Raw genomic sequence first — 60,948 nt, 5'->3', positions numbered from 1 at the left:
TTAAATAGTTAAAACTTTTTGTTTTGTTTTTAAACTTATTTTTCAGACCATGCTGTACCACAATGTTAAATCCCTTCCCCAGAAAAAACTGACCCTAAAAAAAATAATTTTTCGCATAACTTTTATTACTACTTATTCACTTTTAGTAAGTGTTGTAATTCTCTTGTGAAAAAACAAACAAAAATAAAACAACACAATTCAATTCACTGGCAACGTTCCATAGTATACTAAACTGCAAGTTTACATGCAGCTGTAGAGAAATGTCATTATAAATTTGCATTGGTAATATTAACACAATAAATGTGTACCATTTTTTTTTTTTTATTTTCAAAAACAAAAACATTTGGCAACACATTGTAAAGCAAATTTGAACTCAAAAGCTCAAATTGGACTATCTCTGTACAATTAAGCCTTTGTTAAAGTCCACACATTCATAGAACGAGAAACGTTTTCATATATACAAGAACGATGATCTTGTAATTTATCAGATGCACAAAACTCAGTCAGAATCACTGTTGTCTTCTTCCCCCTGAGCCTCTCCTGCCTCCCCTTCATCGCTTTCCTTATCCCAGTCTTTCATGGTAGCTCCCATCATGAAATCCTCACGTAGAATATTCCAGGAAGGCTTGTCTTCTGATTTTACTTCAACCTAAAAACAAACACATAGCAGTGGGTTAGGGAATAAAACAAACCCTTGTGCACAGGACATTTAGAAGACTCAAAAACAGAAATGGGGGGATCACTATATACCCTGAAGTCAGCTGAACTGTCTATAAAATTTGCAATGGAACAGTAATTTCCTACATCTATATAGTAAATGAGGCAAAGGTGGTGGCAAGAAATCAAGGCATCTAAAATTAAACAATTATTTTCAATAATGTAGGCCATGATGCCATCATTAATAACCTTCAATGAGTGCTGTTCATTAAAACAACCTTTGGTTCTGTACAAAATATGGATTTAATAAAATATTTCTGGAAGTCAGTTTAGTACTTCTAAACCTTTGATTTGGCTGATAGCTTTGCTACCAAAGCTTACTGAGGAACGCAGTGCACACATCTTGAGCACAAGGAGTCAAACTTGGCTGTGCTGGCACCAATTCATTTTTTAGTGGTCGACCAGTTGTGGAGGAAGCAATCTTGTATAACATTTCCTATATTTTGTGTTTATAACTACAGGCATCCGGCAACAGAGAATGAAATAAGCCACATTCTCCCTGCTCATTAAATGGACTCCCAAAGACATTCTGTTTAAACAAGGCCAAGCGCCACTGTTTATGGGGATTCAACAAACCTGTAATTCTAGAAAACTAACACACACAGGACAACAGCACCCCCTAGTGGTTTAGCATGTAAACTGCAATTGAGATCATTTTCAATTCTATAGGAAATTAGTAAAATGTGAAAGGTGGGCATGACATTATTTAGAAAGAAAGTGGTGGATGTGAGGGCTATTCTGAAAATCATATATCCCTTGTAGCTTGCGATGGTGACAGGTATTCACTTTTGCTTTTGCAGTACAAACACTATTTTATTAAGTTTAATAATACTGTATCAATTATTAATTTTTTATGCACTGCAATGTATGCAGTCACATGAAGTAATCAATTAGACCTACACAAAAGTAAGCTGGGTGAGTTTTTACACCTATTCAGCAATGCACCTATTCAGAGCTGCACATTGTGGGATTCGGCAGCAGGTCACAATAATCAGTGTGTAAAAAACAAATCCCATTTTATTTAATCAATATGTACTGTACTAACTAGCAGTCAGGTCTAATTCCCCTTGTTACATATTACTATTAAAAATGACTTGAAGCAATCTATAAAACACCAGGTCTTTTTGTTACATTCATTATTTGTACTCAACCAGGCTGTAGTTCTACGACCTTCCACTCACAAGAATTTATAGTTCAGAACAAGCCCAATTTTGTGCACTGTAACACATTTCTTACATTAAAATCTGTATGGACATACAATTCATTTAAGAAAAAGTGTTTATTATTTATTTTGGTATGCTGATGTGATATGACATGTCTTTGTATAAAGATGTCTTTGACCTGAAAAATTGCTTTATATTCACAAAACAAGAACTCCACATAATATTCGTACACTTAAAATACCTTCATTTTGCTTTGAGAACATTCCTCTCTGTTGAACGAGTATATTCACAACATCTTGACACACTTTCAGAATCCAATATTATCTGCTTGGTAGATACACATTTTGTCTGCAGCTAGAACACACATATGCTGGTAGTCATACTACTACTTGCACATTTTTAGTTTGGGGTTGCACTGATGATACAGATATGTCAAGTCCATTCATACAGCCTAAACTTGCTGGTACTTGGAAGGCCAAGGTTATGCGGCAGTAGCAAGGTAACAGATATAACCACCTCAATGCATAGCTATTTACTGTTTGGTTTACCTGTACTTGTGTTTTATATTTATTAATATAATCTGAATTATTGGTAGACTTATGTTCACCTACTCAGGGGTGTGGAATTTTCTTCTTGTCCAAGGGACAAAATGCTAGAGAAATCTACTTAGCCTCTCCCCGTTGCACAAAACAGACACACACAAAAGGAGACAATAAACTTGTAGGATTTTGCTTTTGTTCAACAGTGAACACAATCAATCAATTATTGATTAATAACCATTTTTGCTTCATGAAATTTAAGATAAAAAGTGGCAGTGGCAGCATTATCACTGGAAAAGGTTTACACAGCTCGTTTTCAGTTTGTTTTTCATCTTGGCTTTTTTTCTTGAACCCAAAGACGAAAAGAGTTAGACATTGTTAAGACTAATTACTTTCTTATGATTTATTTCAACGTGATCTGTTATTATACGGCACACCCCCGCAGAAAAAAAAAAAAAAACACACGCAGCTGCCTTAGTTTCATAATGTATCACTTTAAATAATAAACCACGCAACCTTATACAGACAGATGGGAATACAACCCACTGTCATTACTGGCAGTCTGAAGATTTTCTAGGACACGGTATAAAATGCTTTGCTGGAGAGGAGGACACAACTTGTGTCAATTGGAGCCCCGCTGAGTTTCACATCCATGGGAGCATCAGTTTGGCGTAGAAATATACTGTCAGATAAAATGCCAGAATACTGTGCCCTATAAAACCGAATGCAAAATATTTTTCTTCGCTAGGCTTCCAAATGACAGCAATCAATTCCATTTTTTTCTGATGTCAGTAAATGGTACCTGTTTTTCTACAACAGGCAAGCTGTTTCCACACTAGTGCCAAAAAAAAAAAAAAAAAAAAAATTGCTTAGTAAGCGAGACAGTAGCCCTGACATACGTGACTGCTTTCTACCCTTATCTAGAATGTTCATCATCTACGGTAAATGTGTTATTTCGCAGACACGGCACAAAGTTACTGTAATTACTCAGATGCAGTGTTTAAAAGTTAGTAAAATGATAATACATAAATATGTAACTACGTGGACATCTTCTATTATTTTTTACACATTGTGCACCTTTATAAGTGAAGTTGTGTCGTACAATTGGAAATATATCCGAAAATCACATAAAACTGCCCAATATCATACACCCCCGTTTATTAGTACAAATATTTGTGTTTTAAAAAAAATTTCATATATATATATATTATATATATATATATATATATATATATATATATATATATATATATATATATATATATATATATATACACACATACATACACACACAGTACTCTGCAAATGTTTTAGGCAGGTGTGAAAAAATGCTGTAAAGTAAGAATGCTTTCAAAAATAGACATGTAAATAGTTTATATTTATCAATTAACAAAATGCAAAGTGAATAAACAGAAGAAAAATCTACATCAAATCAATATTTGGTGTGACCACCCTTTGCCTTCAAAACAGCATCAATTCTTCTAGGTACACTTGCACACAGTTTTTGAAGGAACTCGGCAGGTAGGTTGGCCCAAACATCTTGGAGAACTAACCACAGTTCTTCTGTGGATTTAGGCAGCCTCAGTTGCTTCTCTCTCTTCATGTAATCCCAGACAGACTCGACGATGTTGAGATCAGGGCTCTGTGGGGGCCGTACCATCACTTCCAGGACTCCTTGTTCTTCTTTACGCTGAAGATAGTTCTTAATGACTTTCATTGTACGTTTGGGGTCGTTGTCATGATGCAGAATAAATTTGGGGCCAATCAGATGCCTCCCTGATGGTATTGCATGATAGATAAGTATCTGCCTGTACTTCTCAGCATTGAGGAGACCATTAATTCTGACCAAATCCCCAACTCCATTTGCAGAAATGCAGCCCCAAACTTGCAAGGAACTTCCACCATGCTTCACTGTTGCCTGCAGACACTCATTCATGTACCGCTCTCCAGCCCTTCGGCAAACAAACTGCCTTCTGCTACAGCCAAATATTTCAAATTTTGACTCGTCAGTCCAGAGCACCTGCTGCCATTTTTCTGCACCCCAGTTCCTGTGTTTTCATGCATAGTTGAGTTGCTTGGCCTTGTTTCCACGTCGGAGGTATAGCTTTTTGGCCGCAAGTCTTCCATGAAGGCCACTTCTGACCAGACTTCTCTGGACAGTAGATGGGTGTACCAGGGTCTCACTGTTTTCTGCCAATTCTGAGCTGATGGCATTGCTGGACATCTTCCGACTGCGAAGGGAAGTAAGCATGATGTGTCTTTCATCTGCTGCAGTAAGTTTCCTTGGCTGACCACTGCGTCTACGGTCCTCAACGTTGCCCGTTTCTTTGTGCTTCTTCAAAAGAGCTTGGACAGCACATCTGGAGACCCGTGTCTGCATTGAAATTTCTGCCTGGGAGAGACCTTGCTGATGCAGTATAACTACCTTGTGTCTTGTTGCTGTGCTCAGTCTTGCCATGGTGTATGACTTTTGACAGTAAACTGTCTTCAGCAACCTCACCTTGTTAGCTGAGTTTGGCTGTTCCTCACCCAGTTTTATTCCTCCTACACAGCTGTTTCTGTTTCAGTTAATGACTGTGTTTCAACCTACATATTGAATTGATGATCATTAGCACCTGTTTGGTATAATTGTTTAATCATACACCTGACTATATGCCTACAAAATCCCAGACTTTGTGCAAGTGTACCTAGAATAATTGATGCTGTTTTGAAGGCAAAGGTTGGTCAAACCAAATATGGATATGATTTAGATTTTTCTTCTGTTCACTCACTTTGCATTTAGTTAATTGCTAAATATAATCTTTTAGCATGTCTACTTTTGAAAGCAATCTTACTTTACAGCATTTTTTCACACCTGCCTAAAACTTTTGCACAGTACTCTGTGTGTCTGTGATATATATATATATATATATATATATATATATATATATATATATATATATATATATATATATATATATATATTAAATTGATACAATTACTACATCCATCTAATTTAAATTTGTTTTATTACTGATGCTATTATTATTATCCTTAACTGTAAATAAATAATAATTTAAAATATGCAAATACAACCAACACAATAACCCATGCGGTTCAAGCTTGATCAGCAGCACACTGAGATCAGAAAACAGAATAAATAAGATATCTATTTTTAAATGTGATTGTGGACTGAAATAAATTAGTTTTTTTTAAATAAATTATAAATATGTAGACACAATAAGCACTTCTAGAAAATGAACTGTTCATTGTGAAGAGAACATAAAAAAAAAGTCATTATATCCAAAAACTGCAAACTAAAAAGAAAATTTGGTAGACTTTACATACTACGGCCTGCCAGAGAGTCGCGCTTACAATTGTATTGTTATATTTTCTACATTTTCTTTAAATTCTCAAATAAATCGAAACCCGAGTATTAGAGAGACCCAGATAGCATTGGGTAACTGAGTAAACCCAACAGGTACCCGGGTTTTCGGGTACCTGTGCCGACCTCTAATATATACATTTCACTCATAGTCAGGATTCGGTAAATGACTGAAAAAAATAACCATTTCGCGATTTGAGCATTTACAAAAGTATCAAAGAATGAAATCAAAGGTTATTTAGCAAATTATTTTTATCAAACTGCGGGGGGAAAAAAGCAAAGAGTGAAATGCAAAAGAAGAGAGCTTTTTTAGTCTTTGAGTAAAGCGATATACTCAAATTGCGAAATGTGCTTTGTGCAAATGCACAGCTCCCGAACAGATTTTAAAGATGCTGCTCAATCTGCAATTAGCAATTAATTGCAGGGTGTTAAAATCGGGCATCAAGTGAAATAAACTTTTTAATACAATATTTTTTTTTTATTGAATGAACATAAAAGCAGTCAATTACATTTATGAGATACACGTCATTGATTCGTTATTTCCGTGTTTATTATTTATGCAGGAAGTTAACCAATTGAGACTGTGGCCTCATTTCCAAGGGGGTCGTGGTAAGGAATTTAGGATGATAGCTATCTCAAACATTAAACTCCAAGCAAGTTTGAAATAATATTCGTAATGTTCTCGCCTTGTTTTAGAGAAAAAAAACTAACAATTAAAATGTATTGTTTTATTCATATTCTAAGACCACTGTATACATAGTATTGAAACTGCAAAATCAACTGTCAATGAACAGTTGTCTAATCACTGTTTTTAACCCTGTGCAGATTGTGAAAATTCTAACATTTTGAGGGCAGACTGTGATGACAACTTTAAGCATGCATCAGACAAAATATCTACTTAAAGTGTACAGTATTATACATTTCTAATAAGCTGTTGCTCTGAATAAATAAAGATTTCATTCTATAAAGTATACCCACACTGACTGAATGTGACTGATCTCCTACTTAAAATATGTAAAGTTACCAGTAGTAGCCACACATCGCAGGAATTAGAATCTGAAATCATTTTTTAAATATTGTGCATGGTCTTGACTTCATATAAAACTGTTTGACAGGTGTGTATTTTTACCTTTTTGAGAAATGACTGGCAGTGTTTTAGCTTATTACGTGAGTTAGTGCAATACCTTTTTGAAAAGGGTTACACTCTGACATTAAGTAAAATCTTAATTTATCCAACCAGAAAGCAAAACAAAAGGAGAAAAAACACACAAATCTTTGTCTTTTTTTTTTTTAATTGCTTTAATTTATAATAAATATAATCTGTATCTGTATGTACATACATACAGTGCCTACAGAAAATCTACACCCTCTTTCAAAATGTTCACCTTTTTTTTGCCTTATAACCTGGAATTAAAATGCATTAGAAGTTTTTTTTTTTTTTTCATTTATATATACATCATACTCCACAACTTCCAAGTGAAAAAAAAATTCTAGAAATTTGCAGAAAATTAATTAAAAATAAAAACTGAGATAGCTTGGTTGGATAAGTGTCCACCCCCCTTATAATAGCAATCCTAAATTAGCTCAAGTGTAAACAATCGCCTTTAAAATCACACACCAAGTTAAGAGGCTTCCACCTGTGTTAAACTGCAGTGATTCACATGATTTCAGGATAAATTCAGCAGTTCCTGTAGGTTCCCTCTGCTGGGTAGTGCATTTCAAAGCACAGACTCAACCATGAGCACCATGGCGCTTTCAAAAGAACTCCGGGACAAAGTTGTTGAAAGGCACAGATCAGGGGATGGGTATAAAAAAATAAAATCAAAGGCCTTGAATATCCCTTGGAGCATGGTCAAGACGATTATTAAGAAGCAGAAGGTGTATGGTACAACCAAGACCCTGCCTAGATCATGCTGTCCCTCCAAACTGGATGACCAAGCAAGAAGTAGACTGATCAGAGAGGCTACCAAGAGGCCAATGACAACTTTGCAAGAGCCACAGGCATAGCCATGTGGCAAAAAGTTGTGTGGTCTGACAAAACTAAAATGGAACCTTTTGGCCTATATGCAAAGCATTATATTGGTGCAAACCCAGCACAGCACATCACCCAAATAACACCATCCCCACTGTGAAGCATAGTGGTGGCAGCACATTTTATGGGGATGTTTCTCATCGGCAGGGACTGGGGCACTTGGCAGGACAGAAAGGAAAATTCATAGAGCAAAGTACAGAGAAGTCCTTGAGGAAAACATGCTGCCCTCTGCAAGAAAGCTGAAACTGGGACGGAAGTTTACCTTTCAGCATGACAACGACCCAAAGCACACAGCCAAAGCTACAGTGGAGTAGCTAGGGAACAAAAATGTCAATGTCCTTGAGTGGCCTAGTCAGAGCCCTGACCTAAATCCAATCGAAAATTTATGGCATGACTTGAAGATTGCTGTCCATCACCGCTCCCCAAGAAACTTGACAGAGCTTGAACAGTTTTGTAAAAAATGGTCAAATATTGCCAAATCTAGGTGTGCAAAGTTGGTAGAGACCTATCCCAACAGACTCACAGCTGTATTTGTTGCCAAAGGTGCTTCCACCAAGTATTAACAGGTGAGTGGAGACTTACCCAATTCTGATATTTCAGTTTTGTATTTTTAATGTATACTTTTTTTTTCTCAATAAAACTTTTTTCCTCTTAACAGTGTGGAGTATGGTGTGTAGATAAGTGGAAAAAATCCTCATTTAAATGCATGAAACTGGCATTGACACAACAAAATGTGAAAAAAAATCAGGGGGGTGTAGACTTTCTATAGGCACTGTATGTTAGAATATGAATAATGTCTGAACAGCAAACAAAAAAAATTAGATTTCAACAACTTTTGTTTCAGAAAAATACTTAAAGTACACTTTGTCCATAAAATATTTAAAAAACATGTTTTGTTATATATAAATAAATACCACTACATTATAATAACTAATTCATAGCTATACAAGATTAATGATTTCCATTACTTAGAGCAGATGTTAAAACTTAATCTGATTTGAACTTGGCTCTCGCCAATATTAATGCCAACTAAGAAGTAGCTTTATAGTAAACTAATGTGATCCATCTGCATCTCCATCCTTTACGTTTCTTTCCACCTGATGATGTAGATATCCTTCTGTTTGGTGTTGATGGCTTAAGTGTAATGCTGGCTGCAGGGATCATTTGGGGGATTATTTTGCCTCCAAGTGCATCAGCACACACAACGGCTGTGATGCTGGCTCCGGGGATCAATCAGTGCGGTCTCCCCAGCGCATCAGCATGACAACCGTCTGGACTGAGCTAAGTAGGGTATATTTCGGGGGTCTTTAAGTGGACTCCTTTCTCTGGGAGGTCCCACAGTTGGTTAGTACATTTCCTAACAAAAACTACATCATGAAGACTAATGAACATTCAGGCAAATCCGGAATAAGGTTCTTCAAAAGCACCAATCAGTGGTAGGATATAAGAACATTTCCAAGGCATTGAATATCCCCTGGAGTACAGTAAAGTCCATTATTAAGAAATGGAGAGAATATGACACAACTGTGACTCTGTCTACAACAGGCCGTTCTCAAAAACTGAGTATCCGGGCAAGAAGGGCACTAGTCAGGGAGGCCACCAAGAGGCCTGTGGCAACTCTAAAGAAGTTACAGTCTGCTTCTCTGCGTCAGTGATCCAACGGGGGGTGAATACTATTGAGAGCCACTATAGACAACAATTGGTGCCATGATAAAGATTGCAAAATCCCTTTAAGGTTTAGTGAAATCCCAACGTAAATGCAAGATGCAATGTTATTGCATCTTGTTGCAATAACATTCAGAATGCATGAAACAGTAGTGTACTTTTGTATTCATTTATTTTTTAACATTTCAAAAGTACAATCTGTAATAAACACACATGGCTGTTAAAATGCCAAACCAAAATTTGCCTAAAATCAACTCAATTTGTTTTGACGCCTAGAAGTATGCACTGCCTTTCATGTAACAGATTTATTGTGCCTTTTGGACATTTATTTTTAAACTAATTAAGCACCCTGAGACAGGAACTTTTAGTCAACATTAAACTGCCTGCTGATAATTTACCTTAAGTGGAGACTTCAATGTAATTGATTCTAACTTTAACTGCCACACATGCTTAATGAAAACAAACTGCCAATTGGCAATGGGTTGTCTTTCATCTTTTGTAATGGAAACTGACAACCAAGAAACATTGAAATAGCTAAATACCAATGCACCACCACTCTCTTATTCCAGTAACACTGCAGAACTTTCAAAATGTACCTTAAAGCTATGTGTTCTAAAATCTATTTCTCTGACCTAACTCTTTCAACCTCACCTCTATTTTCAATTAACTTATAAACACTGTTAAAACTGTATGGACCCATTGTAAGCGGCTGTAAAAATCTAGAAACATGATATTAACATTAATAGATTATGATTAGTAGTAACAATGTCAGTACAGATTTATTTGTTTGTTGCTACAACAGCTATATATATTATTATATATATATATATATATATATATATATATATATCATATATATATATATAGATATATACCACTTTTTTGTTGTCTATCTTTCTAGTATCACGTTTTCAGTCCTCTTGATGATCAGTTACCTTCAGAGGAAATGCTGACTGTCAACTGTGTCATTTACCTGAGAGTTTCAGTAAAGAAGGATGACAAGGCATGTCTCAGGTGAACTTATAACTATGGCAGATCAACATGGAGATATGGATTGCTGTCTTTACCATCAAAGTGTTAAAATAGGTTACTGAAGCTATAAATTTGGATTATACATTTGGAACAAAGATTTGATTTTTTGAGAATTTTTTTTCTTTAGGTTTTGCAAATGCAATTTTTAATATTTTTGTGTACATGTATTTTATAACATGTGCATGTATATCATAACAAAAAAATATATATAGTGGGGGAAAAAAAGTCTGTGGGACAAAAGAACTTCTCAAATTTAAAATGCAATCATTCAGGAATACTTCAGTTAAATTATTTATATAACATAATGTATCACAATACACTGCATATGTACACACTTCATACATATTCCTTCACCATAATCCCCGTGTTATATCCATTTCCTCAGGAGAACACTGAATAAAATGGCAGCTTTTGTGCATATAGTTCTGCCTTTACTTTCATGAATGGTAGTTTGCTTACTGAAAACCCCAAGCTTCCTTTGAGTCTCCATGTTTACACTGGAATCCATTCAGATACATTCAACTGTAAACAAGCTTCCTGACAAGTCTCACTCAGGTTGTATTTAATTAATTCCAATTCAAACACTAGCTTAGCTTATTTAAAGCCAAAAAAACACCAGTTTGAAGAAAAATATATACAGAGAAATTGAAAAAAGATGGTAATTGTTTTCACTTTGATATAAAAAATATATTTTATTTGTAGTTACTAAAATACAGAAGCTGTATTTTAGTAACTACAAATAAATTTCAAAAAATATGTAGCGTTTTCTAACCCATTTTCACTATGAAACCAAGCACTATTGTGTGACAGGACTTTTCAATCTAGCTGTACTTATTTATTGTAGTTTAAAAGAAGCTTTTTGTATGGTAAGGTGTACTGTATGAGAAACAGATTTCAGACGTATTATTGTTGTACATATTGTATTTGAATGAATTGTACAGGTATTTGTAAACTGAGGGAACACAGTAACAAATAATAACATTTTTCCCACCACTTAACAATTCATTTCTACAGCAATGATGACTATCTATATAGGCAGGACAAATGGCACTTAAATAAAAAGGGAACCAATCTACTCGGAGAAAGAATCCTCGAGGTGGTTCAGAAGCATTTAAACTACAAAGGAAGGGGAGAGAAATCAACAAAAAAACAGAAGGGAGACCACATCAAAACAAGGGCAACAAGTCAGGTAAGATAGCTATTAAATGTACTTACCTACAGCTGCTACACCAACAAGTAACTACAATGCGATAGGTGTTACAGAAACTTGTCTATCCGAGAGGGATGGAGACAAATATAACATTGTTGGGTATACAATATATAGGAAAGACAGGCAGGACAGAAGAGGAGGAGGGGTAGTACTATATATCAAAAATAGCAAAAGAAAAGAAAAAAAGAATGCAGAATCATTATGGGTCAGAATAATGAACACAAATTTAAAGGGCAACATAATAGGGGCATGCTATAGACTGCCTAATTCAGACACCAAGCAACATAATCTGTTATACAAGGACATTAGAAATGTGTGCAACAAAGGAGAAGCCATATTAATGGGGGATTTCAACTTCCCCTGTATAAAATGGGAAAACCTAGTGGGAGGCACGACAGACAAAATTGAAATGGTAGAAATGAAAAATGACTGCTTCCTAACGCAATCTGTCAAGGCACCTACTACACGGGAGGCATGCCTTGATTTAGTCTTTTCAAATAAAGAAGACAGAAGAACTACAACAGAGGACAGAGAACCATTGGCAAAATCAGATCACAACATGGTCTCATTTGAAGTGCTTTTTAAAACCCCGAAAGTAACAACTAAAGCTAAGGTTTACAATTTTAAAAAGGCAAACTATGAAGGAATGAAACAGAGACTAACATAAGTAGATTGGAGTAAAAAAGGGAAAACATCCACAGAAAAAGAATGGCTGTTTTTAAAAAAATGTAGTACTAGAGGCACAAAACAATTACACCCCAAAAGTACAGATAAATAAATAAATATTCAGAGAAAACAGGCACTTTACAGAGCGTTTAAAGGGGACCAAGAACAAAGTACACAGAAAGACTACTTGGAACTATAAACTCAAATCAAAAAGGAAGTTAGACAGGCCAAGAGAGAGACAGAGATGAACATTGCTAGGGGACTAAACCCAATTCCAAAAAGTTTTATCCAATATTATAACAGCAAGCGAACAATCAAAGAGGAGGTAAAATGTCTAAGAGGTACAAACGGCAAAATCATAGACAAGGAGAAAAAAATAGCAAATATACAAAATGATTACTTTTCACAAATTTTTACAAAAGGATACGGACAACATGCCCCACATGTCGACCTGTTCCTATCCAGTTTTAAACAACTTTAGCATAAAACAGAGGCAGAAGTGTTAAAGGGGCTATGAGCTCTTAACACAAACAAATCCTCTGGGCCCGATGAGATCCTCCCAATAGTACTCAAAGAAATGAAAGAAGTTATTTGCAATCCACTAACCAAGATCATGCAACAGTCTCTTGACATAGGGGTTGTACCGACAGACCAGAGAATTGCAAATGTAATACCGATCCACAAAAAGAGAGACAAAACCGAACCAGGTAACTGCAAACCAATAAGCCTGACTTTTATTACATGTAAACTTATGGAAACTAGAATAAGATCTAAAATGGAAAGTTACCTATATGGTAACAGTATCCTGGTAGACAGTCAGCATGGTTTTAGGAAAGGGAGACCATGTCTAACTAACCTGCTTGATTTTTTTGAGGATGTAAAATCGAAAATGGATGACTGCAAAGTATATGACGTAGTTTATTTAGATTTCCAGAAAGCTTTTGACAAAGTCCCGCATAAAAAATTAATTCTCAAACTGAACTCAGTAGGGATTAAAGGAAATCCATGCATATGGATTAGGGAGTGGTTAATATGTAGAAAACAGGAAGTACTGTTTAGAGGATAAACCTCAAAATGAAGCGAGATAACCAGTAGAGTGCCACAGGAATCAAACAGTATTAGGTCCTCTGCTATTCCTAATCCACATTAATGACGTTTCCCCATACACTCAACAGAACCGCAGTTTATCACCAGTAGTTACAGTATTTGAAAGGGTTAACAAGTTTACCATTTGATTACAAATTCAAAGAATCGGGTATCAAGGTATTATTGTAAAGCAACTAGACTTACAGCTATTTATATTAAAGATAAATAAATGCTGTACATATTTTCACAGTTTCATACATGAATACACACATGTTTATTATTATTATTCCTAACCATAACACTCCCACTTCTCGTATATTGAATGGTTTGGTCCAGAATAAGCATTTTTCATAATCAACCGCTTAAGAGCGAGTGAGACTAAGATTTTGAAACAGAAAAACAATGGCTTGTGGTACGCAAGACCAAATAGAAAGGGATTTCGTCATCAAGTGGTAGCCAAGAAACAGAGGTGTGGCTAAACCAGCGCTGTGAAGAACTGCTGGCAATGAAATACACAGAAAAAAAAAAAAAATGTACCTCCTCACTACCATCCACGATGAGACAACAATAGCAGTTCCTGTGCGAGGCATGGGCATGCACACAAACAAGCCCAAGTGTGTCGCGGACTACAATAAAAACATGGGAGGCGTGGATAAGTCGGGCCAGATGCTGGAGCCGCATAAGGCCGCTAGGAAGACCATGGTACAAAAAACTTGACATGTACACGGTCCAGATTTCTTTGTACAACAGCCATGTAGTTAAGAGCGAGTGAGACTGAAATTTTAAAACAGAAGTGCATCCATTTGCAAAAAAAGATGTGTGTGTAGGCCACATGGACCCTTTATTTGTTTGTTGCGATTGAGTTTTCTCTTGTAAATAAATGTTTAGCTATTTTATCTGCTTGATTTCTAACATATTGGTCTAAAAATAAGAACTGTTCCTATTATTACATCCAGTTGTAAAATGCAACACCTCAGCACAGCATTGATACAAGTTCCCTTCTGGTTTTGTTGATGCTGACGGTAGAGGAAGATGCTTCCTGCTCCTGACTCTGATCACATGACACCACTGTAATGTATCGAGTGTGTGGGAGGTACTGTAGTTGCAACTTACTTTTTTTTTTTTTTTTTTTGTCCAGTAGCAAACTCAGCAATGAGAAGGGAAAAATAAACATTAGGAACCCTGTGTTTTTTGTTTATCGTTATTGTGTGTGAAACCTTGTATCTCAGACTTGTGTCTAGTTTAGTTGGTTGGAGAGAAACTTAGGCTAGTGAGCTTTGAGCACAAGATTGATCTATTTTACATATTTTTTGAATACTGTATCTTATTTTTGTAATCCCTGTATTCACCTTTCTTACTTTATAATTTTATATTACATCTAATTTAATCTTTCTACCATCCCCCCCCCAAAAAAAATGTACTCATCACTGTATATTACATCAGCTTTTTTTCCTGTTCATTTGATTTTAAATTTGTTACAATTTTTAGGATATATATTTTTTCGTCTTTCCCCATTTCTCTCTATGATTTGACGATGATTTATTTTTTGGGAGGTGGTTTTTCAATTTATACTATAAATGCTTTTTTCCTCTCTCCTTTCCCCAAATCCATAAAATGATTTGATTGAAGTTGTTGGTTTGAATTTATTTTTGTTGGTTTGAATTTATTTTTTCGTTTGCTCCACTTAAAAAAAAAAAAAAAAAATATATATATATATATATATATATATATATATATATATATATATATATATATATATATATATATATATATATACCATGACGAGACTTTTACTGAACCGAAACTGTAAACAAACACCAAAAAAATAATAACTTAATAGAGGAATGGGATACCCCTATATTGGGTATGGATATTTTTTTTTTTTTTTTTATATATATATAATCTACAGTGACTTGCCAAAAAAACTATTAGAATTGACTCATTTTATTTTCTCAATGTCTATTTCAGATCAGATTTTTTTTCCTGTTCTACATTTTGATTTCTTTCTTTTTTCTTCTTTTTTTTTTTTTTTTTTTGAAAAAAATACTATTTTGATTAGTATTTATTAAGTTATTGTTTGTTTTTCTTTGTTTTGTTTTTTACCTCTCCCTATTTCTCTCTAGGATTTCACAGTAGTTATTAGAGTTTTTTGGGGGGTGGTTTTTCATTTTATATTGTATAGCGCTAAAAAAAAACAAAAAAAACATTGTATTTGTATAAGGTATACTTTTATTATTGCGTTTTTTGGTATTTATAATTCTATTTGTACTGAGCAGTGAAGGTTTTATTTTGGTCAGTGCAGAGGTTTTTGCTGACCTCCTAATGGAGTCTGACACAGAGAGTGATTTTGTGCCTGATGACTCTGGTACTGAGTATGTGCCAAGTGACTCTTCCTCCAGTGAGGAATCCTGCAGTGATAAGGAAGAGGAGCTGATGGACATTGAACCTGAGCCCCTACCAGAACAGGGCACAGTAGCTGGGCCTGGTGATAGATTTCAGCCACTCTACTACTGGACTTCCCCTAACAACATCGAGCCTCAAAATCCCCCTTTTTCTAGCACACCAGGTACCAAGGGTGAACACAACTGGATTTACCCCAATTAACTTTTTTTCCCAGTTGTTCACCACTGGTGACCTTTTTGATTATTTGGTTACCCAAACCTATTTGTATGCCCATCAATACATGGCACAACCTGCAGACAACCTGGGGCCACATTCTAGGGTGCGCAAGTGGGTCTCCACTAATGTAATAGAAATTAAGAAGTTGGGACTGGGGGGATAAACTTCAGATGGAACTGGGAGATAAACTTAGATTAGATTTATATTGGTCCACCAACCCAATCCATGCTTGCCCAATTTTCCCTTCTACCGTGAGCCGGGACAGATTCCAATTAATTTTAAAATTCCTATATTACAATGATACTTCTAAGGCTCTCCCAAGGGACCATCCCCAGTGTGACAGGCTTTTCAAATTACAGCCACTTCTCGATCATCCTCAGAATAAATTTGAAAAAAAGTATCAATCAATCTTTCTTTATTTTATATAGCGCCTTTCTTAATGGACCACCATCACAAAGCACTTTGTATACACCTGGCCAAAATATATCTGCAGATGACGCTAATTTTTAAACAGTATATTCCCATGAAACATTAAACTTTACAAACTCTGTGAGAGCTCCACTGGGTACACTCGTCGGTTCAGAGTGTACACAGAGAAGGACTTTCAGACTGAGCCGCCTGGCTGCCCCCCATGATTCCAGACCACAGAATTGTGTGGGATGTTTTTTCCTCTCCTAAATCTGGGCTACCATTTGTACGTAGATTATTTCTACACAGGAATCCCTCTGTTTAGGGCCTTGTACACATCCCAAACAATGGCTTGTGGCACAACAAGACCAAACAGGAAGGGGTTTCCTCATCAACTGGTAGGCAAGAAAAAGAGGTGTGGCAAAACCCGCACTCTGCGCTGTGAGGTAGTGCTGGCAATGAAATATACAGATAAAAAAATGTGTACCTCCTCACCACCACCCACGATCAGGCAACAATAGCAGTTCCTGTGCGAGGTATGGGCATGCACACAAACAAGCCCAAGTGTGTCGCGGACTACAATAAAAACATGGGAGGCGTGGATAAGTCAGGCCAGATGCTGGAGCCATACAATGCTGCTAGGAAGACCATGGCATGGTACAAAAAAACTTGATATGTACATGGTCCAGATTTCTTTGTACAACAGCCATACAGTGTATAGTACAGCTCCACAGAATGGGCTCACTATTCTGGACTTTCAGACCTCTGTGATCTCAAGCCTCCTGTTTGATGGACAACAAATGCCAGGCACTGAAAGAGTGGAAACAGTAGCAAGACTTAGTGAACAACATTTTATATGGATAGCGCCACAGTACTCATGTGTGATACTGGAACTCACTTTGACAGTAGACAAGTAAGCATCTTTATGTCCAGTGAGCCATCGGAACATAAAAAAAACATAAAAACTCCTATTCATTTTTAGTGCTTTGCTCCATGGGGGTGGGGGGGGGGGTTTAAATGGACCGCAAAGGGTTAAACAGTAACTGCACATAAACACAATCCAATGCTGCTGAAACCGAGACTAAAGTACGGTGTGCCAAAAGGCTGAAGACACAGCTATTCGATTAACGCCCACGAAAAATGAATCACCAAATAAATTAAGTTAACTGCGATTAATTGACAGCCCCAATTTTAATGCAACTGTGTGGTGCTGTCTTTCTGTGCCATTTGTCATTCAAACTAAAGTTTTAAACATGAGAAAAATAATCGGAGCTTGCTGATGCTCAAATGTCTTGCTGATTTGACAAGGTGGTCCTGGTTTTCCTGGTACTCTAGCAGTTGCAATCCCACATACCAATATTCAGTCAATTCTATGTCAAACTTTCATAAATCCTTGCCTCTACCATTTTACAGCCAACTAACTTACAGTGTAATGCTCAAGTCATGTGTTTCATATATTATTGGCTCATGATGTGCCTAGTTTGCTTCCAAATAAAATGGCTACACCCAAAAAGTTTCCCATGCCTGTACTGTTGGGTGGGAATAATGTTGGCAAGACAAATGACTGGTCCCTCTGTCACACACTAAGTGAGTTACTGAAATACAAACAGGGAAGAAGGGCATTCAGCTGCCTTGGTTTCTTACTTTGTAATTACAGTATTTTGAGGTAAAGTGAGCTCATTTAGTAAATATCAATGATTTTAGATGATGGATTGATCTTGAAATAGCATCAGGAAAATGTTAGTAAGAGACAGAGTGCAGCTCAATTTTGCAGCACGCTCTTTTTATTATGAAATCTGTCTCCTGCTAAAATGTGAAAATGCTCCCTCATGCCGCTAGCTGTTTTAACTTGCCCCCCAAAATACACAAACATAACCACATGACTGAATCAATCTCCTAATTGATTCAAGCACTACTTGCTGGCAAACAAAACACACACGATACCATAAACCTTCAGGGACCTTGGCCAGCTAAGTTTTGCATCCAGAGCTTATGCTTTCCAAATTGAAATGAGTTGACTTGACTTAACACAGAAATGACAGCTTACTTTAAAGTAGAACATACATCACTAGCTTGTTTATGTTGTAAATTCAGGGTTGGAGTTCACTAAATCTACTGCTTTCCCATTGAAATTACAAATTCAAAATAATTTATACTTTACAGTTTTCCTGGGACAGAAGAACATAGTACCACTCCCAAAGCCAGTACCAAACAGGGCACAAGCCAAATGGTGACACAAATTATTACCATACCTCTGAGACTCAAGCAATAATAACATAGACACTTGAGACTCACTGCTACAAAGACCCAACATGTTTTAGTAAAATCAAACGCCTAATAAACTTTGCAATTAGAAAATTGACTTTTCTGCCTTTTATTTATTTTTTTTTTACGCAAGACTGTGAACACAAGAGTATATCTGTACATGTGTTTTAAGTACTCGCCCAGAGGACTACTGAGACACATCTGATAAACACTTCCTTTTCACTTCCTGTGAAGACCATTTTACCTGACAATGTTCTAAGGTTAACCTGTGTTACATTTAGTAGGACCCCACCTGAAACTTCTATGCTGCCCACACACATATCTGGGGCCAGGTATTACCAGTAACACAGGAAGTATACATGCAGAGGAAGCCAAGTGTTTCCATCAAACATATTGTGCCATATTTAAAGCAGCTTCAAATTTCATTTAATTATTATTTTTACTGTCCCCTTAACCTTCTATAATGTTTTCAAGCATTATGAGTGGTTTATTTTGCAATTACCTATCCATCGGTTAAACGTAGATGTTTGACCCACACAAAAAAGAAGAATACAGATCGAACAATCCGAAAATTCCTTCTATGACTAGTGTTAAAGCGAACATAAGATATAATGTGGTTCTATATTGTATAATATATATATATATATATGATAGATTATAGACATATATATAAATTATAGATATGGTATATGTTTTATTTTATAGACAAGTTTATACAGTTAAAAGCATAGATAATCATGAAAAACCTGGTTTCAAGCAGGTGTACTCAAATTTTTGACTGTGTACTGTGTGTGTGTGTGTGTGTGTGTGTGTGTGTGTATATATATGTATATATATATATATATATATATATATATATATATATATATATACACACACACACACACACACACAGTACCAGTCAAAAGTTTGAGTGCACCTGCTTGAAACCAGGTTTTTCATGATTATCTATGCTTTTAACTGTAAAAACTTGTCTATAAAACACTTAATAATTCATTATATGATACATGTACTTATATAAGCTGATAAAAAATATAAAAGTGTCTTTGTTAGATGTTCTCTGAGTTAACTAGCATGTTACCTAATTAACCTTTTGTTACCAATTATTGTTAACAGGTGTGGCCCATGATTACTATAAATATAGGCAGCACAGGCACAAGTTTGTCATTCCTGAATGTAAGGGAGCAGAAAATGGCAAAATACGCTGAGTTAAGCAAAGAAAAAAGACAGTCTGTAATTACTTTAAGAAATGAAGGTCAATCTTTTAAGACAAATTGCAAGAACTTTGAAAGTGTCTGTAACTGCTTTGGCCAAGACTATCAAATTATTTGAGGACCGAACAAGGTCAGGCAGGCCAAGGGTGACCTCAGAATCAGAGAACAAGTTCATTCGAGTCATAAGTCTGCGAAACCAGCGATTAACTGCCCATGAAATACAAGTGCAGCTAAATGCTACTAGAAGTACAGATGTTTCAATATCAACTGTTCAGAGGAGATTGCGTGAAGCTGGCCTAACTGGAAGAATTGCTGCAAAGAAACCATTGTTAAGAGTGCAGAATAAAAGGAAGAGACTTGCCTGGGCCAAAAAACACAGAAACTGGACATTTGAGGAGTGGAAGTCGGTCTTATGGACCAATGAGTCAAAATTTGAAATATCTGGGTCCAACCGCCGAATATTTGTAAGACGCAGAGAGGGTGAGCGCATGAGTTCTGCATGTGTGGTTCCCACTGTCAAGCATGGAGGAGGCAGTGTCATGGTCTGGGGTTGCTTTGCTGGTGACAGAGTTGGTGATGTTTACCAAGTCCATGGCAAGCTCAACCAGCATGGCTATCACAGCATACTTCAGAGGCATGCCATTCCATCAGGATTATGGCTAGTTGGGCTGTCCTTCATTCTTCAGCAAAGATAATGACCTGTAACACACCTCAAAGTTGTGCAAGAACTATCTGGCGAAGAAGGAAAGTGAAGGACAACTCAATCTAATGACCTGGCCTGCCCAGTCTCCAGACCTCAACCCTGTAGAACTTGTACGGGACGAACTGGACAGAAGAGTCGAAGCAAAGCTACCCACAAGTGCCCTACATCTCTGGGAATTGCTGCAAAAGAGCTGGGAAGACATGTCGGGTGATTTCCTGCTAAAACTTGTTAACCGAATGCCTCGTGTTTGTGAGGCTGTTATTAAGGCAAAGGGTGGCTTTTTTTTAGGAATCCAAGATTTAGAGACAATTTTCAATTTTATTGAACATTGCTTTGATACTCCTTATGTTTTGTTTTGTATATTGTAACATGTGTTTTCATTTTCAAGTATTTACAGAAACGTATACGACGTAAAACATTATCAATTATGGAAAAAACCTAATTTCCAGCAAGTGTACTCAAAACTGGTACTATATATATATATATTATATACTGGTATATATATATATATATATATATATATATATAGCAATAGAACAGCCAGTGCCATCTTGTGATCTGCCATTCGTGCTGAATTAGTTACCTGTACATGTTCCACTGTACAAAGTGCAACTGCCCTGTAAGACATGCTGGTGCAGATAAGAGAGCCATACCTCTTTGCCGTTCTCTGCCTTGGAGCTGTTCTCAGTTTTTCCTCCCTTGTTTCCTCGAAGCACATCAATAAAGTCTTTCTTTGACACGGAAGACAGCAGCTTGGCCTGTTTCCTTTCCGATCCCCCAGCCTCCTTCACTTTCTCATTAATGTTCATCTGGTGCTTCCGAACAGCATTGAAAAGCTGAACTACACCTCTAAAGGGCAAAGGAGAACTCAAGGATCAAATCAGAAGTTATTAAAAAAAAACAAAAAAAAAACAAACTTTTTTTACAGATTAAATTAAGGACTCGTCCGTCATTACATCTGTACTGTCTGAAAACATGTATTGATAAAGCAGAAGGCAAGCATTTTTATATTTTATTGTATAATATTTCAACTGTTATTTAGTGCTGTACCCCAATGTTTTTAATAATAATTACCAATCCAATAAAAAGAGCAAAACTTTAAATGAGATACTTTCACTTTGTACTTGTTATATAAAAAGAATACTCCTGAATGCTGTAGTTATTCTACTCATGAGTATAGCCATAAACAATCAGATAACTACAGGACGCTGTGAACGGTCATGGTTTAACCTCTATATACCAACAGCAAATCACATTTACTCCACTCAAGAACCATTTTGTAGACTAAAAGCCACAAAGTGCTTGTGGTTATGCATCAGGATTCACATGTAAAGATGCATCACAATACATCAATGCATTCTTATTAAATCCACACATACAGTAAAAGACTCCTCCCCTCAATATGAGAAAAATGTAAAAGCCTTGGAAGACGGATATTAATTTCCTGCTTTAAAAAGGAATACCTGGTGGCTATCCTCTGAAAATTCCTCTCAGTCTCTCGATCTGCAACAACATCTGGTTTCACTCTGCACATCATTTCCCACTGCCGTTTCTTATCCACCTATAAGTACAGCACAAAACAGCATCAATTAATCTACAGCATACACTAAGGCAAAATACTAACAGTGTAATGCAACCTAATCACAATGCATGAGACGTAAACATGCTGCGAAGGAAGGCTGCTGCCGCTGCTTTAATAGCAATGAAAGATGAGGAAGAGGAGGAGAGTAGACATTATGAGACGAATAAATATTATTGTATATAACTTGTTTTTAAACTTGCACAAAAAATAAACCTTATAACTTTTTTTTCTAAAATGTGGTGAAGTAGTAATTGTTTTGTAACTGTTACAAGAACACAACCATTACAACCTTTTCATTTTTTATCTCGTGAACAAAAAAATAACATTTTGCATTGTCTTTTGTTTCATTTATTGTAAAAAAATAAATAAATGAATAAATAATTGAACACAAAGTAACAGATGGCCTCCACGGGAACCTTTTTTTTATTTTTATTTTCTTACATGTAATTATTTCTCAAACCAATTAAACAAAAATGCAAAATGATCTATTACCTTCACTTCCAAATCATGTACCCATATCGCCATTTTATTATCATATATTGGTATTGAAAATGTTGCCTGAAAAATACAACATCAGCCTAAAGTGGGAGACACGTTGTCACTGTGTCGCCGGCGTGTTGCCCACGGTGGTCACGCGAGGCGACAAGCCAGCAACAGCTGTCGTCTCCATGTTGCCATCGACAAACTCACCTGTGCGACCGTGCCTTAAGGCTGCCACATTTAAATGTTTATACAATTTCATTTAGATGAGCCATAAACTATAAACATTAAGCAGCAGACAAGTCTGTCATTTTATCCTCAATGTGTTTATGTATTTGTGTACACTATAACTGCATACTGATTAAATGGCATCCCAGTTCATTGTTAAACAAGCTAGCTTTTGTATATGTATCTGTCTGTACATACTTGCCTGACAGTGCTTGTTAAGAAACTACATTCCACAATGTACCTGGCTGGGACTCAACTTTCTGCCAAATGAATACAGGCTGGCATGTGGGGTGTACATTTCTTTGCTTATTTATCATGATGCAGTGTCAACATTTTAACATATCTTCTCTACAGTTCTTTCAAATGACAATATATAACTAACCTCCAGCAACAACGCTTAAAAATAAAAAAAATACGCAAAATAGTGTTTGAGTTTATTTGTATTGTATTTGCTTGAGTCCTCTTAAGTACTGTTTATGTCATGTTTTCATAAGCCTGTAAAATGTCAATTCAAGTTCCTGAACTTAACGCAGCAATTTAAACAGCAATGTATCTTAATTAAATCAAATGATGTCCACCGATTTTTTTTCTCATCAGTAGCATGAAACGAAAGGTGTGTCCCCAAAGGGTAGGATTGTGTCATTGTGTTATAAACCAGTGTGTGTGTGTCAACAATAAACCAGATACAAATTAACATGGGAAGCCTTCTCACGCGCTTTCTTTCTCAGCAGGGGATGTTGGGAAATGGAGTTCAAAATGCCCAGCCAAAACAAATGTAAAATCTGCCTGATCAATTTAATCTGTTAATCGGAGTAGCACTAATCAATCTGTCTATCTATCTATCTATCTATCTATACACACACAGTGCCTTGCAAAAGTATTCAGACCCTTCCTGTGGTGTCCCATTGTGTGAAATTACAAAATAATTCATACATTTTTTATAAAACTTAATATTTTACTCAAAACTTGAATGCTCAAACTGAAGACTTCTAAGGGTAAGATAAGCTACAGTAAAAGTCAGCAAAAACTAAAGAGGAAAAACTGAAATATGTTGATTGCATAAGTATTCAGACCCGTCAACTCAGTATTTGGTGGCAGCACCCTTGGCAGCAATTGCAGCCGTAAATCTTTTTGGGTCAATCTCTACCAACTTTGCACACTGGTTTGGTGCAATTTGTCTCCATTTTTCTTGGCAGATTTGCTCAAGCTCATTCAAGTTGCTTGGGGATCGCTTAGAGGACAGCAGTTTTCAAGTCTTTCCACAGATTCTCAATAGGATTCAAGTCAGGACTTTGACTGGGCCACTCAAGGACATTCACTTTCTTATTCTTAAGCCACTCCAGTGCAGCACTTGCCTTGTGCTTTGGATTATTGTCCTGCTAAAAGGTAAGTTTTTGACCAGTTTTAAGTCTTTAACAGATTGAAACAGGTTTTCCTCTAGTATTTACCTGTACTTTGCTCCATCCATTTTTCCTTCAATCCTAACAAGCTTTCCAGTCCCTGCTGAGGAGAAACATCCCCATAGGATGATGCTGCCACCACCATGCTTGACTGTAGAGATGGTGCCGACTGGGAGATGTGCTGTGTTGGGTCTGCGCCAAACGTAACGCTTGGCATTTAGACCAAAAAGTTCCAGTTTGGTCTCGTCTGACCACAACACCTTTTGCCACATTTTTGCAGGATCACTCAGGTGCTTTGGCAAACTCCATGCAGGCTTTGAGATGGCTTATTGTTAGTAATGGCTTTCTTCTTGCCACCCTGCCATACAGGCTACTTTTGTGAAGTGTTCTGGATGTTGTTGACTGATGCACATTCTCCGCTCAGCCACTGAACTCTGTAGCTCTTTCAAAGTTGTCGTTGGCCTCACAGTGGCATCCCTCACCAGTTTCCTCCTTGCCCAGCTGCTAAGTTTGGAGGGATGGCTTGATCTAGGCAGTGTCTGGGTGGTACAATGCACCTTCCATTTCTTGATGATTGAATAGACTGTGCTCACAGGGATATTCAGAGACTTCAATATTGTTTTGTATCCTTCTCCCGATCTGTGCTTTTCAATGACTTTATCCCTGACTTGCTGAAAGCTCCTTGGTCTTCATGGTTGAGTCTTTGCTTGAAATTCACTACCTGACCAAGGAACCTCAGAGACAGGTGTTTTTACTCTGAAATCATGAGAACCCCTAATATTACACACAGACATTCAACTAATTGTGTGGCTCGTTAAGGTCATTTTGTGCACCTGAATTTATTTAGGTTTGCCACAGCAAAGGGTTTGAATACTTACGCAATCATGACTTTTCCATTTTTATTTCATATTAATTATCTATTTACTTCTTTATTTTTGTTTTTGCTTTGAATGTACGGAGTAGGCTGTGTATATAACACATATTAATTCTTACTTCAAAGTGTCATGACTGCAAGCTTTAAAGCAACAAAATGTGAAAACTGTGAGAGGGTCTGAATACTTTTGCAAGGCACTCTGATGCATTACGAGAATCAACAAGGCTCCACTAGTGTTCTCTACTATTATAAAAACCTTGACTTGCATAAAGAAGAAAAAACATTGAGTGAAATAGCTCGCATCACTCGATTTCCAAGGTGTGGTATCCGAAGCATAATCAACAAGTACAGAAAAACATCATCTGTAATTGACAAACAAGCCTGGAAGCCCCAAAAAGCTATCTAACAAGGATAATCAATACCTAAAGATAATATCTTTAAGAAATAGAAAGACGACAAGTGTTGAAATGATAACAGAACTGGCTGAAGGCACAGGTGTCGTTGTCCATCAAATCAACAGTACAAAGGTCACTCTGGAAATCAGGACTTAAAAGATATGTTGCAGTAAGAATACTTTTGCTAAGAAAGGAGAACAAGACTGAAAGGCTAAAATATGCACAACACAGAAACTGGACTATGGAACAATGGTCAAAGGTGCTTTGGACTGTTGATGGATGGACAACTACAAGCTAAAATTGCTGGTGTTTCCTCCCTTGTTTTTCACTTCTTTAAAACACTTTCAACATTTTGGCTGGCTGAAATCCAAAGCAGTTTCACACCAAACTTCTTTCTGTGGCATTCACCATTACAGCTGCTGTCACTGAATTTTCCCAGAATGTGTCGGGTAATTTGTTACTTCCGCTAAGCGGAAGTGAGTAAGTTTAGTTCATATTTTTTTTAACCACACAATTATAATTTTTTTTTTTACCCCAATATTGGGTATCATTGGTTTTTAGTGCTATCAGAATCAGTTCTTTGCCAGAAATACGTTTCTCTCCCACTGAACTCATTTTATTAATTATTTTGAAGTGGGGATTTTCAAAATATCTAACACTACATAATTGTAAAATTAATGCACAGGCTTTAAAATTAAGGAATACAACGGGTGTGTGTGTGTGTGTATTCCCTAATGTAACATATTACTGTGTTCATTTAAAAAAAGGTTTTGCAATGTACATCAATCAATCAGGCTAGTTTAGTATAGCATTTATACTCTGTTTACTTCTAAAATACTTGAACAGTATAGATTCATGGAGATATTATGCTGTATGTAACTTTTTAATAACATAAGAAATCTTACAAACAAGAGGGGGACAATTTGGCCCATCCTGCTCATTTGACTGTTTATTGATCCACAAACACTGGATCATCAAGACATAAATTGCAGTACCATGTGAATCAGTTTCCACAACAGTGCTTCACTTTTTCATTCCTTACTCACATTTTATAGAGCACTTCTAAGATACCTCTGTATGTAAAACATCTGGCCTACTTATAAAAAGTCTGCTTCAAGATAAGTATTTCTGTGTTATTTTGTTATATTTAAGAATTAAGACATTCCTTGTAATTTGAGTATTTGAAGCTGTTCTCTTATTATATGTAAGAAATAAAGAAAATGGTTTATTTTACACTAAGTGTTGCGCTTTCTTACCAGTTTTATTTGAATTTTATAGTCGGTGGCAATGACCTTTGAATACACTGGAACTGGAAATATTTAAACAGCAAGCAATCCACCATGCTGTACATCACTAACTGTGTATTAGACTCGTATGCACTTTGCACTTGCAAAAAAAGGGATTTTGCAGCCATTTAACATGTAATGGACATAAGATCCAAGCTACCGTGATAGTATCGAATATGATGATACTGTGCATGCTATCGTATCGATGCTCCCTAAATGAAATATCGCAGAACACTAATATAGATAATAGACCCAATATATGCCCCTACAATTCAGACAGTTTACCGAAAAATCAGCAAAGGTAATAAGGGCAGGTTTTTGCTGTGTTCATACCTGTTTTCTTCTCTCCAGTCGCTCCTGCTTTTCTTTTGCTTTCACTTTTTCCAGTTCTTTATTTTTGAGCAGTATAGCTGTTTTACTTTGTGGTGTTTTCTTGAGGAGAATTCTTGCCATGGCCTCGGCCCAGCCAGCGTTTGGGTTTTCACTCTCTTTCTCTGCATCCCCATCTTCACTGTCACCCTTTCCTTTGGACTCGTTGGGACTGTCATTGTCTTCATCTGCTTCTCCTTCTGAAGAAAAGTTATCATCTGAATCCTCTTGATCTCCTTCAGACCCTGCAAAAGTTCCAACGTTGGGGATAGCTATTACTTCTATTTGTTAAACATTTACATTTACTGTATATTGAACCAAATGTATGATAAATTATATCTTGCCTTCAATGTGATCATAATTTACCTTACTTGTGCAGTCAGCATATGTTAAAATAGACAACATTGGGGAGTAATACTGTTAGGAGTATATTATTAGACATGCCTTTTTGTAAACATCCCTACAGTAATAAGCCTTGAAAAATATGTATTTTGTTACCATGCAGGACAAAAACATTTACACTGATGTTAAACATAGATTATTGTTTTTTATAAATGTTGGAAAAAAAAAAAGGAAAACAGATATTTGAATCATGGTATATATAGCCAGAAGAAATGTTTTTTTTTTTTTTTTTACTGGAAAAATCAAAGAACACAGCTGTGTACCAAGCACAGACTATAACTCAAAGTGTACTATCTAACTAGGGGTGGGAATTTCAAATAATAAGATATTCGAATATACCAAGAATAAGTGTTGAATACCCGAATACTCGCAACAGTGACAGGTCTTCAGAGCTTATTAGTAGCAACCACACTGCATGGATAAATACAGTACTCTCGCTATAACACCCTTCATTATAACAAACCCTTGCCTATAATGAACCTGGCCGCTGGACACCAAATAAAAAATAATAATAAAAAAGATCATTTAAGTACAAACTGTCAACATCTCTGTCTGTACGCATGGGAGACACCTCCACAGCGAAGTCAACTCTTTTGTCTTAATAAAAATCATGTGCTGTGTAACTGCCTACAAAAGAAAAATCATTTCATGTTTAATAAAGCTGGAAACTACATTGATCATTTGAATGACTAACGCAGGCATCTCTCGTGAATATAGGTTGTCAAAAAACACTGTTTTTTGTCTTGTTCAGCAACTATCTGATGAGCTTTTCATGTCAAACCTTTCATGGTGGGTTTATTTGGAATAAAAGTTCAGTCTGGGATTCTTGCATGTTGCGTTAAGACTTGGTGTTCTTTGAAACGATTCATATCAGACTGATTCTGAATAATATTTTCGCTTTTTGTGCTATGTCTTAATTCTTTAACGAATAGGATAAAGCAAAGGCAGAATACTGCATACATGAGACGAACAGGTACATGTAATTCTACTTTTATTTACAATCTCATCTCATTAACTTACTCCAACAGTTTATCATTTATTTTGATTGTCCTTTCACTATAACAAACCTCTCAACATAATGAACAAAATGCTTCCACGTCTTGCTGCTTTTTTTTTTTTTTTTTTTTTAAGATGCCATTTTCATTTTTCATGTACTCCCTTAGATTTAGCCGGACTAGTTTCCACAACACTGAAATTACTACTTTGCGAGCTTAAATACTTAATACAGGCCAGGGGTTTTCAACCTGGGGTACTTCAAGGGTCCTAGGAGGTATGCAGGATGACTCAGAAATGCAAAAATGTAAATTTTTTTTTTTTTAACAGCATTATACACTATCTCTAAACCACTGTGCATACATATTGTATTTGTGCTTAACAGCTCAAAGATTTTAGTTTCAAAATGATGTACACCTGTACACACTGAAGAGTGCTGTGTGCTGCTCATGAAATGTGAAGTTTTGTACTCGTCATATAATGGAATACTAATCTGTGGAACACAGTCTTTCAAATTTTGTTTTTATAAGTATTAATGCTATGGTAAACATAAATAATAATCACAATACAGTGCTACCCCCTTATAATGCGGTTGTCGGGGTCCAAGATTAGGAGACTGCGTTATTTGTGTTTTATCTTTTAACGAATAATGGCATTTTTGTTCCTAAAATAACTTACAGTGCCCACAAGACCAATTTATATTGTAGTGCACGGTGGAAAATGAAGGAAGGGGACACACACAATTTGCAGGTACTGGAATCCACGGTTTATTGGGATGATTATTGACCACACCAAAAACAACAAAGTCTGTGCTGCTGTGTGCGTGCAATTCACACAGCAGCTTGTCTCACTCCTTAGCGAAGCACATTTTTATCCTACAGCAGCCCTCTTTGGAGTCAATCTTAACAAGAAAACCTCTTCCTTTTTCTTCATCTTTTAGACATGCATGCAATGCAGATTCCCCAACATTCACATCTTTTGAAACTGCTGCTTGAGTTTTACCTTTACTACACTGTTTCATTTTAACAGAGAAAGATTTTTGTGTGCCACTCTTCATACTGTATATCTGGAAAGTTCACCCAACAAAAGTGGCCTCCACCTGTGTTAAATTGTAGTGAGTCACATGATTTCAGGATAAATTCAGCAGTTCCTGTAGGTTCCCTCTGCTGGGTAGTATAAAAACCTTTTTCCCCTTAACAGTGTGGAGTAAAGTGTGTAGATAAGTGGAAAAAAATCTAAATTTAAATGCATGAAACGCTGAGGCACTGACACAACAAAATGTGAAAAAGTTCAAGGGGGTGTAGACTTTCTATAGGCACTGTGTATATATATAGTATAAGTGTGTGTGTGTGTGTGTGTGTGTGTGTGTGGGAGTATATGTACACACATTTCTGTGTATCCATAGACCAGTAGGGTTTGTTTTCCCTTACTGTCATTTTTCACATAATATTACTATGAACTCAAACACTGGAGCAGGTGGGTTTTGTCTTTGTGTGTTTAATAAAAACAAGAAAAAAGTCAAGAGGTCCCTTTAACAGATTCATTGATTCTAGGTTTTCAAACACCTCTGAATTCAGGATGCAGCAGTGGACACAGTCGCCCCACTTCCAAGCTTATTTTTGTTTTGTTGTTAGAAAAACAGCCCTCCCAGCTCAAACTGGATTGATTAATATAAGCTTGCAACACAAACACACATTACACATAGTACTTTCCTTGACCTACTACATCACCACCCTTGCAATATTGCAGACTTCTAAAATATCTTAACAGCCAATTATCTAATGGCAGAAACAAACATGTACCTTTAATGAAACACTGCCACCTTGTGTTTATTAATGGTACTGTGTTTGTGAAGTTAATAGATACGCAAGATACGTGGCACATGGAATATTGAGCATTTATACGAAATGTAAGCCTACTTATTCAATTACAGAAGCAGAACTGTCCAGATTTAACATATCAAATGTCTGTTGACACGGGATGGTTATCTTCATATCCACTTTCAATTATTAAAGTGACGGACAGACCAAATTACACTTTTTAGATGTGACACTGCCAGTTCACTAGCACCTCCATATTTCTTTAGCTACACAATTAAAGCTGTTACTGTTGATTAACTTTAATATTATACAGGTTATGCTACAATTCGGTGAGAATTGCATAAAACGTGTTAAACAGAATTCCAAAGGTACGTCATTACTGTATTACTGTTGAACGTTGATATTCTCTAATAAAATAAAGAAAACAATCTGAATGTAATAACTATACTAATATAATGGAACGTGTCGTTATGTGAAGACTCATCTATAAGTTTAAAAAAAGGTTTTAAAAAAATGTTTTGGGTCACTCAACAACTTAAGGCGGAATTTCTTGAGGCGGACAGACTCGGACACGTCCAGCTTGTTCGATATGGAACAAAAACAGGTTTTAGCTTTTTCGCAAAATCAGTTTGTCCTATTTTTTCTGTTCAAGTATGGCGGAGAGGGGGTTGCGGATGTTTGTGCCTTGTGATGATTTTTTTTTTTTTCCAGTTAAAGTTCCAAGCAGTATTTATATTACATGTAATCAACTATAAAATTAATAATATTCTTATTATGAGTCAAACAAAACAATCTAAACTTACTGTACAGTCCATCGTAAATCGAGGCTAGGTTTGTTGTATTTTGCCAGTATTGCAACCACAATTGTCAATTAGAATAGAGAATCGTCACTACATATTGCCTTTGCCAGAAGTTTTGCATCACCCTATAGAATTAACGTATTTTACTTAATACACTTTAGTGGAACCTGCAGAATAACGTTACTTTAACATATTGAATTACATACCTTTCCATATACTTAACCAAAAACGGAGGGGACTGACGTTTCGAAATCGGATACTGTAATGTCTTTCAGTAAACTTTTGCGATATTATTTTGAAGATTCTTTCGTTGATTACATGTGTTCAGTACAAACGCGGAAAGTTTACTGTCCGTACTGTAGCTGCTACTGTAGACCGATAATAACCGCAAATTAATATTATTATTTACGCTTCAAAAGCTAACTTCACAAAAGAAAAAAAAGGCAATTTATAATCACTCGCTGTAAATTAAGAGATTCCAATCCCACAGTTAACCGGTATTGACTATGAGGACGACTACGTTTCTATAGTATGTATTTACAGTAAATACCTCAGTTTTTTTTTATTTTTTTTTTCTCTAGCGTAAGAATTGGTAATATCCACACGTTTCGGAGACATTAATTATTATAAAAGAAAAATGTTACCACTATATTCCTCCTCAGTGATCACACGTGATTCCTCTACGAACGCCGCCATCTTAATCAGGAAGTTTGAAGGAAGTGTAACATCAAAATAGGTCCGTGCAGAATTTTTGGTTCACAAAGCCAGAATTCACGTGTGTATCTAAATTATGGTGATATATTACACTTTTAACTGCAAGATAGGTAGACTTTCATGTTTTATTTATTTATTTGTTTGTTTGTTTGTTTGTTTATTTATTTTTAGTATTCAATAACTTTTTTTTTTTTTTTTTTAAAGAAAAGACCGGAACTAATATCCAATATTTAATACAAGTGATGCTGATGATAGGAATCCCAAAGTGAGAGATTAGCAGGTGACAGGTTTGCCTGCAAGGAGACATTATTGTGGTGCACATTGTTTCTATTATTTTCTTTTATTCCTCGTCTTCTCGGATCAGCTCTTAGATGAATGCAAAGCAGAAGCAGCGCCAGGAAGGGAGGGCTTTTAAATATTACGTAATACTTCTTAGGGATTGCATTTTCAAAACAGTTGTTTTACACAAAAGTGTGTGCTACATATTGTAAGTGTTTATTATTATTATTATTATTATTATTATTATTATTATTATTATTATTATTATTATTATTGCCACCACTTCACTTTTGTATTTATTGTCCAGTTATTGTACCTCTGTTTCCCTTCCTGCAGTAACCCCACAACTGCTGAGGACAACTGAAGGTCAGTGGTCATCCTACGACAAGCTTCTTTACACAGGAGCTCTGTGGATATTGGAGAGCTACCAGTGTATGCTGCTTGTACTCACCAGCCTCCTGGCCAGTAGAGGTGGCTGATGCATGACCAGGAGAAAGCCCCTGTCAATTTGATCTTCCTGATCTGCAGGATTGCCAGAACCAAAGCAACGCTCTTTGTGGAATCCCCAGTGAAGATCAGCAACTTTACACAGCCAGGTTGCAAGCCTGTGCTCCAGGACAATATGAGTAACTTTACACAGCCAGGTTTGCAAGCCTGTGCTCCAGGACAGTATGAGTAACTTTACACAGCCAGGTTGCAAGCCTGTGCTCCCAGGACAGTATGAGTAACTTTACACAGCCAGGTTGCAAGCCTGTGCTCCCAGGACAGTATGAGTAACTTTACACAGCCAGGTTGCAAGCCTGTGCTCCAGGACAGTATGAGTAACTTTACACAGCCAGGTTGCAAGCCTGTGCCCCAGGACAGTATGAGTAACTTTACACAGCCAGGTTGCAAGCCTGTGCTCCAGGACAGTATGAGTAACTTTACACAGCCAGGTTGCAAGCCTGTGCTCCAGGACAGTATGAGTAACTTTACACAGCCAGGTTGCAAGCCTCTGCTCCCTGGACAGTATGAGTAACTTTACACAGCCAGATTGCAAGCCTGTGCTCCAGGACAGTATAAGTAACTTTACACAGCCAGGTTGCAAGCTTCTACTCCCTGGACTGTATGAGTAACTTTACATAGCCAGGTTGTAAGCCTGTGCTCCAGGACAGTATAAGTAACTTTACACAGACAGATTGAAAGCCTTTGCTCCAGGACAGTATAAGTAACTTTACACAGCCAGGTTGCAAGCCTCTACTCCCTGGACTGTATGAGTAACTTTACACAGCCAGGTTGCAATCCTCTGCTCCCTGGACAGTATGAGTAACTTTGCACAGCCAGATTGCAAGCCTGTGCTCCAGGACAGTATGAGTAACTTTACACAGCCAGGTTGCAAGCCTCTGCTCCCTGGACAGTATGAGTAACTTTACACAGCCAGGTTGCAAGCCTCTACTCCCTGGACAGTATGAGTAACTTTACACAGCCAAGTTGCAACTCTCTGCTCCCCGGACAGTATGAGTAACTTTACACATCATATAGTCTTGCATTTACCAGGCGAGTCAATCAGGGACATCTAATACTGTTCTTTAACTGTAATAATTTGATTTACAGACCCACTTTTTAATATTATTACATGCAAAAATATTGTGAAATTAGGTTTAATTGGGTTAATACATTTTAACACTGCGGTAAAAAGATCCAGTGTTTAGATCATTAAAATAGACCCCTGTTTCACAAAGAGCAAAACAATAAATAACTTAAAAGTTGAGAAAAGGTGAGAAAACCTAACCGGACCATTATTTTCATGAACAACCAATTTCATTGCTATAGCAAGGTATTGCCACAAAGGCTTAAGACTGAGTTTGTAGTCCTTGACTATGCCACATTGTTTTATAGAGGGCAAGGTCTCTTCTTGTATGTGTATATATATATATATATATATATATATATATATATATATATATATATATATATATATATATATATAATCAATGATTATTATTTGACCGAATATCAAATCTAATGTAGCTTTCTAATAAAAACAATAAAACTGGCTCCCAGTCCTGCCTGCCACCTGTACAGCTTCCCTGTTACAATTACATTTAGTAACTTTACAAACAGTTCAAGTTAATTAGAGCTGAGAAACAAAAAACACCACGGCCATATCACATTCAGTATGTACAAAAAATGTCACAATAAGTTGCAAACAACCACAGCTGTAATAAGAGTTCAATAATATTCCTGTTTAACTTGGGATTGTTAACATTTGCGGTCAACTAGTTAGAGCATACATTTAATGAAATCCAGGAAATAGGATTTATGGTACTTCTGCTGAATATTACATTGGACAATTTACATAAGCAGGACATTAACCTTCTAAGCACAAAATAGCATTTCAGCAGTTTGCCTCTAGCGATGATTCCTAATGCATGCAATCTTTCTGTGTTTTTCTTGCCTGGAACCTCATATGATGACCAATTGACCTGAAAGTTTAGTAAAAGTAATTTCATGAATGGGCAACAGAGAAAAGCAAATTATGGGGTGCCATTATTTTAACATATCATATCATCTGTCACATACATAACTGTGCCATTAACTGTATCACTTATCTTTATTATCTTTTCAAATTCAAACAACATTCTTCCATTGTTTTCTATGCAACATATGGACCCTATCCACAACAGTTTTATAAAAAAATAAGTACCCCCCCCCCCCCCCCCCCCCCCCCCCCCCCCCCCCCCCCCAAAAAAAAAGAAAAACAAAAATTGGTGCTATTCACTACAACATTCTCTTTAATAAACTGCTTATTAAAAAGTTTTTTTTTTTTCTTCCTTAATTTGATTCTTCTTCACAACAACAGGATTTTAGCAATATTGGTACAAAGTTAGCTTGCAAGAACATTATTTTTTTTGGAGCAGTGTTTGGAGTGTGTAAACCATTTTAGTTGCCAGTACACAAAGGGCTTGTCATTTACATAAACTGTCATAAGCAAGTACGTTTATGGCAGCTATACATATCAATGTTGCCCCAGTTTTCTTAGCTAAAAGTGTAACTTGTAATGAGCATAGTGGGGGCATGATGACTATACTAGTCACCCCATCTATAGCAGTGAAGCTTCAATTACAGCAACTCTTAATAGCTGAAACTGCCACTGGCTTTTTTTCATGTATCTAGACTGAGAGCATATGATCCTAATCCACGTTTGAACTTGTGCATCCACATGACTAAAAGGATATTTGGTTATACAAGATGGGTCCTTCCAGTGAAAAGGACACTCATCCAGAAAGTGTGTTAACCCAGACAGTCACCCACCCTGTATCCAACCAGCATGTCCATAACAAGCTTATTAAATTGACATGAACAAATCAAATTCTATCAACTACAAGCCTGCCAATCTATACATTTCTTTTCAGAAAACTCTTGACAGGTCCTTGTTCTTCTTCGCTAAGTGCCTGCAGGCAAATCAGTGGTGGTGACAGGAGCACTTTCAGGTTGTCATGTGTTAATGTAAAGTGCCCCAGGACCTCAGCGTATATTCATCTTCATCTAGTTGACTAATGCTTTTCCCATGTTGTTACATGTTGGTAAATTAAAGAAGCCTCTCAGACAGCTCTGTCAACAATTTGCTGAAATGTATGTCATTAGCGAGGTGGGCTGCCACACGCGGGCGTGATTTTAATCCAGCTAAATTATCACTCAGGTGTCAAGTGGAAAATGTAGTCAGTTAATGAGAAAACAAGCTGGTAGTGCTCCAGTAGTACACCAGGCATCTTAACGGGGAAGAGTACAGGGTGATGATTCATGTTGCTGAAGAGTTCCTGGATTCCCTCTGCCTGCAAGACGATAACAAGGCCATTTATATGGGTGTCAGTGACTAGAAACATACTGAAGTCTGGGTCTGAAGGTCCCTGTTTCAAATCATGAGATAAAAGATATTTACTGAAATTACCATGTTTCAGCACCGCAACAATTATTATTTTTTTTTTTCTGGGTGATTTGCTGCTGTTGGCAATAGATACAAATGTAAGGTCTGCATTGTAGACGTTTGGTCCTGTGACACCATAATGAGCTATGGTGACAGATATAAAATACAAGTTCAAGGACAAGAATGGGTGAGCCATTTGGAAGTCCTGTTCTCTGTCAATTCCCTTCTCTATTTCCAAATGTATGTTTTAGGATATTAAACCCACAAGCACTAAACCTCAATAACTTCTAATAGTGTGTTCTAGTTTGTATTTGTTGCCTGTGAAAGATGCTGAATTTATAGCTCTAAATACTGAAGCTCTCTCCATTCATTCAAATGTCTCCATTCAGAATAGGAGTAGCAAAAATAGTGTATTTGAGTTTCCCAATAGGCAGGAATAGCTCAGAATGGACCATTCTCGTAGAGGGTAAGAAATCAGGGTAGTCTCCTTCTCCATCCGCGGTTCTTGGTCTCTTTTTTTGCTATAAAGTTGTCCAATATGAATTGCTTCTAATTGTGTGGTGCTTTTTGCATTTCCCTTCTTACTTTTCAAACTCTGACTGTGTTACCCAAGATTACATTCATAAAGGCCTCTCCACAGAGTTTGTAAACCCAGCATTCCACTGCTTGGAACAAAGAACATTCTAGACTGACACTTTCTCTGGTGACAGAAAATCGATTTGTCAACCCTGTTTCTGAAAATTTCCCCAAGAAACCCCACTTCATCCATTGTGCACTGACACATGGCCATGGAAATTCAGAGTATATTCAGTAAATTCTAAGAACAACAACAATGGATGTACTGGAACAGCCTTAATTTTCAATAGATAATCAATCATTGATTAATATTACCAACCAAATACAATCTTCTAATAACTAATATGTTTGTCGGATATCAATTTTTTCCAGCACATCTGATACATCTGATACAATGGGCTTCAGTTAGTTTCACATTTTACAGTACCACAAATACTACAACAAAAAATATTAAAGAGCATTTCAATAACAAACTGAAGAAAACAATGTATTTTGTATTTTTGTATTTTGAAGAAATGCTATAAAATGTTAAGGCAGAGCGCAAAGTACTGTGTGTTAATGTGGCATTGTGCCCTCTCCCAAATGTCCTGAATTTTGAATGATTGTAGGTTGGGCCACAAGCTTCTCTACTTCCAATGTCTGAGAACCAATAAATGTACTATGGATGGAGCTGTCTGAACTGCAACAACTGTATTTCCCTGGGATTTTGATAAATAAAGAGGTTGAAGATATCAGAACGTAATTAATTACTAGCATGTTCCATTATGTATTTGTTTAATAAGTGTACCTGTTTAAATGCGTGATTTTTTCTTTTTTTTATCAACAGATGATAACATAGGATACATTTGATTGCAATCAATAACTCCAGTCCTGTATAAATTGCATTGGCTCCCTGTGAAATACAGAGTTGATTTTAAGGTCCTGCTACTTGCATATAAGGCATTGAATGGGCTAGCTTCAGGTTACCTTAAGGACTTACTGCATGGGTATACTCTGAAATGCAATTTAAGATCTACCAATGCAGGACTTCTCATCTTACCTCAAAACCAGGCTACGCACTATATGTGATAGAGCCTTTTGTTGTGCAGCACCACGACTATGGAATTCTTTGCCCAAAATAACCAGAGACTGTGACAAGGGACATTTTTTTTTTTATTATGGCTTTTTATGTACTGTATCATTTTAGTAGTTGCTTGGTTGATGTTCTGTGGTTTTTTTTTTTGGTTTTTTTTTATGTATTGTCGTGTGTTTTTGTGTGTATCCTTGTACAGCACTTCTTGATTCTAGAAAAGTGGTTATAAATAAAATGTATTCTTCTTCTTCTTCCTCTTTTTCTTCTTCTTCTTCTTCTTCTTCTTCTTCTTCTTCTTCTTCTTCTTCTTCTTCTTCTTATTACATTTTATTGCAGTCAGTATAGAGATTGTAAACATAAATATTGTACATGATGCTTTTAAGGGCTGTTTGACATGCCTATTTCTTTGTACTCTCAGATTCTGCCAGTAACAAAACATGACATTAGCTTGTAGTAGAATTTGTTAAGAGTGTCTACTGTTTAGGGTTCATCTCGTAAAAGGCACTGCCACGTGGAGTGCAAGTGAGTCGTGCTCACTGGTTTGTCAACCTGTCGTGCTGAGTCACTGATCTTTGCTGGGGGCACACAAGGGGTGCTGCATTGGCCTTTACACTCCAACTGCTAGGGAGGGAATATCTACTTGGGTTGGTTCGAATCACTGCACATAGCAACCCCCTCTGGTCAGGCACCAGATGAGGCAGGGTAAAACGTGACATATAGGGTTCATTAGCTTGTAAACATTCACTGCTTCACATGATAGAAACTCTAGACCACAGGAATGTAGTCCCCCGGGGTGGATAGACAGGTTTCAGCATTGAGGTGACATTCAAACTGAGCTTTTAAAAAAAGTAGGTGAATACTTAATTGGGAAACAAAAAAAGGTATAATTGAATGGGTTTTCATGATCTAATCTGCAGCAGTAGCTTGAAATAGTATCTTATTTTTTATTGTATTAGTGATTAAAAAGTGGGTCAATAAATCATCCCCAGGAGAAAAGGTAAAGAGTGGCAATAGTTATATCATTAGAATAAATGCATTAATAAAATATTAAATATCACCTTCGGACAGTTGTATAGGGGGGCTACACATCAGATACTAGTCCTTTAAATACAACTCAACAGGAAAAAAAAACATTGTTAATCTACACATACTGATTACCAAAGTCATTTCAATAGAAATGATTGCGATTTTGCAAGCTGTAAAGCATATCATTTCCATTAGGGTTTTACACACTGGCATAATTATAGATTTGGTCTGCAAAGTACAGAGCCTTAACCAAGTCATTAAATCCATTTAAAAAGAGCCTAATTTTGAGAGGCAATACAATTTTAATCATTTTATTAGCAAAAGAGTATTTAATAAGTACCTAATTAAATGCCAAAGGCAGGTTATCTAAGTTTAACCTTCAGAAAGAAAACGATGTATCAAAGTCTGCCGCTGGCATCATGGGATAGAAATGTCATCCTCGCTTATCATGGTGCCAGAACTAGCTGGTGGCCTTTTCTAAAGCAGGAGCAAAATTAAGGGATTCAATTAACAGCCATCTTTATGTTTTAAGGATTGCACAGCAAGGCTCACATTATGAAGAAATCCAGACACAGGGTACAACCCACATACAAATAGACTATCAATGGCAGACAGGCAGGATTTCTGAAGGGAATCCATAATAAGGTAAGGTGCTTCTTCTATGCAATGTGCACAATCAATGTTAAGCTAGAATATGAAATTGTGAAAAATGTTATCCCATCCTCACAGTTAGAGATTTGCAAATATTTATTTTATGATTGGGTAGATTTTTTTTTTCTTCTTTGAAATTTTCAAATACAGTACAATAAAGTAGTTCACATAAGCAAAGCTGCAAATGTAGTATTGATATCGAGCATAACTTTCAGGGCATAATAAGGAGAATCACATAGGGTGTGCTTATGACTACTGGGCAGATCACATGGTCTAGATGGTATAGAGGTGTTAATCTGGTGCCTGGCATGGTGACCTTAAAAGTTAAACAAACACTACCACATGATGTGGTGTGGTCCAGTGGTTAAAGAAAATGGCTTGTACCCAGGAGGTCCCCAGTTCAACTCCTGGCTCAGCCACTGACTCATTGTGTGACCTTGAGCAAGTCACTTAACCTCCTTGTTCTCTGTCTTTAGGGTGAGACACTGTTGCAACTCTGCAGCTGATGCATAGTTCACACACCCTAGTCTCTGTAATTTGCCTTAGATAAAGGTGTCTGCTAAATAAACATGTCTATGAAAATAGGCAGAAAAAAAGTGGCATCATCAGACTGTGCTATTGGTTGAGTGTAACCACAGTAGTGACATTTCTATTTTTTCACATGCAAATGGTATCATGATGTTAAGAGCCAAATCACACAATAATTCTATTGTATTAGTACAAGGTCTTCTCTATTAAATATTTTCTATTTAAAACATCCATTGCAGTGGTGTCTATTTTGTAAATGACAGTGCTTTAAATAAAACCCTGTCAGACTTGATTTAATGATTACCACTACCTGATGCTATTATAAATGCCCATGTCATTCTGCATTAAACATGGCTTAAAATAAAACATTTTATCCATATCTATGCAGCAGTGCAGTCTGGATGCGAATTGGTGAACATGCATACTGCAACGAACGTCTTAATCAATATGCAAAACAGACTCTTCTGCAGGTGTGGTGGAGTTTTTTCACCTCATCTACAAGGGTCAGTAATATACATAAAATATAAATATATTTATAAAGTAACGTAATACTGATTACTGGCTCTGTAAATTAATGTTACATATTACTGACCCCTTTTTTAATACAAGTCATATACAGTGTTACTGATTACTTATTACCATTATTATTTACCACCCTCAATTTGAGGAAAAAATAAAACATCAAATAAATATGCATTTACAAAGATACAACCTCAATTATACTGTTGTATCGTACAAAACTGACATGAAACAGTGTTGTTGTAGATTAACCACAGAGCTCGTTTATCGTCTGCGCACTGTATAATACTTAAGATGGCGTCTCTGTCGTACACATACCACCACTCACTTATGGCATCCCACATCATGGCAATAGCAAGCACGACACAACACTCCATGGCATCAGCAACCACAACAGCATTGAACTGTGGTATTGCTTGGCATTTCGAAAAATATGGGGGTCTGATCAGCATTTCCAATCTCTCCAAGCTGGTACTGTTTGTTAGAAATGCTGAAATTGAAATTTCTCTTGGAATTCCTCAGGAAGCCTGGTTTGTCTTTTCTCGTCAGTTAGTCACGTTGTTGTTAGTGTGCTCAAGTAGTCATGTCCTTTGTTGGCGATTGTAATACACACATCACTATACTGTACTCGAATTTAAGAAGCAGGCTAGTTTTGGGAAGCAAAAAATGGTTAAAAAAAGTGTGTCTTAAATTAGATTTTTGGTACTTTTGTCAATGATATGTGAATATATTACAGTATGGTTATAGCTAAGAATGGGAAAGCAGGCCTGGTTATGAACTTCCAATGATTCCCTGTCTTTTCACTGCCAAGGGGCTCGTCATTTAATCATCTTCATGCTTCAGATGGTCTTTATCCTCAAACCTACAGAGGCAATGAAACTGATGAGGTAGAGCTTATTAATAGAAAACCTTTATGTGGAAGACTCTTCTAATGAACTTAACACATGGTGAAAACCAATAGCTAAAATTATGCAGAATCAATTTTCCAGATGATAGAAGATATGTATGCCCAGTAGGCTGTGTAGAGAATGTTTTGGCCACCAATGACAAGGTGTGCTGTACTCAACAACACATCTTGTTAGAATTGCATCGAGACAATGCTAAATGGAAATAAATAGCCATCATATTGTTTTGTGTATTTTTTTTAATGAACATTCTAGTAGAAAAAAGAAGAGTTGTTCGGGACCTCAACCAACCATTTATTTATTTGACTGTTTTGCTGATTTTAGCAGCATTAGTTTAATTTGTATACGGAAATACAGCTCACATTGAAATGAGTATGCCTGGTGGCGGGCCAGTTGATTTTACCAATCAGTTTTTTTTTTTCCAAACACTGCTCCTGCACGTCTCTAAACTCAGTCTACCTTGTGCAAGTGTGATAGCCATTGACTGAGCCATGGTTACTAGGCGATCTATACTGGTGGTGTCTGCGTATTATGGGATAGTTGCTTTGTGAGAGCATTAAAAAGGTAAACGTTAATATGACATGAGAATTGTTTATTTTTTCAAACACTTTGTAGTCTGCATCAGCATTCACAATCTATGTTATAGTTAAGTCCTCATTTTTATAGTTAATCCGTGAGTATATAATATACATTTGCCTTTGAATATTAGCAAGAACACAAGTTTGTAGTTTCTTTAACCACTGAGTTAAAATACTCAATTACAACAGTATCCTGACTCAATTACAAGAGTATCCTGGGAGACAATAGCAGCATTAACATGATATTCATAAAACAAATAGATTACAGGGGTGTGTCCCAAAAAGCACGTTTTTTGTGTAATTCCCTTTAAGAAGTTTTGGGCAGCTGGTATTAAATGAAACCAAACAAACCTGTAAATCAACTGACTACCAATCAATGGCAAATAACTTCTGCATTGAGTGATTTAAAAAATGATTGAAAGCAAACTTTCCTTTCCGATGCTGTAAACTGACCATGAAAATGTGTCTTCAAACTAGCAAATGCAACTGATTTGACACATACATGTGTTTTTAACTTAGACCAAATTAAAAGAGTTATTGTACAGTATTGTGATACGTATTTATTCATCGCCAAAGACATGTTTGCGACCCGTTTCATCAGTTTTCTACCCACACAACACAAACCTTCTCTCCTGTGTATGATGATGAGCATGGATCCTAGTTTTCCCGCAAAAAAAAAAAAAATTAAAAAATCCCTGACTAAAATAAAAGGCTAAAATTGCATTACTCCATCACAACAAACAGTACTGCTGAATAACAGTTAACACAGGATTTATTTATTGGTGCACTTTTAAATTCTAAGGAAGTTACAAGCTTTCCAGTGCCATCAATCAGTAATATAAATAAACTTACTATTTGTAATATTTTTACTTTAAATATTACAAATACTTCTGTGTAGTAATAATTAAAACCAAAAAAATAGTATTCATATTAGTTTATCTCCGAGTTAGTCTTTGTCAACTGGATTGCTAAACTCATTGACCCGATCTTTAGGGGTGATTTTTGTTTATGATTTTAGGGATGATTTTCAGAATCTTTAAACAGCTTGTTCCATATTAGCAACACACTAGATACTGAAGTAAACAGCAGCTGTGTTTCATCATGAATGTGACAGTGTGCCTCGTTCTTGACCTCTCTACACCAGAAGCAGCTTTATTGAACAAGTATGTTTACATAAATATAAAGCAAAATTGCCTGCGTTGATGATTATATATGATAAATGTATTAATTTGATTATCAGACAAACAAAAAAAGCCTTCAAGTTTTTTGCCTCACCCCAAGTGTAAAACTAGAAAAAGTCTCTGGCAGCAAAGAAAATCTGTGTTTTTCTGTGTTATTCTGCAGCAAACAGATTCATAGGATCCCTGACAATGAGTGTGGGTGGGTGTGGCGGAGTGTCCCGCCCCTTTATGTTTATTAGTATTTTATGTTGTATGTCATGTGTTAATGTTGGTGTTTATGTATAAAATACAAAGGATATAAATATGGGTTACGAGCACGAGTGTTTAAAATGTATATTTGTATTTAGGCACGAGGATTGCACAGCACTTCACGTGCAGATAAAATGTAATAATATGTGAGCACGAAATTGCACTTTTATTAATTCATGTGTAGTTGTACCGAGACTCCAATTGAATGATTGATTAGCAATTGAGTCTCTGCACAGCTGCATAAAAGCAACATATTTTCACTCACTCGTGGTTGTGTGTTTGGTGAGTGGAGAACGGGTGTGGAGAGGAGAGTAAAACAAAGTGAAAGTAAAGTAAATAGAACTACTCTTTTGACTCACCATATCTGTTTGTCTGTTAGTCCACTGACTTGTTTAGTGTTGTCTGTTTTGTTTACCTTTTTATTTAGGCTGCAAGTGCTATATCCTGTTTTGGTGTGCTGTTTTTGTTTAAATCTTTTGTTTATTATTATTTAATAAAACACTGAGCGTCCCTGTGCCTCAGTTTCACCCGCTACTTCCTGAGTCTGTCTTTCTAGTCTGACGTCACCACTGCAAGCCATCCTATTCACAGTGGGTCATGTGAGTAGTCAAGACCCAATGAGAAACTATCATCCTATATGGTTGCTAAAGAATTATGTTAAAAAAAATGAAACATGTCAACTGCTGCCAGAATTTCATGTTGCTAGCACTATATGAGGCACCCTGGCACTAGAATCTAGCGCCAATCTAGCACCCCTGTATGTCCTGCCTTTCACTTTTAAAAACAAAAAACCTTCCTGAATTATTCAGTTCAAACATTTGAATGAACAAAATAAATAAGTATATACAATAACTATATGTAAATACAGAAGTACTTTAATGTATATACTATTTCTGTTGCTATAAGAATTCTTCCAAAATGATCAACTAGAATCATGTATTCTGGTATCTGCAGCCATTAGATTGTATGAAAACCAGTGCAGGCATATAGAGAGCGTCCTCATAATTGCATGGAAAGTGAGGGAAAGATTTTAGTCAAATGCAACCCGAAGATTGAATAATAAAATAAAAGCTTGGTGAAGATTGGTCCAAAATCAAGACATCATATTCACAATGTAGTGTGTGACAGACAGACCGTTAAATTAAATGTATAATGTATCTTATAGTAATGCATATCATAAGACATAGTAGATACTGTACTTTATAGAACACTGATTATATCCGTGTAACATGCATTTATTATACTGCTGGAACAGGTATTTTCAAACGTTATCAAAGTCACTATATGAAACACTGTACTAAAGTTTAAAAATATCCGAGAAGTGAGAAAGGCTTGTGTTACAGCAAATGGCATTGCGGTGACGTCAGGCCAGAATGAGGAACCACGCAGGTACTGCAGTTGCAACAAGAGACGTGTTGTGCGTTGTTTATTTTCAAACACAACAAAAATAAATAAAATATTTGAACAAAAATAAACATTGCTCTCAGAGAGAAAATAAAGGTTGAACAAAACAAATAACGAACACAAATAGGTCAGGCTGGGTAATCGCCTTCACTGTTCCTATAAATGTTTTAGTTTTTAAATTAATCTCTCCTCTCTCTCTCCTGTTCTCCATTTCTCAAACACCCACCCGGAGTGCCGAGAGCTGCAGGTATTTATACAGGTGACCATCTCCCGATTAGCAAAAAATTAATCACTTATTAATTCGGGAGATGGCCACCTTCTGCAAAAGGTTTAATTATTAACGTGGATAGGCCTTCCCATCCACGCTGCAACCCTCTACAAAAACAAAACAAACATTCGGCTACACCATGAAAACAATAACAAAAACAAGGCTTCACCATCAATACACAATAAATGCCATCATTTAAATATATAAATATAATACAATAAATCATAAAACAAACAAATACAAATTAACACAGGTGCGGACGAGGAAACCCCATTCTAAATAGCGGGGCTTTCCTACCGCCCTGCTACAGACCTACTTTATCCTTGTGAGTTAATTACTAAACAAGGATATAAATTGGACAGTACTTATTTTTTTTTAATAATCCCTTCATTTGTAACTTCACATGTGTGTAGAGGTCACTGTTTGGCAGCTAGTGTTGCATGCTCAGCCTAATCTAGATTTGTTATATTAACAATTTAGAAACTGTTGCCAACTTCTGGCAGGTGGTAAATTGGTGCAAGGCAAAGCAGGTTGTGATAAGTATTTGTCATTTCTGACTGACAGACAGTTTTGTCCCTTCAAATACATGTACTTTTTTTTTTTTTTTTGGCTATTAATCCCAGCACTCAATTATTATACATATTTTATCCTTATTGAAATGTATTTTACTGTACAGATGCGTTGCATATTATTATTACATCAAGACTAAGAAAAAGTACCATAAAAAATAAATAAACAAACAAACAAACAAACAAACAAACAAACAAAAATAAATAAATAAATAAATAAATAATAATAATAATAATAATAATAATAATAATAATAATAATAATAATAATAATAATAATAAAGACTTACAGGTCTCAGTCTTACAGCCCTCCTAGAATTATTAGGCATATTATGTAAACATATGTAAGCAATCAATTTAAAAAAAAAAAAAGTTCTATGGCTATTTTGACCATCCCAGCACATGCATTATAAGCTTTCAGAAAATGTCTGATTTTGGACTGCCCCTAATATACAAGTGGATTGCAGTCTAGAATTATATATATTTGTCTTAAAACCAGATTGCACATTCTTGTCTCTAAAATAACAAATTTAACCTGACTAAACAATTTAAAAAATAACTTAAATAGGATGTTGCTGTGATAATCAAGCTCATATATTACTGATTAGAGGTTTTAGTGGCTTTAAAAGCAGCTGGAGCTGGAGCAGCAGTGTGGAGCTGCATTGGAGTGGCTCTTGAGCTGGAGCAGGGGCTGCTGGAGCCACCCTGGAGCTGGAGCAGGGGCTGCTGGAGCCAGCCTGGAGCTGGAGCAGCAGTGTGGAGCTGCATTGGAGTGGTTCTGGAGCTGGAGCAGGGGCTGCTGGAACCAGCCTGGAGCTGAAGCAGGGGCTGCTGGAGCCATCCTGGAGCTGGAACAGGGGCTGCTGGAGCCAGCCTGGAGCTGGAGCAGCAGTGTGGAGCTGCATTGGAGTGGCTCTGGAGCTGGAGCAGGGGCTGCTGGAACCAGCCTGGAGCTGGAGCAGGGGCAGCTGGAGCCAGCCTGGAGAGAGTAAGATAAAGAACAGGAGCTGCTAAAGGATAGAGTGTGTGGCCAGAGAACCCCTCGGTGGAGGCACGGATGGCGGCCATAGAGGTCGGGGAAGTGAGTATGGGTATTGCCTCCAAAGGTTGGACCCCCGGCTCACGAGATGTCTGGCAGACAATGTGTCACATATATATATAATATTATATATATATATTATATATATATATATATATATATATATATATATATAGATTACTAATGCGGCAATTATGACATCAACATTATAGTTTTTTTGTGGGTTGTTGAGATCTTCAGAGGATAATGTTTAATGCATTAAAAAATCTGAAATATTGAAATATCTGGTCACTTAATGCAATACTATATTGTGTAATAAATTGATTAAATACATGTATTAAATTATTTATCCCATGTAATGGGGAGAGGTGGGGAGGCACCCAAGCTTTTTTTATGGGAGCTGCACAATTCTGAATAGTTTGAATGGTATTCACAACAGGACAATGCACACAGCTAAGAGGAGAAATATCAAGTTGTGCTGTTTATAAGGCTCTGCACTAATCATTCTAATAGTTAGTGAGTCAAGACATTTTCTCCAGTTTTGAATGCACCTAAAAAGCTTAGGAATTTGAACACTAAAGTTACCACATGAAAGGTATATGAAAGTTGTATGAAATATGAAAGCCGGAAAACATGGTCAAAATCAAGTGCAGCTTGGAAGACTACTTCATAAATTGTTAAATTATATTGGTTATGATTTATTGCACTATGTGACCTACATAAAAGGCTTCCTGGCAATCATGTTCAAGTCATGTTGCTTTTAAATGATCTAGTGACATTAATCCTAGCAGGTTGTTTTTTATTTCACTTGGAGATGGTGCCACAGAACCAATACTGTCCTACAGCAATAACTGGCAAGGGAATAGAGCTATTTGGTGCTGTCATAAATAAGATTGGGTGACATGACTGTTTCCATTTGACTGAACTGTAATGGAGTTAATTATGTTTTCAATCTATTTTTAGTTTTTGAGCTGTGTTTTCAAAGTCAACAATAAATCAGATGTCAATTATTTTAACAGAATAGTATCCCGATCTAAATTCTGAATTTATTTTTTTTAGGACCTTTACTGTGAAAAACTACATTGTTTAAAATGAGTCACGGGACTCAATTTCTGGTAGGAAAAGTCTATCTTCTGCAGCCTTGTGGACAGATGATTAAAATCTGGCGTCCAGGAACCGTTTTATTTTCTCCAGGTCATAGTTTTTCCCATTTATTTTATTTTTCTGAAAAACAATGCCAAACCGTTAGACTATAATTCATAACTTCAAACACTTAATCCAAAGATAAGTCCTATTTTTATCCAAAACAACCTTTGAACCTGTAAAAGTTTGTGAGTGTCCTCTGGCCGAGAGTCAGAGATAGAGGGATTGCCGTTGCAAACACCTTATAGGCACCAAATTTTATTTATATCCAGGCATATATATTTTAACTCCATCTCTGCAAAATGTAACAACACTTTCAAATGTAATGAAACTTTATTTATTGAAAATCTAACCATACCAAGCTCTGTGGCATGGAGTGTCCCCATCAACATATTTAAGTGGTAGTGCCCGTCGATGAAGGCTCTACTGTGTTGTAGTTGACCACGTTTGGAGTTATGCTTCCTAAGCCAAAGGCGAGGGCGCTAGCGAAAGTCAAGGTCAACTACCACATGGCAGAGCCTTCACCTTGAATTTGTAATGATTTGTCAGGTACCCTTCCACTGAGAGAAGTTTTAAGAAAATAGTCCCAAAAATGTTCATAAAGGATTATCTACATAATTGGAGAAAAAAACACATTTTATTAAACAAATAACTCTTTTACTTGTCAGAGTTATTAGTTTATCTGGTCAGTGCCAGATTTGAATGGAGGAATATTATTCAATTGTCCCTGTCTCAGTTTGTTGTCCAAAGATGCTGTCTGATCTCTTGTCGAGCTGACAGGCTGTGATCAGAAAATTTCTGTATACAGGACTATTTTCTTTTGTCGGTATTGATTGGTGGATAAAAAAAATACATACGGACCAACTGTATCTTTGTTTAGATATTGCTGTCCAATATCTGTGAACTGAGCTTTCAATACAGCAAATCAAAATGAAAAAGCTGGTACCCACACGGATTGATTAAAAATTAGATTCACAGTGACGTTCAAACGGACATCTACTGTCTATTAATGCTCGCTATAGCTGGAATATGATTGGCTGATGATACTAAATCATTTTCTAATGTTTAATATTCTTGTGTTCTTGTCCTAGCTCCTGTCTTGGAAATTCATGTGATTTCACTACCCAAACACTAGTCTTGGCACACATATTTGACCAACTGCATTGTTCCACTGGAGATTTAAACCTGAAAACAAGTAATAAAAAGACCACAAAAGGTTATTTAATCTCAACATGCACACAGTTGATTAATTTAATTCCAGTTGAAGAATTATTCACACCTTGCTATGCAAGGTGTTGGTTGTTCTCTCATCAGGTCGACTTTGTATTCCCAAAATCTAAGACTTTCTGAGATGATCGAGGCTGAATCAAAATCTTTCATGAGCTTTGAACTAGGCTTTTACTCCAGACTTAGTTTCTATTGTTTGTTGCTAATACAAGTACCAAGGGTGAACAACTCCACAGCAGGTCTGTGACTACTAAGACAGAACAGTAAGACAAGTGTAACTCTGATGATAAAAACCCAAGCAATAAAACCTTTCATTTAAAAACAAAAGCCATGTTTGCAGGATGCATTGTAAAGCCCGTTCAGTCTTAATTATGGGATGATAAATAGATTGTCAAACACATCATTTGGGGTTATCACCTAGCAACCTGCAAAGGGGCTGATTTAAGAGATAAAGGGGTTAATGAAATCAGGTGTGACCACCGTTTTCATTATTTAAAAGTCTCTTTAATGCAGATGTCTTAAGATCAACTGGAATGAACAGCACTGCACAACAATAACTGATTTAACTGTAAATGAGCCATGCCTGATCCTGCTAGGCCCACAATTTATTACAGTTCTTACAAGACAGCCTAGGTGACCTCTCATGGAGTTCCACAATACAAAGAGTAGCAGCCTAGGGGTATAACAACAAAACAGGAAGAATAGCTCCCCCATAGAATATTTGGTCCACTTATGAAGGAAGCATATCGTAAATCTTAGAAACTCCAGACAGTGGCGTAATACATAACTAGATTTATTTATGTACTTATTTGCACATATCTTTATATCAATTGGGCCCTTTTCACACCCATGATGTATTTAAATGTTAAGTCTGCTTTTATGAATAAAATACTGTTGATATTCATGAAACTGTTCTAGACTGTTCTTGGCTTCCTGTTTATGAAATTTTATTTATATATTGTCTATGTACAGTATATCTTGTCTATTAAAGCTGCGTGGTTAGAGCCCATTAAATCCTAAATATAATACTAGCAGAAAAAATGAATGAATTATGAAATGTAGGACTGTCTCTGTATCCAAAACTATATTTCATCATGAAACCATAGATATAGATCCATAAAAATATAGCCATGTATGTTTACCATTCAATATAACGGCATATATTTAAATGGCTTGGCAGAATGTTCGTTGTCGCAGTAGTACTTACATTTTCTTACAACTGGAAATGTAAATTCTTACTATACAGAATATTTTTATACAAGGTTGGTAGACAGTTACTCTTACTATTTTAAACTGCGGTTGGACATACAGCTTGAATTGAATTCTCAAACAATTAAAGCGAAGTAGGTGGGCTGCTAAAGTCTCTGCCACCCGTGAGAACCAAGATACCATGCACCTTATTAAGCACAGCCTGATAGGGTCACTAGCCCAGTCTCAGAATACCACCCTAGAACAATTTCAATTTTAATAGCTTTTACTATTTATTTCATAAGCAGGCCCATTGAAATTGAGCCATCAAAGACTCCTGGTTCTTCCACGACAGATTTTAGCCCGAGAGCTTGGAGTAATTATCCCTGTGGATGTTAGCCTGTGTAGCTATTTCAACCTCGTTCATCATTTCAAACAGCTACATACTCTGCCTGCTAATTTCATCAGATGGATTAGCCTCTCTCACTTGTCTATCTTTTTTATATTTCTAGGGGGTGAAATATTGCCTCTTTCCCCTGTTTTAATAAGCTGAGTGAGCCATGCACCAATGCACTGCTCCTGACTCCTATTTTCTCTGCTCGGAGAGTGATCTTCAAGGGGAAGGGCTGGGAGTAAAAGTGAAGGTGAAAACTTGGGCCGCTCTTACCTGCAGGGCGGAACCAGCTGTTTTCATTAAGCAGAGGAAATCAAGGGAGCCCAGCCTGCTTTCCTGTACCCTGTCATTAGCTGAAACTAGATAAAAATATGAATTCATTTTAAACCTGGATCATTTGCAGTTGGCATACATTTCATAATTTCATTTGCATTCATAATTCCAACAGAATTTAATTGTTATATATTTATTTTATTATATATTTATTTTTGATCAACCTTCTCCAATTAACTTTTTTTTTGGCATGCGGTAACAGGAATGCAAGTGAAGGTTGACCAGAGGTAGACAACCTTGGCAACCTTGAAACTGAACCACTAACCAAGGTATAAAGTGCCTAATCAATTAATTATACCTGGAATCAAGCAGCACTGCAGGACCAAAGTTGCCTAGTAACGATTTAGGAATAAAGGTGAGGGCTGGGTCATAGACTTACAAATTCATTATTAAAGATCATGAATATAGGTCTAAATAAAATTAGTGTTCAATTTTCAACTGCAATTTAATGTTGCCTATACTAGAAGAAACAAGATCAATTATCTGAAGAGTTAACATCCATAAAATAAAATCAATAATACAAATATGTAGCATTGATTTTAAATGAATATTCCCCGGAAAACATTACTAGATTAATGATTCCCTGGTTTAAAACTGTGCTTGTCTGGTCTGTGCAGGCAAATTGCTTTGTCTGGTAAAAAAATATACTAGTATGTATGTCTCATATTCACAGACATGTACTGACAGAATTAAATCTAATTAAGTATCACATGGGTAAAACATGTGTTATTGACATAATTAAAGCAATTTAATACTGCCTTTAGTCTTGTAAACCAATTTTAGACATGTGTGCCTTCATCACTGTAGAATAGACTATTGTAACAGTTAACCATGCTATATATGTATGGTGTGTATGCAGTTTACCTTGCTTTTGTTTTACAATACCATGCATTTATCTAGTTGTAATCCTTTAAGGACCATGTATTCTGCTTAGAGATACATGTATACAAATGTGTTATTCTGTGCCTTGATGGCCTTACAATGCTTCCTGAAAGTTTTGTTGAAAAATATTGATATTTCGGCAAATTACAATACATTGTTTCACCTGAGTGATTGCAATGACATAATACATGTTTCAGACTAGAACTTACATATATACCTAGAACTACTGGAACAGTCTTTTTAACATACTGTTCTGTGCTGTTGTTTGCTTTCCTTTAGGATTATGCTCGTGACACTGTTTTTGCAGCCTGCTTGGAACACATAAGGGACACCTATTACAGCATACGACTTTCGGGATGCAGCGGGAGCTTGAAACACTCTGTGGAGCAGTAGAGAATTACAGTGCCCAAGAATTTTTTTTTTGACTGTTGTATTTTCTGTTTACCCTTTTATTTTGTGTTCGACTCTGTTGGCTATTCAACAGTAATCTCTGTCTCCAGTCTTGCAATATCTGATTTGCTGCACTATTATTCCATAACTTTATTTTAGTTTTTCAAAATAATCATGCACAACAAGACTAAATAACAAAAATTAAAAAGTGGTTTATTAACATGTTCAAATGCCCAAAGGATGGAACTTACTCTTCAAAATGGAACTTACAACTGTTTAAAATGTATATTGTTCAACTGTTCAAAAGATGGAAATGTATAACTGTTGAAACATGTGGATTCTAGTTTGTGCAATCAACTCAGACATGATGCTTCGTGTACGTTTATACGTGTGTAGTCGCAGTGCACTTGCCACAGCTGTGGTTGTGTTTGTCCCAAAATGTCTGTAACTTCGCTATTACTTTCATTTTCACTATCACTAAACTCATTGTGATCATAGTAAGATTCATCACTGTCTTGGTCTGGTGCATTTTCATGTCCAGATTCTTCTTCCAATAACTCCTACAAGTACTGCAAGACTTGTTGTGCAGTCCTACATTGTGTTGGTCTATTTATTTTCATTAGACAATAAGTATTTTTTACAGTTGTTGGTAAATACATTACATCTGGAAAAGTTTCCTGTAGCCATTCAAAATAAACCCAAAGATCGATCTCACGTGCACTAAGCCAACCCACTGTTTTTAATATGATGGTCGAAATGACAGCTTTGGTATTTCTAGGTATATCTCATATAGGCATTATGTTTCCAAAATTCTCTGCAACCCTGGGTCTTTCTGAAAAAAAGCACAGATGCCTAGCTACCAAATCAGTGGAGAAAAATGCATTTAAAACCTGTGATCGGTCCAAAAAAAATATGTGTGGAGGTCCTAGTGTTAAGCAATAATGGACACTACTCTCGATAATTTTCTCAAAATAAATATTGTAGCGGCCAGCTATGTGTGAAGGCTCTGGAGGTCAGTGAAGAGGCAGGCAACAGCGTGCAGTGAAAGTAGTGAAAACTGCTGTTTTATCTGTTCTATTTTTAGCTCTCCTCAAGGATTTTGCGCTCTTTTCTCAATGGGCTTTCTCTCTCTGATCTCTGTCATTCACTGCTCCCAACTCAACTCTCAACAACTGCTGCACAGCACTCCTTTTGTGGATGCTTACTCCGCCCACTCATCACCCATTGGTCCATCTGTATCCACTTGCATTGGCTGCATTCCTAAATTCAATGCTGAGACTCAACAACTCTCAAAATCTTTCCTAAACTCACCGTTGAGAGCTAGTGATGCTCAGCGCTGGTGCAACGCTGTCTCAACAAACTCATACACTCTCAGAGCTTATGAGCTGCTCAACAGAAAGATGGCAACACCCACAACCACGATCAAGCTGCTATAAAAAAACTATGAAAGGGATTTAAATGTTGATACTTATACCACAATCCGCCTTCAAAACGGTAATTGTTAATATACACACATTATTTCTGTATTATTGCATAACAAATACAACACTGCAAATATGACAACGTAACTACAACCCATGTATGTATGTGTGTATGTGTGTGTATATATATATATATATATATATATATATATATATATATATATATATATATATATATATATATATATAACAAAGTAATGCAGCATATTTAATAAAAGCTTGTATTTAAGATTTTCTAATATTCTTTTTAGATTCTGAAGCTGCAGGCCCAATATGTAAAATTGTTCATTTTCAATTTTACCGTTTAGTTTAGGAATGCAACGAAGTGTTCCTAAATACCTGGAAGTGTTGTGACAATAGTGACGTTTTTTTGTTGAGTCAATGCTCAACAGTACTGTTGAATTTAGGTATGCACACATGCACACAAAGAAACTGACAGGGATAAGGGGAGTGGATTAGCCAGTGAAAGACTCAGTTATTTACAAAAGAAACATTATGGGTACAGTACAAAGTCCCAACCCCTTCCCCAGTCCATAACACAGTCCATGCGAGGTATATTGTTCATTGCGGCTAATCAGTAATAATAATAATAAAAAAATGTACCTGATAAATTTTGTTCATGAAAGATGATCTGCTTTTATCCACTTGTTTCTTGATATTTATAAATATTGTAAAACACACACACACACACACACACACACACACACACACATATATATATATATATATATATATATATATAATATATTATATATTAATATATGTACTCTATCTAAACACGAGACAGACTTCATATTCTAATGTAGCTATAAGTCAAATACATCGGAAAAATTAAATGCCTGTCTCAGTGACAGTGAAAAGCAGGCAGTGAAATTCAAGCCCTCCCCTATCCAATGCTATGCACTAACAAGCTGTACTGTTTACACAATCACAGTTCTTAAAGGTTGTGGTCTGATGGCTAAAGAAGAGGGCTTGTAACCAGCAGGTCCCCAGTTCAAACCCTGGCTCAGCATTTACTCATTGTGTGATTGAACAAGCCAATTAACCGCATTGTGCTCTCTCTTTTGGGTGAGATGTTGTTGTAAGTAACTCTGCAGCTGATGCACAGTTCACACACCCTAGTCTTTGTAAATTACCCTGGGCAAAAGTGTCTGCTAAATAAAAAATATAACATGGTTAACTATGGTATTGGCAATACTTTCCTGTACATATCTGCGCTTTACCGTGCTGTGCAAAGATTTATACCTACATAGGGCAGAAATGTTTATGAAGTACTGCAAGTTTAAAATGATATTATTTTATTTGAATCATGGAAGTAATAAAGTCATTAAAGGATTAAAACATATATTTTTAATGGAAATAGTGGATTTTAATAATATGAGAAACACACCCCGTGACATCAACACATAGCCTAATGTGGTACAATCAGATTGGTTATTCTGATTGTTGGATGGAAAAAGCAGTATGCTGGGTATAATGCACATTTGTTTTATTCAGTTATTTATTAATTATATTTTGGATACAGAGAGGATACTCCATGAAGGCTTGTATAATGGGTGTTGTTGCTCTGTTCATGGAATGAAAATGGTTGAATAAGTGACAAGCTCCCAAAGTGTGTGAGTGGGTTGTCTGCAGTCAACCTCATGAGTGAAGTAAACGCAGCACTCTACGCTAATCACGCTAGCCCCTGTAGTTCAGACAGTCGTTTCTGGCCAGGGCCACAGAGGAATCCCCGGCCTGCTGGGAGTAATTTGTGGACTTAATTGTTGGGAGACCCTTGCTAAATGAATCCCTGTGTTGTTCATGTTCATCTCATAATGCTTGTTGTATAAGTAGCTTTAGTTATGTGTCTTTGTATTACTTCAGAACTATTTTAAGAAAAGGTTACTGGAAAGATGTCTGCCATGATGATGGCTCCAAAGCAATTACTATTGGCAATAGCTGCTGTCTGATAATATCTTCCTGTCTCTTCAGTACGGCAGAGTACATGTGCTGTACACATGTAACGTAGCTAAATGTTGCCTTAGGCTGTTTATGTTTCTGCAAAATGTAAAAGATCAGTTACATCTGTACCTGCCTTGCACATCACATTTTAAATGCTGTGTGATCATTATTTACTAGCATAACTTAAATTTCTCTCTAGTTTTTAGTGGACGCATACACTATACTGGTGGTGTATGGAAAGAACAGATTACATGGACAAATGGGTAGCTAGTCTGTTCTCCTTTTGTATTGTTTATTCCTTTTGTTTAGTTTATTTCTGTACAATAGTACATTGTCCCCAGATGGGGTCTTTAATACTGTATGCAAATGTGTTAGGAGTGATCCTGGTCAATGTATGTATTATAAAATTGATTTAAAAAAAACGTGTTTGTTCCATCGATGATTGCCAGCCAACAGGAATGCATCCATAATTCCAAAACCATCAACCATATATTCTGAGATGCAAATATAAGAAATAGTCAAGCCGACTAAGTAGTCTAAAGGCATACACACGAAATGTTATATAGTTCACAGGTGGCAGCACTTCCTGATAGGTGTATAAGTAACCAATCAGGGTAAAGCAGGGAAGGGTAAATTTGGGAAAGCTGGAATAAAATATGAAATCCACACACCATCATCTATTTAACAGTAACAGCTCTTGTCTTAAGACTCTTAAGTCATTTATTCCATATCAGTAAATATATTTATACATGTTTCAACAAATAAACAAACTACTGAGTGAATGCACAAAAAACCAAGTTAAGAAACAAACTATAGTTTGAACATTTGTTCTTTGACCCATTTGTCTTTTCCAAAGTCTCCTTTTGGTCATATAATAAAATTACTTTACCACGAACAGCTACCAGGATCTTAAATCTCGACGACTGTATCCTCCCTGAATTTATATAAATAACTCCCAGCTGGGGGAGCTCTTGTTCTCTCCCCTGTTGCTAGAATTAAGCATGTTCATGCTCACTTATCTATACATCTGATATACAAGAGGTGCATTCGAGACTAGAGTGGACTCTATACCTACTTACTGTATACTCTTCATTCTGCTTGCCTACTAAGAAAGCTGATTGTGTAGCCTGGCCTTATTATAATTCCAGTCTGAAAAGAATTGCAACAATGTCCTTCGATCTTAGATTAGGTTTGTATCTTTTTAGTGTTTTTTTTTTTTTTTTTTTTAGGTTCTTCCAAAAAACAACAGAAGCCACCGGTGAGCTTTAATAATAATATTAACAAAAATAATTATATTATTATATAATAATATATAATAATATATTATATAATAATAATAAAACTTTCTCTATACAAGTAACCAAATCTTAACTCTTGTAGACAACGAGACACGATAGTCTGAGTTTAATGAATATTATATACTCTCCTTATTGAAAATTGTTCATTTCAACGTTTTTACATCACAACAAGTTGTATATGCCCATGTACTACCGTAAATCTCGTACTGTGTTCCCAAACATTCTAATACTTGTAATTCTTTAAAAGAAGATTAAAAAGAATATTATATATATATATATATATATATATATATATATATATATATATATATATATATATATATATATATATATATATATAGTGAAGTGTTGGCCAACTGCTGCTTCACTTGATTTGACAGCCTTTCCAAACAGAACTGTTACTATAATTAAACAATAATGTATGAGTGAGTGTACATTATGACAAATTGGTTGGCTGCTTGATTGGATTGAGCACATAAACTGTCATTGTAATTATTACAGTTCCATCATTCTTCTCCATTTGGTATAAATGCATTGACTTCAGCCTCATTTGGTGCTTATTAGACTCTAATAAGAATTTGCAACATAAAACATGTCCTTTAACAGAAGGAACTTCAAATAAGACTTTAACCAACTTCAAAACTGTGCTGCTATTAAGGCTTTGACTATACAAGTCGATGTAGCTGGTGTGAAGGATAATGTTTTGTAATTGTCATTTTTTTTTTCCCAACAAGTTACATTTATATGAAAATTAGGAGAACCAAAAGCGCTTTCATGCTCCAGTTCATGAAGAGTTTAATAAATGTAACGGTTTGTATCGCAGTATGACATTTGGAATGGAAATATTTAGCAGCAATGTAAGTTATTAGATTTAATAGAAACATATAATAAAAAAAAAAAAAAAAAAAAAAATAATATATATATATATATATATATATATATATATATATATATATATATATATATATATATATATATAATTTTCATATAGCACCTTTCATAGTGGACCACCATCACAAAGTGCTTTATAAGATATGAGACTAGGGTGGGTGAACTATACATCAGCTGTAGAGCCAATTACAACAACATCTCGTGTGAAAGACAGCACAAGGAGGTTAAGTGACTTGCTTAGAGTCACACACTAAGTTTCTTTAACCACTGGACCACACAGCCACCATATGTGCATGTGTGCGTACTTGAGGGCAAAATGTTGTTTTTAGAGGTTTTACCTACTTGTATTTTGGTATTCATGTACACTTGGGTGTATGTCCTCCTGCACTACGGCTACCATTGCTGGTACCCTAGTGGCATCATTGCTGGTACCCTACTGCAAACACCTGTAAATTGTTAATAAAACCTGGACGCATGAGTGCCGTTTCAGCGTCAACTTCTGTTTCTTTCTCGTCTATCAGCAGTTACGCACACGGTAACTGTTACAGGGACATTGTACATTTTTTGTTTTTAACTCATCATTTTATTACATTATAGAAAATAGGATCATAACATAAAAAAATAAAATGAAAAGTTGATCCGTACACAACATTTGCCTTGCAAGCTGGGCCAGTGTTGGAAAGCATCAGGCAATTTGGAGTGATGTAGGCTACCTACAGCTGTATCCCCTGATTCTGACTCGATTCCCAAATCTGTAGCAACACCTGTGTCTTTAGGAGAGATTACTATTTGGCAGCTTGGGTTGTGTGCACAGCTTAATCTGGACTGTATTTCTTACTGTCAAAAACTTTTTATACAGGGGGTCAAGAGCAGCTGTGTTGAGCAGCTCTGGGTTTTTTTTTTTTATATATATATCAATCAAGTACATCAGATGGAGCTGTTCTTTATATTGCCAATTTAGAAACTGTAGAGAAAATTCTGGCAAAGTGGTAAATATGTGCAAGGATAATTTCTTTCAATTATGTATTTTTTTTCTTTAAAAATATGTCAAACAATGCTGATTAGAATTTCTTGATATGTGCCATCCCAGGTCTAAAAAATAGGCAATATAAAATAGATTAGGTTAACATTAAGAATAAATGAGAAAGACAGGGAAGGCGGTAAAATTGCTGACAAGATTAAGTAGGGAGGGATTAAAGTTCCACTAAAGTTTGGTTATTTTGTTAATTCCAAAAAAGATATTAGTCAAGCTGTGCTATAAACACTACATTAACAAATGTATAAAACACCCCCGCCAACCAGTTAAACTTCTCACACGGGTAAAGGAATTATCCAAAACATTTGTCTTGATTGATAGATTTACTTCAGACTCCTAAAGCAAACTTCAATTCAATTTAGTCACAAAACTGACAACAGTTTGGAACAGTTTCTGTCTAGCCACATAGATGTCAAAAGATTTTGAGAAAGTCAAAATCTAGAGGCAGTGTGGCTTTTTGTGTTTACCATTCAGTAAAGAACATGTCATTAGTTCTCCCTGGCCATTTGGATTGATGTCAGGCAGGCCCTCTGGAAAGTAAAGAGCCGAGTTTATTCCCTTGCCCTAGAGCGACAGATCACATCAGTGTTGCTACTTCCTCCCTCCACAGAACATGCTGAATTGGAGTGATTGATGAGAAATCCAATCAGCTTTGAGCTCTTACCAATGTCAGCCTTTTGTAAACATTCGTAGGCTTTGCACTGGCAATGTCAATCAATTCGGCTTTACGAAAAATTAAAAAAATAATAATAAAAAACATCTTAACGTTAAGCAGGGAGCAGCTCAATACTGCAAATACCATGTTTACACTTTTAAAAAGCTGAGTAAATGATTATATCAGAATACAGGAATGGTAGTTGTATGTACTGACCTCTGTGGTGTAAAGGAGGTAGTATACAAATTTCAGCTATGTTACACCTCGGTCAGACAAACCTGGCTCTTTTCTGTACAGTTATGCCACACCCTGTTGCAACTGGAACATTGGTGCCACTTAACTATATTATATTAATGAACACTATTGTAATTAATGTAATAATTTGATCATAGTATTCTATATGAAGTTTTAAGCACAGTAAAATAAGCAACCTTGATGTATCGTTTATGTAATGTAATGTTTTCTTATATTATTGGTAACTGGAAATGCCTATTTTGCAGGTTTTTGGTAAAAAGAAAAAACTGTATGTGACAAAAATGGTTAATGTTGAATAAAAGAAAAAAAAAATGTGTACATGTATCAATGCATCACCATTGATGCACTGATAGGGTAGCCTCCTGAATTTAAGATATTTACATGTACAGCTTTCTGTTGTACAGTACATGTATGTTGTATGTTTATTTATAGCACATGGATAATCAACCACTAAGGAAATAATGATACCAAACAGGAGTCCATGCGGCTACATTGTGCCTCAAAAGCAATGTTTTTATTAACTCCAGTTTATTCCTCAGTCAGACTATAAAAGATTGAATACAAGCCACCTCAGTTATGTAGGACTGTGTTTCTCTATTGGTTCAAAGGGTTGACTGGAAGGACATTCCGAGGAATAGTAATCTCTGTATTGAAAGGGAATGACCCTCTACTTTGCAGTCCTGATATCTTAATCCACTCAAATATATTGCCATCACTTTATTCCCCCACATAAAATCACACTTACTCTTTCCCCTAGCATAAGCAAAAGGCCTACTTATTAGGCCTATTTATTTATGCGTTTACTATCCTGTGCTGGATCTCACTTCACTTTGCTGAATAGATATTGGAATGTGTAACTTTTGTCTAGACAGTCTGTCCTTCACACGATTGATTCATTTACTATGCAAATGTAATCTCTGACAGGTTTTCTGTTATATATGAAAGCTGCATCCCTCTGTTTCTACCAACTTAATATACAGTACCGGTATCAAAAGTGACGACTCACTGGCCATTCTCGAGTGCAGACATATAAATAATGGAATAGTAATCAATAA

At 36.2% G+C, this 60,948-nt stretch overlaps 1 protein-coding gene across 1 annotated transcript; it reads right to left on the bottom strand.

The window, feature by feature from the left end:
• Positions 1-305: 305 nt before the first annotated feature.
• On the bottom strand, positions 306-32,015 carry LOC121317108 (RRP15-like protein). Its single transcript, XM_041252721.1, has 5 exons — positions 31,957-32,015; positions 27,262-27,542; positions 22,147-22,244; positions 21,337-21,532; positions 306-649 (listed from the first exon to the last, which is right to left on the bottom strand). The coding sequence occupies exons 1-5, from the start codon at positions 32,006-32,008 to the stop codon at positions 500-502; spliced, it is 777 nt and encodes a 258-aa protein (XP_041108655.1). The 5' UTR covers positions 32,009-32,015; the 3' UTR covers positions 306-499.
• Positions 32,016-60,948: the final 28,933 nt, after the last annotated feature.

The sequence above is a fragment of the Polyodon spathula genome, chromosome 6 (genome assembly GCF_017654505.1).
Source record: "Polyodon spathula isolate WHYD16114869_AA chromosome 6, ASM1765450v1, whole genome shotgun sequence".
NCBI classification, from domain to species: domain Eukaryota; kingdom Metazoa; phylum Chordata; class Actinopteri; order Acipenseriformes; family Polyodontidae; genus Polyodon; species Polyodon spathula.
Note: the sequence above shows the minus strand (reverse complement) of the source record. Positions and strands in the feature narration are given on the sequence as shown.

What these genes read in the sequence shown, in the direction of transcription:
- LOC121317108 (XM_041252721.1), bottom strand. Translation starts at nt 32,008, where the DNA reads ATGGCGGCGTTCGTAGAGGAATCACGTGTGATCACTGAGGAGGAATAT. An exon ending in GACTGGAGAGAAGAAAACAG is followed by an intron (nt 22,245 to 27,261) that starts GTATGAACACAG and finishes CTGTACTTATAG; the next exon opens with GTGGATAAGAAACGGCAGTG. An exon ending in AGGCAGAGAACGGCAAAGAG is followed by an intron (nt 650 to 21,336) that starts GTATGGCTCTCT and finishes GTTTGTTTTTAG; the next exon opens with GTTGAAGTAAAATCAGAAGA.